Source organism: Engraulis encrasicolus, chromosome 13 (assembly GCF_034702125.1).
Source record: "Engraulis encrasicolus isolate BLACKSEA-1 chromosome 13, IST_EnEncr_1.0, whole genome shotgun sequence".
NCBI lineage: Eukaryota > Metazoa > Chordata > Actinopteri > Clupeiformes > Engraulidae > Engraulis > Engraulis encrasicolus.
In genome coordinates, this window is record NC_085869.1 from 12783677 (window position 1) to 12855765 (window position 72089).

The window sequence follows — 72089 nt, forward strand, 5'->3', positions numbered from 1 at the left end:
CGCTGAATTCACACCAACGGCGCGGACATCCACAGTACGTCCACAGAACGTGTCCGTTATCAGTCCGAAACAGTTAGAATACATGAAAACAAATCATGCCTTGCACACAGGAGCGCGGCGTAAGCGTGGCGCATGTCCGTCCCGCCCGACATGTCCGCGTTGCTCCTTGAAAATAGAACTCGAGTCTATTTTCCTGCGCGGACGTCTGCGTTCAATGTGCGGGCTCCATTGAAAATGAATGGCTGCTGCCCGCGGATAGAACGTGGACGTTGACTGTGCAGTGTGCAAGGCAGCCCACGAACCTCTCGGACTCGCACTGCTCACGGAGACGTTAAGGAAACGTGCCGTCCCTGTGTGCATGTACCGTCAGAATTGTGTCGGAAACGAAAGTGCTCTGCAGTGATGTCGGAGCCAATGTGTGGAGGCCCTAAAACTCATTGTCTATAAGTCACTCAATGGCATAGGCCCTAAATATACAGTACAGATATGCTAGACCAATATCATCCGAAGATGTCTTAGGTCTTCAGAGTCTCCTCTACTGGTTGTACCTAGGGTAAAATCCAGACAGAGTGAAATGGCTTTTTAGCCATTACGCTGTCAAATGCTGGAACCAGCTGTTCAAGTTTGAACTGACCCAACAGTGTCATGTCGTAAAAAGAAATTAATTTATTTTAATTTGGTTTCCTCTCAAGCACATTGAATGACAGTTGTGTTTGATAATGTGCTATACAAATTAATTGCTATTGCTATTCTTGCTTTGACTTGCGTTTACCACAAACCCTGCAGCAAAGAAACTTAATACCATAAACAGAAATAGTCACAAACAGGGTGGCGGCGGCAAGCAAAAACATAAACACGTCTACAGAGTGGTAGGAGTACCAGGGCATCTTGTAGGACTCTGTACGCAGGTGAGCAGCACCTTTGTGTCTCATGACAAACTCGATCCAGAAGAGGGCTCGGTCCAGGGGTTTCATCGGCTGGTCTCGGTGGAGGCTGGAGAGTCTCTGCATGTTCTCCCTGTAGGAGGGCTCATGGAGCACCTCCTTCAGCGCCTGGAGAAAGCTGTCCCTGTCGAGCGAGAAGATGTCCAACACCTTAGCTGTTCCTTTGGCCCTCATCCGTGACAAATTGTCAAATTGATCAAACATCAGTGGAACACCAATGATCGGAACACCGTGATAGATGGCTTCCTGAACCCCATTGGTGCCTCCGTGGGCGACAAACAGTCTAGTTTTTGGGTGACCAAGCAGGTCGTTTTGAGGCAACCACTCAAGCAAAAGGGTGTTGTTGCCCAACGTTGATGGTTTCACCCCTGTGTATCTGATTATGACCTTCTGCGGGAGTTGGGCAAAAGCTGCTGCCATTTCTTCTACTATCCGTTTTGGAAGTTCGCTAACCAATGTCCCCAATGACATGATGACCACTCCATGTTCTCCGGAACTCTGCACAAAGTCCTCTACGTGTTGAGGAAGAGGTTTCACTGGCTTGCACTGGAAGCCACCCATGTACACAATGTTAGGCATGGTGGGGCGTGGAAATTCAAACGTAAAGTCGACTCGCATCAACCAAATGTCAGCTCCCTGGATCAACTGGAAATAGTGAACATCAGGGCCAAAATATTTGTTTGTCAAGGCGTTATATTTTGGTCCGATGAGGAACTGGGCTTGATATTCATAAAAGGCAAAAAAGAAAATGTTGCACACTCTTTCCAAAAAGCTCATTCTGTCTGTTAGTTCAAACATAGGCATAGGGACATAAGAAAGAGGCGTTGGAGCAATGGCAAAGTGTCCCTCGCCATGGGCAGTCCATCTCACATTGAAAACCAAAGGTAAGTTTAGATAATGGGCCAGGATTGGTCCAGTAGGTGACACCGGGTCTGCTAGAACCAAGTCATACTTAGCCTCCTTGAGCGACTGCATAAATTGCTGGTCATCCAGCATGGAACTAAGCATGTCAATCTCCATGTCCGCCATCTCTAAACCCTTCTCCATGAGCTCCATCTCCACCTGCCACCGCGTCCACATGGACTCCTTCTCCGCCTGGATCCTCACAAGCTCTGTGGTGAGCGCCTTTATGAACTCCTCGTCAAACCCCCAGCCGTGCTCGACAGTGATCGCAGTGTAGTGGGGCGAGGACTCCTTGATGTACCAACTCCCCGAGGATCTGATCACGTCCACGGTGTGCCCCTTGGCATGGAGGGCCTCGATCACGATGTTCATGTTGACCCAGTGGCTGCCATCAATCGGAAACACCAGAACTTTCCCTCCGGAGACGCCATACGCCGACACAGATAGCACAGCAAGGAAGCCGATGGACAGCAGCATCCTCGACTCCATCTCTAGAATACAATACCAAAAATAACAAACAAAAGATTAATACATTTGCGATATGATCAATTTATAATGAATTATTTATTTAATACAACAATTTATATATATATAGTATTATTTGATAAATCATCCATCGTCATAGTCCCAAACACTGGTCTAGCATGAAATCAGATTACATCAATTACGATCAACTTCTGAATTTGTGGTGATTGGTCAGTAGAATTAAAAGATGAGCTTTTCTGACCCATTTCACCTGTAATGTAGTAAATGTGGGGTCTTTTAATCAATTCATAATCACACAATCAGAATTTTACTGCTGCCTACGGTATCACAACGGTAGGCCCCTATGATTTACACACTGTGAACAACTAACTAATGGGTTTTTGTGGCTCCTCTGACATCAAGCCACAGTGTTCCAGATCTGTGTGTGTGTGTGTGTGTGTGTGTGTGTGTGAGAGAGAGAGAGAGAGAGAGAGAGAGATCGCAATTTATACATTCAAATAAAGACGTCTGCAACCATTACAGTAGGCCTACTACCAGAGGCGATTTAAATGCAATTAGAATAGAGAATCTTTGCTACTACCACGTTGACAGAGGAAAGAAGCACCGGCATCTCAGATGCGGAAGATTACTCTGCTTTTAAAGAGCAGTGCCAAACTAACTAAACGTTACGACGTTGCCATGTTTTGGACTCTGATGGAAGGGGTAACATCGAAACTTCAGTTTGGCGACAGCTCTGAATAAAAGCAGAGAATAACCTTCCAGATCTGAGATGCTCCGGTGATAGGCTACTCATAGAACCCGGTCCTTTTCCGTGACGCACAGATTGTGACGGTGGTAGATGGACACTCCCAACTGAGATCGCGTGCAGTCCCAGGTGTTTCTATCACTCCCGGACGTGTAGTCCCACCCGATTATATTTCACGTATTATCATACACTGCTACAAGCAATTTATGGTTAGGGTTAGGTTTAGGTTTAGGTTTAGGGTTAGGTTTAGGGTTAAGGTTAGGGTTAGGGTTAGAAACAAAAAATACTAGCATCAAAAGATAACTAGCTCCGTTATATGGCGGTGGGACCGATAGTCTGGCTAGTGGGAGCGAGCTGACAGGGGAGCGTCCTGCGTTGGGAGCGTCAATCAGGGAATCGATTGTGAAGAGCAGAGGTACGGAGAATTCCTAGGCTTCTTTCCCAGGTCGACAGTGCCATATAGTGTCGTACATTAACATAGCCTACATCTTGATTGTAATAACAGTGGGCATAAAACGCGCACCGTAACAACTTTGATAGGCGAAACACATCGATGGGCACAAATGATAGCGCATAGGCCTACTGCCAGTTAAGCCTGTGAGGACTCTTCCTGGAATGGCATTATTTTTGAGAATCAGATTCTGGTTAGAACTCAACAAACTGGCTTTTAACACTGATAATCAAAAATGTAACCGTGGCCTCCAAACTCACGCCTGAAAATGATATGTACAGTGCGCAATTGACTACTACAGATCACAGACGTGATTCACACTGGACTAGTTCTAGTATTATCGCTGTGTTTGGCGACTTGACATACAGGCATTCATGGCCGTAGCCAGCAAGTTGGGTTAACCGAGGTCCAAATTTTTTTAATTTTTAAAAATATATTTGTTAAAAAAGTACATTTTTATAGGCCTACATGTTTATGTATAATACATAGCCTATATTTATATGCATCCATGGTGTTTTGTTTTAATCTCTTGGACATGTTTGCCCTGCTCTCTGTGACTCGTTTTCTGTGGAATGGGTATATCAAAATTAACATGAGACTTTAAACACATTCATATCTAAAGGTCCCTCCAATTTAAACCCATAGCCTAATCCAGCGTTTCTCAACCAGGGTGCTGCACCCTGGGGTGCCACGGAAACGTGGCTGATAAATAAATGATGTCAGGCTATAATACATATTTGTCTGAATTTAAAAATGAATAGCCTACTTAGTCTGGAATCTTTCATCTGCCATTTACGCACAATATTAGGTCGCAGAAAGCTGCAACTTCAAACGTAGGCTAGCCTAGGTTGTGTGATGTCTCCAAATGTGTTAGTCTACTATCGGATGCGATGCCCTGTTACGGCTTGTTAGTTTGGGGTGCCTTCATTTTTTTAATGAATTCAAGGGGTGCCTCGCATAAAAAAAGTTGAGAAACACTGACCTAATACAATAAAGTCAATATGATTATTAATCTACCATCTTAAAGTAGGCCTAGGCTATGGGCATAGGCTAATGACAAAGTGGCCAAATGAGTCAAAATATCCGTTGAAGTCGGTAGACAGTCCCACGAGCTACACGAATATGTTTCTTCATTTGGATACTATTTTAACGGCAGTACAGCAAAAACAAAAAAAAACAGTAGCCTATTTTCACTTACCAAATGATTTCTTGAAGTTGACATAGGCAACAAGTTAGGACTGTGGCGTGGTTGTTGTGGAGCCTGCTGCCTGTTATATGCTTATGTAAAACTAACGTCTTGTCAGCTGAACATTCTTTTCCTCGCATCGCCTGCACGCTTGTTATTATTATTTTTTTTTTAGTAGTATTTCTGTACACGCAAAAGCGAAAGACGAAAGTCTATCAACACAGGCAATAATAACCCCTCCAATTTACAATCAAATTATTTTGATCTGACAGCCTGCTTTTAGCTGAGCTTAAGTTTGAATGTTTATTGGTTATTTTATGCAGCTGATGGCGTCAGTCGGTCTTTTTTTCCACTAGCCTATCTAAAACCAAATGACGGCTTATGCCAGATAGTGACTTAGTTATCAAATGCCAACGTTGTCAAAGACGATAGCCTACTCATAACTCCTTATGCATATGCCTATGCTACTGTATTAAAACTGTGCATCCATGTTGGCGACCTGTGTCTCAAGCAAGCTTGCGTTCTCTTCCACGACTCGCACCACTCGCGCGCAAGGCGCGCTTGTTCATTGCATGGGAAAAAAATATAAGCCTAGTAGTGCAAACAGAGGACATCAGAACATCTTCAGATGAGGACATTTTACTGTGATTGACTCTGAAGAAGTCGTGACAACTCGAAACGTTAATCTTGTCACTTGACCAAATAAGCAGGTAAAAATCCACATCTGAAGACGCTCTGGTGACTTCCTTTTATGTCCTTTTCTGTCGCTTATTACAGACCTTCCGATTTACAAGTAGAACCCAATGGCTGGTTCTTTCAAATAATGACTCAGTTAAAACGGTTTCACAAAGTTGTGAAAGACATCCACCTATTGGGCCACTGTTTTAAAACGCTTGGCTTTATAGGAGACGTCTCAAGCGCCCAAGCGCAGCGTGGGCAGGCTTAATGGCCACGTTCCTGATGGTGCGTTACTGTGTAGGCTGCTATCTGTAGGCTGTAGGCTGTGGAGAGAGTGAGCAGCACCAAGTTCCTTGGAGTGCACATCAGCGACGACCTCTCTTGGACCACCAACACTACATCACTGGCGAAGAAGGCCCATCAGCGTCTCTACTTCCTGCGCAAACTAAAGAAGGCAAGTGCTACACCCTCCATCATGACAACATTCTACAGAGGAACCATAGAGAGCGTCGTGTCCAACTGCATCACAGTGTGGGGAGGAAGCTGCACGGAGAAAAACAGGAAGACACTCCAGCGTGTTGTGAACACAGCGAAGAAGATCATTGGAGTACCACTCCCCTCCCTGCAGGACATTTACACCACACGCCTCACCCGGAAAGCACTGATGATCATCAAAGACACAAGCCACCCTGCACACAAACTGTTCAGCCTCCTGCCCTCTGGAAAGAGGTACAGGCGCCTCCGTTCCCGTACCACCCGGCTGGCGAGCAGCACAATGCACCAAGCGATCAAGATGCTGAACACTCAACCCACTCTCCCCCCACTGTCAGCCTCTAGCCAGCAAGGCCACTGACAACCCCCCCCCCCCCCCACTGTCAGCCTCTAGCCAGCAAGGCCACTGATAACCCCCCCCCCCCTCATCCCCCACCACCATATCTGCGACTGAACATTCCACCTGCACTACTATACTTGTGACTGAACTTTCAACCTGCACTAACTCAAAACATGCACACACACACACACACACACACACACACACACACACACACACACACAAGCACACTGCACTTTCTGCACTAAACCCAAACATACACACACTGACACACACACACACACACACACACACACACACACACACACACACACACACACACACACACACACACACACACACACACACACGAACACACACACAAGACGCACACCGCACCTTCTACCTGCACTAAACACATACACACACATACACACACACACACACACACACACACACACACACACACACACACACACACACACACACTGCTGCTGGTGTACTTGACAGACCTTTTTTATATTTATTTTCTTCAAAATGCTACTATTACCATGTCAGAACGCTATAAAGGACTTTTTTAGGAAAAGCACAAAAGCACAACAAATACCTCTTAATGTATGTCCTCTACAAGTCTTCTGTTGTCCAGTCTTGCACTTTAAATGTCTGTATGAGCACTGTCTATGTCCATACTGTCTTAAGTCCATGTATAAGTAGGCTACTGTCTATGTCTATACTGTCTATGTCCTTACCTTAATTAGTCTATGTCTGTATGGGAAAGCAAGAAATGTAATTTCAAATTCTTTGTATGACCAGTGCATGTAAAGAAATTGACAATAAAACCTACTTGACTTGACTTGACTTGATCTCTCTATTAATGAATCACTTGCACAAACAGAACACAAAGGCAAAATAGAACTCATAGACCACTAATCACTATTTGCAAAGCAAGTTTCACAGATGTTTTGAGTTTTGTGTGTTTGATTCATTTGGGCATATTTGGCGTTAAAAAAAAAAAAAAATCTCGGACGAAATGAGCGAGGTCCGGACCTCGGGAACCTCAAATGTAACTACGGCCATGCAGGCATTGAGCATTCGCGCGGCACTGAGAACTCAGACATTCTCCGGAATTATTACAAATCAACAGTGGTCCACAGGCTAGCCTACTTCCCCGTGCGAATATGGCAAGTCCTACCTAAATAGTGCGTGTTCACGCACTGTGTGTGCATACTAGCTACAGGCTAATGTTTGCACTCAGTGACTGTGCATTGCTTTTGCCCACAGCTTGCTCCTGAAAAAGTTTCACCTCACTGAAATAACAATAAACAATATAACGATTAAAAAAATAACAATCATATTTGCCTTAACGTCACCATGTACCTTCCCCTAACAAATAAACATGAAATTCTTAATAGTTACCTGATCTTTGCTGTCGACCAGGACGCACTACAGCATTGTATGTGCCCCACCTGAAGTAGGCCTATACGTTGGTTGCTTTTGAGTTGGAGAGTGCAAAAGTCTAACTACACCACATACAGTAGCTGTGAAATATGCTGTGTTCATCTCCGTTATAGGCATGTTATAGGCATGAGAGGCGTGCCAGCCAGCCTCCTTGCATAAGTCTGTATTTTATCCTTTTTACCTTTCGCCTGCTGCCCTGGGTGGGGCACTGGGGCACCCTGCTACACCTTATCCACCATTTACCTGCTGCTGCCTCTCTTATGCAAAAATGTTTTCTTACTCTCTAGTGCATTACACTGTTTACTACTTCCTAAGTCATGAATCATGATAAAGGTCGAGGTTGCAGGAATGATTAACAGAGGGTGTCTGTCCCTGCCCGGACATGAACACAGCATATTTCACAGCTACTGTAGCCTATGTTAGACTTTTGCACTCTCCAACTCAAAAGCAACCAACGTATACTTCAGGTTATTCAATTTTCCCGCTCTACTTAGAATTTGATGGTGGTGGTAAGTATTCATGAAAAAGGTAGTGAATGGGCAGCATGAATTCTGGAAATAAACTAATACAACAACCGTATCTCACTCATTTCGTGAAGTCTTCACGAAAATAATTTATTAATTTTCGTGGTGCATTCACGTTATTGCCCGCCTTTCGTAAAGTCTTCACGAAAACAATAGATTCGTTTTCACGCTGCCTATTCACTTGAATTACCCGACTGTTGCCTAGCGACCCACTACTTTGAAGCCCTTTCGGTAGACATGGTAATCAAACATTTCAAACAAGCAACTTAGGGTTAGGTTTAGGGTCAAGGTTTAAGGTTAGGGTTAGGTTCAGGTTTGGGTTTAGGTTTAGGGGACATAAGGCGTAAGTACCGAAAGGGCGTCGAATTAGTGAGTCCCGAGTGTATCAACAGTGTTCTGTCAGCACCCCCTCCCCGCCCCTGCAGACGTTTGGATAACCATATAGTCAGGTTCATTACGTTTGGATCTGAACCTTTCGCTGGATTTTTATGGGGATTTGGAAAACTATACATTTTTGAAAAGTATATTGTATAAGCAATCAGAAAAACCATGTTTCCATTTGTACAAATGTCTGCATGGCGGCCATCTTGGATTTTTCAAAATGGCTTCCGAAAAACCATAATTTTGCAATATCTCAGCTTCTGAATGAGCTAAAACATTGATTCAAACTGCTAAACCTACATTTTCAGGGTCACTGAATCTACTGGTGGTAGTTTTAATGTTCTCAGACAGTTTGTTACCATGCAAATTTATTTGAACTGGTGATTTACTGTATAGTATCTACAAGTAGATGCATGTCTGTCAAGCCCACCATACAAAACCAGCTAGAATGTGCAAAACAATTTACGTGTCCAGCATTGTGCTGTATATATCCAGGCTTGCTTGTGCAAAGCTCATACCAGCTACATTGTATCCAGTAAACAGGAGCAGTGCCATGTAGTGAATATATTGAATGTCAACAGGCGTTACATTTTTGCCTTTTGCCTTCCTTCAGCATGCATGTATTTTCTGTATGATGATCCTGGAAACTGACTGCAAGACACAGTTACAAATCAAGTAATAAATTGGTGTTATTAATATTGCTAATGCACATACTGTCATTAACTGGTGTTGGTGATGGTGGTGGAGTGTAACGGTGAGGGTTCTGTTTGCTGTTTGTTCTGGTTATAATCATGGGTGAAGAGCATCGAGGTGAACAAGAGGCATTATCAAGCATTATGAGCTCATTAACTGGAAGCTGTGTGTTTTATGCCAGTCTGACGATGCCAAAAGGTGGTTCTGGTCCAGAATCCAAGATTAGACGCCGATGGACATGTACTGGAAGTAGTTCAAGAGGGGGCCAGTCTGAGTGATGGGGGCTATGTTAAAATCAAAAGACGACTGCAGAACTGCACTAGACAGGCCACAACCTCCCAGTGATGCAGCACCTTCTGCACTGCTTCTAGGCAGGCCAAGAGAAATGTAAATATTGTTTCTGATCTCAAAAAAATCGGGAACTCCACTCACTTGGTCGGACAACAGTCAACCAGTAGCAAACCTAAGGAGGCAGATCAACCATGCCGTTTGGGAAATGTTAATTGTTATGGACTTGGTCAGACCAAGTCTCGAAAAATGACTGAAAAATGACTGACCCACCTCAGCATCTGATTCTTCTCCACTATCCACAAGATTTCGTACGAGTCCACTCGATAAGAAACCATGCTTCTTCTACCAAAAGGACGATAGTGAACTGCTTTATCAGGTCAAAACTGCAAATGGCAGTAAAACTCTAAAGGCTGCTGTAAAGTCCCAGAATCCCACCCTGAAAACAAGAATGACCACCAGCATCTCAGCAGATGATGCACATTCAATTGCTGTCCAATATCACAAAGATTGCATTCAGTAGAAAGTGGCTCAATGCCAGTCTTGCCATAACTGAAATCTGTCTGTTCTAAATGACCTAAAGAAGTCAAAAGTCCCTACTATCCAGAAGCATGTGAAGAAGACATGGTTCATGCTGCAATGACAACTGATGAATATGATAACATGAAAGCAATTTACAAAGCAGCACAGGTGACAAGGACAAACATTGCAACCTTCACCAAGACAGGCCAGGGAACAGATGCCATACAAGTATACAGCAACATCAATGATGTCCCAGCTGAATTGTACAGACTAGCAAGGGTGTGTCTCTCTTTCGGCCACTTTCTACTGAATGCAAGTTCATGATTCTCCAAGGCTTCTGAATCAAGCATGTTGACATACATTTTTTTCAATGATGTCCATGCTTTGTTTTGTGTTTCCACATCAATACGGTTGATCAGCTCAAGCAGACATGTTAACGTCAAGGCTTCTTTGAGAGTTGTATTTCTGTCAGGCCTGAGTCTCGCCGTACATGACACATGTTTTGTCCCACAATCTTTGTGATATCATACATCAATTGCATGTGCATCATCTGCTGAGATGCGGGTGTTCAGTCTAGTTTTGAGTGTGAGATTCTGGGACTGTTCCAAAGCAGCCTTTGGAGATTTTCCGGCATTTGCAGTTCTGACCAGATAAAGTAGTTCACCATCGACCTTTTGGCAGATGGAGCTTTGTTTCTTGACGAGTGGAGTGGAGAAGAATTAGATGTTGAGGGGCCTGGGTCATCCATTTCTGTTCATCCTCTCTTCTTGCCATGCTTCTTGGCTGTGCACCGTCCTGTAGAAATAATGTGCATGTTGGTTGCTTGCATGCTGTATTTGAACCTTGTTGGTTGCACCTGAGTGACAGGAGAGATGCTAGACTGCTTTCTGTGTCCCTGGTGTCTCAGCTGTGCAGTTCTGCAGTCGTCTTTGGATTTAACATGGTCCCAATCACTCAGACTGACCTTCTCTTGAACTACTTCTCGTACATGTCCATTAGTGTCTAATCTTGGATTCTGGACCAGAACCACCGTCTTGGCATCATCAGACTGGCATAGAATACACAGCTTCCAGTTAATGAGCTCATGGGCTTGACATGTCTCTTGTTCACCTCGATGTTCTTCACCCATGAATATAACCAGAACAAACAGCAAACAGAACCCTCACTGTTACACTAAAGCACACTCACCAACACCAGTTAATGACATGCTCATATGTGCATTAATAATATTAATAACACCAATTGATTTGTCACTCTGTCTTGCAGTCAGTTTCCAGTATTATCATACAGAAAATGCATGCATGCTGAAGGATTCCCCCAAATGAAAAAATTGAACACCTGTTGACACTCAAAACATTCACTATGTGGCGCTGCTCCTGTATACTGGATACAATGTAGCTGTGAGATTTGCACAGGCAAGCCTGTAAATGTACAGCAAAATGGTGGACATGTAAACTGTGCCAGTTTTGCACATTCAAGCTGGGATGTTTTAAATGGTGGGCCATCTACTCATAAATACTATAAATCAATAGTTCAAATAAATTGGTGTGGTAACAAAATGTCTGACAACAATAAAACTAACACCATTAGATTCAGTGACCCTGAAAATGTTGGTTAAGCAGTTAAAATCAATGTTCTAACTTATTCAGAAGCTGAGAAATGACAAAATATAGGTTTTTCGGACGCCATTTTGAAAAATCCAAGATGGCCGCCACCTGTGCAAATGGAAACATTGTTTTTCTGATTGCTTATACTATCTACTTTTCAAAAATGTATAGTTTTCCAAATCCCCATAAAAATCCAGCAAGAATACATAATGAACTTGACTAATAGCAGCAGTGGGGCAATTCAAGTGAATAGGCAGCTTGAAAATTAATCTATTATTTTCGTGAAGACTTTACGAAAGGCGGGCAATAACGTGAATGCACCACGAAAATTAATACATTATTTTCGTGAAGACTTTACGAAAGGCGTGAGATAGGGCTCAATACAAATATCACACAGTGCACCTTTAAAGCTGCAAGAGGCATAGGTAAGAGCCGTGTTTTTTTCACAGTAAACAGTAGGCTACATCACTTCTTGTAGGCTACCACTGTGTGTGTATGTGTGTGTGTGTGTTTGGAGCGAGTGATTGGTGTGTGTGTGTGTGTGTGTGTGTGGGGTGGGGTGGGGGGTGGGGGGGTGCACACAGTGGGCCGGCTTTTCAATTGATCCTTGACCCTGGATCACTTCCTTGGACTATGAACGGTGACTTTGGATTTGACTTTGGCAACTTGACACTTTGGACACTTTTTCTAGTTTTTTAAATCTTGTGTGTATGTTTGTTTGTGTGTGTGTGTGAGTGGGATAGAGAGATCTGACCTGTGAATATATGTATGGTGTATATACTGTATGTGCAATGTTGTGTGTGTTGTCTTTGTGTCTTCTTCTGTATTCATGTATGTATGCTACTTGACACCTTGATTCCCTCGGGATCAATAAATGATACTCCATTCTACTCTACTCCATTCTAGTTTGATCTACATAAGAAGCGGTAGGGGGGCTGAGCCATATCCTGCGCCGCTCCCACCGGATTACCACTGTGTTTGTGAGGAAGGACATAACTGTTTCCAAGCATTTTCACTACCACTGGTAAAAATCGCTTACAGTAGCTAAAGGCCTAGTGAAATAATGCATGAAAATTGGCTCCTTTTGGAAAACAGTGGTCCTATTGAATGTTGAGGTAATTTCAGATGGCCCCAAGTTAATCTCGTCCAATAGGCCTCCTTGTCAGTAATCCATAACAGAGATGTCAAAAGTAGGCCTAAAGGTTAAAGTGGAAAAAATAGAAGCAGTTTCCTTCCAACTCAAATAACTTATGTGAGTAACCCCGTGTACTTGTCTTACAATCAGCTAAGTCTGCACCGGTTGAATCAAGTTTGTGGTGGGTCCTTTTAGGTTTTAATGTTTTTCCCATTAGGTAGGCTACAATTGTGTAACAGCTGTGTAATATCATGTGCTAGTGTTGTACTTACACCACAAATTCATTTTTACTTTTACTTTTAACGCCTCTGATCAATAGAGAAAACTTTGACAGGAAAATAGGCATATTTTTCCCAGCAGATGACCTGTCTAAGTAACTGTGACTTTCTCAATAATCAATCAATCAATCAATCAATCAATCAATCATTAGGATGTAGGAAATATTTAAAGTGACAGGCAGTTGCCATTTAAATTGATTCACAATTCCAATGGCACTGGAAACAGTCAATGTTTGTCGTGTCAAGGCAACAGAGAAAATGTAGAACTAGACCAGCGCGCCTTTAACAAATTACATACAGGCCTACATACACATGTTCTTGCAGCAGTAAAATTACACAACTTTTACTTCCGAAAAATAGAAACGACGGCATGCTACATGATGATGTCACTGGCTTCAGACACACATCAGGTGACTAGAGGGTAAACAAGGAAGAAGTTGCGCACGACTTATTTAAAACGGAATTAAAAATTGTCTAGCTAGAACTAGTGTTTATCCGCACGGTTCCTCTCTGTTGCCTACCCAATTGTCTTGTTATCGCCATGTCGAAAGTTGCTGTCGTGGATGTTGCCAGTGCCCCAGACTCTGAATTCAGCGGTGATAAGTTAATTAGAAAGGTTTCAATGATCCTCGATCGGGCAGGTGAAGTGGGTGAGCCTATTTATGTTATCGATTCTTTGAATCGAAATAACATGAGCGCCACAACCCTGCAGTCGGATGGATTCAAAACCTTAAACAAACAGATTCGTTTTTTAAATGACACGTGCGTTCCTGCTGCGCTGTATACAGTTAAGCAAGATTTGGATAGGCGTAACCTGAGTAGTGTGGTTGTAATTACGCCATGCCATCGCAGAACAGTGCTGCAAAAATATCAAGAGCTTCTTTTCACAACTTTATACAACTTCGTATATATAAATAATGATAGGCCTATATCTGATGACTCCAGCGCTGGTGATGGGGCTTCGGAGGAGATTGTTCAAGTGTCTGACGATGTCGCTACATTTGTGAGACAGCTTCCAGCAATTGGTGAGATTTCTGTCCTCCAGTCCCCTCTTGTTCCTGGTAAGTCACATCGCAAAACACAGATGTTTTTTTTCCTTTACAAGGCTATGTAGAAATCTTTTTTTTTTAATTTTAGGCTTATTGCGCAATATAGTACCTTAGGCTACACATAAGCATCACCCACCACTTTTATTTAGGCAATTTATTTTTAACTTTTTAAAAGAAACACATGTTTTCTCATGCCCCTAGTTCACGTAGCCTATGTATACCCCCCTTCTAAACAATGCACCAAATTAATGTTATTCAATTAAAGGTGCACTGTGTAGGATGGTGGCCAGAGTAGGCATTGCAACTAGCTGCTCATTGCGAATGTGTATGCCTACTGCCACATTTGACCATTTCCTGAATATTTACTAAATAATAAAGTAATATTTACTAGTGTATGACCAAGGTATAGGGGCCTACGTGTCGCAGCTAAAAATGTCTTTCTGGAAATTCAAAATGGCAGATGTGGTGAACATTCATGTATGAAAAATGCAATTCTACCAGTCATAATGAATACTTAGAACAGAGAGAGTAGAGAGAGAGAGGTTCCATTGACCCATTGTTTCCTGGTTCTATTATGGCCCCCCTTAGGCAGACCTAGGCAGACCTAAGGACTGTTCTATTCATTGTAGGAGCATTATGACACGCCCCTTTATAGGCGAGTACATCTATGCAAAAAAAAGACCTAACCCCAAAAAAATTGATACAAAAGGTTTTTCAACTGATTTTGTTACCTCTAAGTGTCCTTAATAACATACTAAAAATCTAGGAAAATCTGACTTCAGGAAAGGTGTCATTTTCAAGATCAAAGTTTTTTAAAATAAAGGTTACTACATGATAATTACATTGGCATGAACTAACATGTTTTCAGGATCTGTTTGTTTGGAGTGCTGTTTGGGTGGATAAAGACACTACTGCTATGATAATATCCATGTGCTGTTTGTCAGGGCACATCATCAGTGATGAATCATGGTGTCACTAGGTATTTTGGGTCTTTCAGCAGCTGAACTGAATAGACGGTAGCCACTACATGTGTAAGTAGAGGGCAAGGTGAAACGGTTGGTACTGGAGACAGACAATGTCCTGAAAGGACATAGGGCTTTAGCATAGCTTTCGGGTAAGCCAGAGTAGGGCCTGTTGTAGCTTCATAGGCAAGGGTCAGGGCCTTGTATTCAATTAGGGCATGAAAAAGAGGACATGACTGGGAAACTGAGGCTATGTGGTCAGAGAATAATAGATGGTCATCAACAATGACACCTAGATTTCTTGTGACCTTATTTGAGGCAACAGTAGCAGAATCCATATTGAGCTCGATATCATGGCAACCTAAATCTTTGGCTGGGATCACCAGCAGTACATTTGGGCGAGGCTCAACTGAAGGTTGCATTCCTTCATACTTGTGGATAGTTCAGAGAGGCAAGCGGAAATGTGTGTGACCATGGAGTCATCTGGCACAAAGTAACTGTGCTTCATCGGTGTAACAGTAGTATGAGAAGCTGTGAGAACAGATAACATGGCCCAGTGATGTGGTGTACATGGCAAATAGGAGTCCCAGCACCAGCCTTTAGGACACCTCTGTGGAGAGGCTATGATTTGAGGACAGCTGACCTTGCCCTTGATACATGCTAAGAATGATACCACCAGAATGTCTGGAAGAACTTGAGAGAGAGAGATGTTAAATAATCATGTTTTGAAAAAAAATGCTAGCTGGTGTGTCTGCACAAAGATTTTTAGATTTACTACAAAACAAAAAGAGATGTCCATAATCTCTTCTGAAGATATCTTCTGGCTTCCTAGAAACAAAATAAAAGAGTAATTTTGAGCTTGGCTTTTTTAGATTTTGAGGTTTTGCATTTTGAAATTTAATGCATATTTAATTAGATATAGTCCAATTACCATATTAAAACATAACATCTCAGAAAACTTGCAATACATTTTTTTCTCACAAATATGTGAGTAATCACCGGATTAAGTTTCATGGTGATATTGGCAAGCTTAATTTTTTGGCCTATTCACCTGGAGTGTCTCTTGACCCTTATAATAAGCCTATGGTAGCCATGTTGAAAAACTCATTTCCCAAAGTCAGATTTTACTAGATTTTTAGTATGTCATTTAGCAGGTCCAATAGTAATAGAATCCATAAAAAAACCTTTTGTATCAATTTTTTTGGGGTTAAACCCTAAATGTACTCGCCTATTAGGCAGACCGGAACCTGATCGCGTTAGGTGCCCATAGAAACCTATTATGTTGGCATATCTCTATAGAATATCTCTGCTTAGAATTTGATGGAGGAAGTAGTTGTGTGAATGGGCAGCATGAATTCTGGAAATAAACGACTACAATTATTAGGCTACATGGTGCACCTTTAAAGTACTCCCACTCTGTGTGTCCGTTGTAGGCTGTTTCTCTCATGGTTTCACCACCAGAACAGGAGGAATCTCTTACATCAGAACCCTCAGCTCCCTCAACCTCTTCAGCAGCTCAAAGCGGAGAGATCCTCAGAGCGTCGTTCGTGAGAATATCAGACGTCTTGGACTCAAAGTAGGCTTTCAGCCTCACCAGTTTCACATGGTTAAGGTGAGATGTTCAATAAGCTTAGTTCTGATGCGAAGTGAAGTGAAAGTGAAAGCCCAACTGGGAAGCTCCAACTCCCATTGTCATTGTGACACAGCACTCCACAGCACACAAGTGTTCACTGCACACAACGAAATTGCATTTATGAATGAAATGAATGAAACTTTATTGTCATTGTACAGTTACAACGAAATTGGTAAAGTGCAGATGCTCACGGTGCTTAAAAATCAACAAAGAAGCCTATATATACTGTATAAAAATAATTCAGATTTTAAAAAGTCAGCTGTGCAAAATTAAGTGTGTAGATTGCTTTTGGATAAAAACTGTCTTTTAGCCTGTTTGTTTTTGTACCCAGAGCCCTGTAACGCCTGCCTGATGGCAGCAGCTCAAACAGTTTATGTCCAGTATGGTAGGGGTCTCTGATGATTTGCTTGGCTTTCTTTAGACAGCGACAGGACGACCTTACTTGGAACACCAACACCACTGCCACCATCAAGAAGGCACAACAGAGACTGTACTTCCTTAGGGTCTTACGGGCTAACCATCTACCCCAAAGTCTACTGGTGGCCTTCTACCGGAGCTCCATAGAGAGCATCCTAACATACTGTTTATGTGTGTGGTATTCCAGCTGCACAGCAGCGGACAAAAGAGCTCTTCAGAGAGTAGTCAGCACAGCTCAGAAGATCACCAGCTGTCCCCTGCCCTCTTTAGAGGAGTTGTTCTCCTGTTGGTACAAAAACAAACAGGCTAAAAGACAGTTTTTATCCAAAAGCATTTATGCCTCACCCGTGCAAGGGGGCAGCCCCCAATGGCGCCCCTGGGGGGCAGTGCGGCGGGAAGGTACCATGCTCAGGGTACCTCAGTCATGGAGGAGGAAGGGGGAGAGCACTGGTTAATTACTCCCCCCACCAACCTGGCTGGTCGGGAGTCGAAGCGGCAACCTTTCGAAGTCTGACACCCTAACCGCTTACCCATGAATGCCTAGACTAGAGTGTGGTATGGCACGTTAGTGAACCTAACTACCGAGGCCTCATACAGTATTGGTAGCATTGAGCTATCTGTCTTGACCTGAAACACACATAAATACAATTAAGCACACAGAAAGACAAAATATATATTTTAGCAAACTTGATGAAAGTGTTCAGAATAATGTAGCCTATTGAAACATTTAATCATTTCTCATTGTGCAAACCCTTATTTGTCACTGACTCATAAATGGGCGGTTATTAGGTGATCTATTTATGTTCTTACAACATAGTTGATGTTGATTTGTTTCAGGTTGATCATGCCAGTGATGTATGGGTGGTGGGAGACCATGTCCCAGAAGGAATGCGCTACGACGGGATGGTTACAAATCAGGCCGATGTGGTTCTAGCAGCACCGGGGGCCGACTGCATGCCTCTGCTCTTCAGTGACCCTGTGGCGAAAGCCATCGGAGTAGCGCACGCAGGTGGGTTTTAGTATTTTTGGGGTGCTTTTTGGCCTTTATTATTACAGGACAGTGTGAGAGTAGACAGGAAATGATTGGGAGAGAGACACTGGGCAGGGCCGGGATATGACCCCGGCCGGATTCGAACCGGGGTCCCAGTGGGCAATGTAAGCCCAAATGTGGGGGGCTTAGCGTGCTGCACCACAGCGCCCCCTCATGCAGGTAGGTTTAATGCTAAGTTTCTCTCTATTCTTTTTTTATTATGTTTATTTTTACTGTTTTTGTGCATTACCAAAAGGCTCTCCTTTTGTTTCATCTGTCCTCAAATGTGTGAAATGTCATTTGTCCTCCATGATTGGTAGATTTCTAAACAACATAACAAACATGAAACAAGATGGCCGCGACCTGTGCGGCTGCAGCGAAGCCAGCTCCCGATATCAATGTGCATTTTCTGTACATTGGAAACTGGTCGAATGCAATTTCAAACTTCTGTGCTAACCTTGTTACATGGATTTTTGACAAGAAAGTACACATTACTTGACTTGACTAACTGTTGTAATGGGGACACCTTAGTCTTTTTGGTGACCTTCTATTGTTTGGAAGTCTTGTTTTTGCAAATAGCACCATTTCTGGTGTCCTCTAACTAACGGCTAATTGCTCATTTATCTTCACCATTGTGACAGAGGAACAAGGTGTAACGTGTGGCTTTCTAAGTGAAAGTGAAAAGTGAAAGCCCATTGGGAAACTCCAACTCCCATTGTCATTGTGACACAGCACTCCACAGCACACAAGTGAACACTGCACACAACGAAATTGCATTTATGTCTCACCCGTGCAAGGGGGCAGCCCTCAATGGCGCCCCTGGGGAGCAGTGCGGTGGGACGGTACCATGCTCAGGGTACCTCAGTCATGGAGGAGGATGGGGGAGAGCACTGGTTGATTACTTCCCCCACCAACCTGGCGGGTCAGGAGTCGAACCGGCAACCTTTGGGCTGCAAGTCTGGCGCCCTAACCACTTAAGCATGACTGCCCTAAAATACCAATATCATTATCCATTTGCTAATTGATGTACCATGGACTAAAACAATGTGTCACAAGTGCTTCCCATTTGTGATTTACTAGGCGAGTCAAATTAGGTTTCCATAGTGATTTTTAGGAAAGGGTACCAATACCAGTGACACCGGAAGCTTTAAACCCCCCCCCCCCTTTTTTTTTCACAGTTTATTTTTCATCATTTGCTATTTTATCTTAAACACATGCTATCTGTAGTAGTGGTGTGGATCGTCAATGATCTCACGATTCAATCCAATTACGATCCGGAGGGTAACGATTCGATCCGATCCGATCAGATCCGATTCAACGATGCATTGCGATGCGCAGGGACGGAGCACAAGTTTGTGACGGGGTTATGTCGAGGTCCTCTACCCATATGCTATGCTTGATGTTACAAACGTCTAGCCTAATTGTCTGTTATTGTTCACAACATTCGCACCCCCCCAGGGATGAGCTCAAACATTAATATTATTGTAATGTGCAATTATAGAAAAAGAAAGAGGCGACTGTGTGGGCGCAACCGCAGCCAACAGTAATTCGTTTGTCAACCACCTTATCCAAATCGACCTCAATGCCCTCCTCCCATAGATTACTAACACATTCTATACCTCCTCCACATCCAAGATAACTGTCACGACCAAGATGCGCGGCCCCATCCTTGTCCGAAACAGATTCATTTTTAAAATGCCAGCCTTCTCGTCGATAGGCTATATGGTTCCGCTTTGCCAAGGGTGAAACTTGGGGAGACGTGTGGAAACGGCCGGGGATCACTGCGTGCATACTGGCTATTCAATTAATGTGATGAAGGATGGTCAAACTTTAGATGCTGCATGCCACGAAAGGGGCAATTTTTCGGGAGCAGCTAAGTAAAATGTTTAGGGCTCGGGAGGGAGGAACTGAACAGTTGTCAAATAACTTGGGCCCTACTTGACTATACTGAAATCGGCAACCTAGGCGATATAGCCTACACACTGGCCCAGAATATGTAGCCTAGCCTATCTGCTGAATAGCCACTGCGCAGGGCTAACCACCACATAAGTGCATTTCACGAGCTTGTTTCAATGCGATTTGCCAAAGTTGGTTGCTGCACCAATGCGTTGTTAAAAAGGATTCATGGGGGAACAACGCATAATACAAAAAAAACCCCACAAAGCCTTCCTTGGCGCTTAACCCATTATTGTCTTACCTTAAGTTGTCTTATTTCAACGAAGCTTGTTTGATATAATCAGTTGATCCATGCAAACAAATATTTAACTGCCGCATGCCTTCACATCGCGACCATTATAGACACCTGACCTAACTTCAGCCATTCGTTAGTCTCGCCCCCCTCCTACCGGCAAAGCTGCGCTATAGGTTACATTTCGAGGGCTTAGAGCCAGAGGGGGACGTAGGTCCAAAGTGGCATTTTAGCTCTAGTTCTAATGCAAACACGAGCGCGGGGAGCTTTAACTGAACCGTGTGATGAACAGCATCACCTGTTTTAGGCTATCATTTATTAATCCCGAGGGAAATCAAGGACAATATAGGCCTATAGATATTTTGTAAAGCATGGGTCTACTTTGTGTTATTATTCAGTGTCTCTTCTGGAGGTCGTATCTTAATTTGCAAATAGTTGGTGCCAGTTTCTCGACCTAAGATGGATGCTATAAGAAAAGTAACCAGATGGCAGTAAAACGCCTGCGAATTATTCCATGTGCGATCAACTCGAAAAATGAAACCAAGCCGTGTTATCCCATTCGTCCACAACGGGGAAAATTAAACCTGTCACCATGGGCATGGGCACCAAGGGCGAAACTTTGATTTTGACATTGGTGGGAACACAAAAGTGCTCCAAGACAAAGATTCCAGAAGCTTTTTTGCATGATCAATCATAGGTTCATGTCATGCAGATGTAGGGCGCAGTCTATGAATATGGTCATTGATCCACGTCGATTTATTAAGCACGAGCGGTGCTGTCCTCATAGCCTATTTGTTTCAAACGTGTATGACGCGCAATGCCGATTTAATGTCACGCTTTCAAAGACGATGATTATTGAGAACGGAGAACGAGACACGGAATAGGTTAGATAGGCCTAGGTGAAATTAATGTGGAGAGCACGGTCTATGAATATGGTCATTGATCCACGTTGATTTATAAGCACGAGCGGTGCTGTCCCCATAGCCTATTTGTTTCAAAAATGTATGATGCGCAATGCCGATTTAATGTCAGGCTTTCAAAGACGTTGATTATTGGGAGAACGGAGAACGAGACACAGAATAGGTTAGAGGTTGATGAAATTCATGTGGAGAGAGAGAAAGAGGGAGAGAGAGAGTGGGCAGCACCAACCCTTTGGATGTAGTGATGCATGCGCAACCGAAATTGAAAGAAAAAACAGGGAGGGAGGAGAGGCTAAATTGGAGGCGCGGGTATGATTATTTTAAATGTATTAATACACCTGTTGCAGGACTGGTCGGCGGTGGAGTGGACAGAGAGATGAACGAAACTTGTTTCCAAAAATAGAGGTCTTTTTATTTATTGTTTTCTTCTTTTCTAAAACTTTCTTCAAGTGCAAATATTTACAATGTCCCCAAAAATAAAGTTGAAAATGCAAAACATAAACTAATCAAAACAAAATATCAAAAATGCAAAAATAAACAGGCTTCAAGTTTGCCAGGCTAAATCAAAATAAATGACCCTGAGCACAACTACACTACAGCCAAGACACAGTACCTTTCTCAAAGACGTTTACACCTCAACTGAAGCTCTGAGGCCTCTACTGAGTTTCTATACTCGTAGCCCCTCCCCACAGATGAGCCCAGTTGCCAAAAGTAAATCAATTAACTAAATAACACAAATCTAAATGGAAAATAACAACAGAAAAGAATGAACACAAAATACCTAAACACCCAAAATAATTTCCAGTAAACAAAATCCCTCCAACACATTATAAAAATGCATTTTCCCCAAAACCGGTAAAACACCCCCGCTAAAATAGTATGCGCCGCCCGGAGCGCGCGCACCCCCCAATATCTACACAGTAGCCCAGTCCCTCGGTTTCGTCCGAGAAGGAGGATATGTTTGGTATGCTGCTGGTGAGTCTACAGAAATCGGATGTGTTTGTAACGTTTCCTTAAACATTAAATTGCAAAAACGGTTGTATGTGTAAGTGTGTTTTGTTACCGGTATATGTTATGTTAACAGATGAATGAATGTTTGTGAACAATGGCGTGTGTTGAAACGCGAGTGGTGAGACAATGACAAACGCTACCAAAATGCTGGTTGGCCACCCCTGCACTCGGTAAACAATGCTAATGAAATGCTATGGCAAATGGTGAAGTGTGGAATGCTCAAACCGGGTAACCAGACAGAAAACGGAAATGGAAATGAAGTGCTACTCACTGCAGTAGGACAGCTGATGTTTCAAAAATGCCGGCGGATAGCTCCCTAGGCGCCTATGCGCTTGCGTGAGTAACCAGGTGTCAGTGATTGGGCGTAAGCGTCACGGCTCTCTCCGTGACATTTCCCCCCCCTTCTGAAAATGCCCCCTGTGGCATTCAAATCAAGTCACTCAGGTCTGGACAGGAAGTCTGCTGTACAATTAAATTTCCCCGCCCTGTACAACACATCAAAATCAAAAGGCTGGATTGCCAAGAACCCCCTGGTGATCCTGGAATTGGTGTCCAGCATACTCCCCAACCAGGACAAAGCTCTGTGGTCAGTTTCAAGTACAAATTTACGCCCCAATAAATAGTACTTAAAAGAGTCAAGTGCCCATTTTGTGGCAAGACATTCTTTTTCTACCGTGGAGTAGTTCTGCTCCCTGGGTAGCAGCTTACTGCTTATGTAAGCCACTGGCTGCAATTGTCCTTCCTCCCCCTGCAGGAGGACAGCACCCAGGCCTCGGTCAGATGCATCCGTCTGAACAGTGAACTGTCTTTCGAAGTCTGGACTGAGGAGCACAGGCTCTTGACACAAAGAGTCCTTTAAGTCCTGAAATGCGCTCTCGCACTCCTCAGACCACTGGACCTTGTTGGGTTGGCTCTTGCGGGTTAGTTCAGTCAGCACAGCTGCTTTCTCTGAAAAGTTCTGAATGAAGCGCCTGTACCAACCCACAAGACCCAAGAACGACCGTACCAGCTTCTTGGTGGTTGGCCGCTCAGCAGACTTGATCGCCTCCACCTTCCCCAACTGAGGACGGATGACCCCTCTGCCCAGAACATAGCCCAGGTAGGAGGTCTCCTCCCTGGCCAAGGCACACTTGTCTGGGTGGATGGTGAGACCCGCCTCCTTAACCAAGGAGAGGATCTGCTGCAGATGTTGGAGGTGCTCCCCCCAGGTGGCGCTATAGATCACGATGTCATAGGCGGCGGCAAAGCCCTCCGCCCCCCTGAGGATCCTGTCCATCAAACGCTGGAAGCTCGCTGGCGCCCCATGCAGGCCGAAGGGTAGAACCGTGAACTGGAAGTGCCCGAATGGTGTTCTGAAGGCAGTGAGCTCTTTGCTGCCCTCTGCCAGTGGCACCTGCCAATAACCTTTGCACAAGTCTAGTGTGCTCAGGTACTTGGTCTTGCCCAGGCGCTCAACGAGGTCGTCGACCCTTGGCATGGGGTACGGGTCAAACTTTGCCTGCATGTTGACCTTGCGAAAGTCCAAGCAGAATCTCAGGCTGCCATCTTTCTTGGGTATCAGGATCACTGGACTGCTCCACTCGCTGAAGGACGGCTCGATGACCCCCAGCTCAAGCATCATGTCCAGCTCCTCTTTCATGACCGGCAGCAGTCGCTCCGGCACTCTGTAGCAAGGCTGCCGCACTGGGTTGTCGTCCTTGAGCACCACCCGGTGCTCCACCAGCTCCGTCCGCCCAGGTCGTTGAGTGAAGAGGCCCTCTGGTAGGATGTTGCAGAGGTCACGCTGGCACTCCTCCGACAGATGGCTGAGGTCCAGCTGGCTCTCCTCCTCTCGGCCTGGCAGATACTGTTCGCTGTACTCTTCCTCCTCTTCGACTGCTCGGATGAACAGCGCTGACGCTGCCTGCTGTGGCTCTGACTGCAGTTCTGGCTCCGCCCGCTCCATCCACCGCTTCAACATGTTGACATGGAAGACTTGATGTTTCTTTCGACGATCTGGCATGTTGATCTCATAGGTCACCTTTCCCATCTTGCGCGTCACGGTGTAGGGCCACTGCCATTTAGCCAACAGCTTGTTGTCTGAGCTGGGCAACAACAGCAGGACCCAGTCACCAGGCTGGAAGCTGCGCGTACGGGCAGACCGGTCGTACCATGCCTTCTGTCTTTCTTGGGACTTGCGGAGGTTGTCTTGAGCCATGGCAGTCACAGCAGTCAGCTTCTCCCTCATCTTCAAGACGTAGGAGATGATGTCCGTCTGCTCCGATGTCTCTCCTTCCCAGGTCTCCTTCAGCACGTCCAGTGGTCCCCGTACCTGATGTCCATACAGCAGTTCGAAGGGAGAGAACCCCGTTGACTCTTGGGGAACCTCTCTGTACGCGAACAACAGGTAGGGTATCCACTGGTCCCACTCTTTGCCGCTGTCATCCACAAACCGTCTGAGCATGTTCAGCAGGGTCTGATTGAACCGCTCGACGAGTCCATCAGTCTGTGGGTGATAGGGAGTGGTTCTGATGCGCTTTATCCCTAACAGGTCATAAACTTGCTTAAGGGTTTTGCTCATGAAATTTGGGCCTTGGTCTGTTAACACCTCACGGGGAATTCCTACTCTGGAAAAGAGCTGAAGTAGGCAGGAGGCAACTTGCTTAGCAGTGACAACTTTTAGGGGGAAGGCCTCTGGGTACCGGGTAGCGTAGTCACATATTACTAAGATGAAGCGGTTCCCTGACCTACTCTGTTCCAGGGGACCAACCACATCTACTGCAATGCGCTCAAAAGGGGTGTCAACTACAGGGAGTGGCACTAATGGGGCACGTGCAAAACCTTTCCCTCCTGCTAGCTGACATTGGCAACATGACCGGCAGTAATCTCTCACTTGAACAAACATTCCTGGCCAGTAAAAGCGTCTGCTAATGCGTTGTAATGTCTTCATATGTGCTAGGTGACCTGCCCAAGGGATTGTGTGGCCTAGCTCCAACACTTGCTGTCTGTACTGCTCTGGCACTACAAGCTGCAAACCATCTTCACTTTGTCGGTACAGAATGTTATTTTGCATGGTAAAAACCTAATTTCCAAGGGCTGGGACAAAAGAAGAACCTTCCTCTGCCTCCTTAAACAGTTTGGCTAGCGTTGGGTCTGCACGTTGCAGTACAGCAACATCACCATTAAAATGTACATCAGCATCAGACAGGCTAGGGGGTTCTACATCTGAGTCACTCTGTAGGCCTGACTGCTCTACGATGTCTAGCACTGTCTCTCTGCGCTTGGCACATCTCTCCTCACGGGTGCATGCTGGCTCAACTGGGACATCTTCACCATAAAAAGGAAAATCAGCCATGTCAAGTGGTTTAGCCTTCGCCATAGCTCTTGTTGCTACACAGCTTAAAGCAGTTTTCCCTACTAGATCTGGCAACACAGGGAGGTCTTGGCCTAACAGTATTGGGTATGGCAGTTTGGGGACCAGCCCCACCTTGAGCAAATATGTCTGACCACATATGCCAACATACACCTCTGCTGTGCTATGCTCACTTGTATCACCATGAACACAACAGATAGTCAACTTTTCATTTTCATTTCTGCACTCAAGGGGGACTAAATCTGCCTGAACCAATGTCTGTGTGCATCCTGTGTCGACTAGGGCCGTGGTGGGTTTACCATTAAGCTGTACATTAATGATGGGATCTCTACTCTGCTGAGTCATAATGGGTGGGCTAGGGTTGGGTACATAGCATAGGTGGGAATGCTTGGGCTTTCTGAGGGGGCAAGCGGGGCTCTTGTGACCTTCCCTACCACAGTTAAAGCATGAAACACCTTGGGGCTTAACACTGCTATGGGTTGGGGGTGGGGTGTTCCTACTGTAGTTAGGGGGCGCACCAGAACCACGTCCACTACCAACACCATCAGACTTACCCCAGGGTTGGCGGTCCAGCACTCCGGCGTAGCGGTACCTCTTGGAGCCTTTGTGTGCGGCGACGAAATTCTCCACCAGGGTGGCGGCCTCTGCTGCGGTCATCGGGTTGCGTTCTTTGACCCAGGTCCTCACCTCTGGATAGAGAACGCGCAGGTATTGCTCCAGCACCATGGTCTCCATGAGGGCCTCTTTGCTGCTCGTGTCGTACTTCACCCATGTATAAAACAGGTCTTTAAGGCGTATGTACAGTTCTTGTGGTGTTTCGTCTTGGTTGGTGTCCATCGCTCGAAACTGTGAGCGGTACGTCTCTGCGTTTATCTCATATTTCTTCAGGATTGCTTCTTTTAGTTTGTCAAAGTTCATGTTGTTCTCAGGGTCCATTGCAATGAAGGCGCTCCTGGCTTTGCCTGTTAACAGTGGTATTAGGTGGATTGCCCAATCCTCCTTTGGCCACTCACAGGCTGCTGCCAGCTTCTCAAACGTTGTCAGGTAGTGGTCGATGTTGTCGGTCTCCTCCAGCTTTGGCATCTTCAGCTTGTATGGCGTCTTGCTCCCTCTGGTGGTGTCTGTGGCCGGTTCGGGTGTTGAAGTGCGAGAGGGAACTGGCGTGCCCCCCCTCTCTCTCACATTCTCCACATCGAGCTGGAGCTGGTTCACCTGATGGTTAAGGACGGAATACTGCTGGGCTTGCCGGGCAGACTCCTTCTCCAGCTTCACATCTCTGGCTCGCTGCACCTCCATGAAGGACTCGAACATTCTTGCCAGCCGATCCAGGGAAGACTCATCTCTCCTCTCTGTGTTAGCTGTGGCTGTTGCTGTCGCCTCTGCGTCATCCCCGACTGCTGCTGCTGCTGTTCTTGTTGTTTCTGCTGCTGCTACCTCTTCATTGGCTTTGCTTGCTTGCTTCCTGGTGGTCGACATCTTTGTCTTCAACTCTGCCACTCCAAAGTCCTCACTTCTGACACCACATGTTGCAGGACTGGTCGGCGGTGGAGTGGACAGAGAGATGAACGAAACTTGTTTCCAAAAATAGAGCTCTTTTTATTATTTTTTTCTTCTTTTCTAAAACTTTCTTCAAGTGCAAATATTTACAATGTCCCCAAAATAAAGTTGAAAATGCAAAACATAAACTAATCAAAACGAAATATCAAAAATGCAAAAATAAACAGGCTTCAAGTTTGCCAGGCTAAATCAAAATAAATGACCCTGAGCACAACTACACTACAGCCAAGACACAGTACCTTTCTCAAAGACGTTTACACCTCAACTGAAGCTCTGAGGCCTCTACTGAGTTTCTATACTCGTAGCCCCTCCCCACAGATGAGCCCAGTTGCCAAAAGTAAATCAATTAACTAAATAACAAAAATCTAAATGGAAAATAACAACAGAAAAGAATGAACACAAAATACCTAAACACCCAAAATAATTTCCAGTAAACAAAATCCCTCCAACACATTATAAAAATGCATTTTCCCCAAAACCGGTAAAACACCCCCGCTAAAATAGTATGCGCCGCCCGGAGCGCGCGCACCCCCCAATATCTACACAGTAGCCCAGTCCCTCGGTTTCGTCCGAGAAGGAGGAAATGTTTGGTATGCTGCTGGTGAGTCTACAGAAATCGGATGTGTTTGTAACGTTTCCTTAAACATTAAATTGCAAAAACGGTTGTATGTGTAAGTGTGTTTTGTTACCGGTATATGTTATGTTAACAGATGAATGAATGTTTGTGAACAATGGCGCGTGTTGAAACGCGAGTGGTGAGACAATGACAAACGCTACCAAAATGCTGGTTGGCCACCCCTGCACTCGGTAAACAATGCTAATGAAATGCTATGGCAAATGGTGAAGTGTGGAATGCTCAAACCGGGTAACCAGACAGAAAACGGGAATGGAAATGAAGTGCTACTCACTCCAGTAGGACAGCTGATGTTTCAAAAATGCCGGCAGATAGCTGCCTAGGCGCCTATGCGCTTGCGTGAGTAACCAGGTGTCAGTGATTGGGCGTAAGCGTCACGGCTCTCTCCGTGACAACACCGAATCGATCCGGCTTGTGGCCGAATCGATGCTGGATCGTCAATGCCCTGGATCGCGATCCTTTGCCGCATCGATTACTTTTGACGGCCCTAATCTGTAGTAAAATCTTATGACTTATGTGATGTCCATATCCTGGGCCTTGTTCAGTCTTTCAGTGTCTGAGGTCTGCTTAGGCCAAGCGGCCAGCCATGCCAGTCCAGACACGTTTATTTACACTTTTGCCAAAGGGAGAGGAAGAGCAGAGCGCTTGGTCAGCAAAAGCACGTTTTTTATTTTATTTCATTGCTGATATAATACGGTCATTGACAGTTGCAAAACCCAACACTTCCCATTTCTATTTCTAATGTGCCGTCTGGTCTCAAGATCCTCAAAGTATTTCTTATTTACAGTTCAGTCAGCATTTTGAAAGGTCCTCCTCTGAGCCATCTTCATTTTGATCTCATGCCTTTTACAGAGCTGCACAAAAGACATTTTTTTTACTGATGATAGTTTTTTTAGAACATTTTTAGATCATTTTAAAATAGGAACTAAAATTATTCTTACACGTGGTCAAGGGCACTTCTGCAAAATATTCCTGGCTCAGGGACTAACAGTTGCAAATATTGTTGGCTGTTTTTCCTCAGATTTACCCTTTCATTAAATCATCTTAAATTCGCTGCTACTCTTTTTAAAAATAATATAAGTATTATATATGTTTTTGGGAAAAAAAGAACTTTCACAGACTGTTACTCTTGTTTTTCCTCTATTCGTTGGTTTCGTCCAATAAAGGGTGGAAAGGCACACTAATGGGAATTGCTATGGCAACAGTGAATGCCATGGTTTCACGATTTGGCAGTAAACCGGAAAATATCGTTGCTGTGATTGGACCCTCTGTTGGAGACTGCTGCTTCCGACTTGACCAGGGATCAGCTAAAGAGTTTCAGTCCATACACCCAGACTGTGTCAGGGAAGATGGGACACCCCGGCCTTATGTCAACATTAGATTGGCCACAAGGTAATTTATTTACATTTGTGTACGGATTAAATATCAATTGAATCGTGTAATAAATGTATTGTTAAATGTATGGTTAAATGTATTGTATGTGTTGTTAAATGAAACTAAGAGGTGTAACTAGTGTTGCACCGATACCGATACCAGTATCAGCCGGGGCCCCGATACCAGTGGTGTAGTCTACTTTTTTATGGTGAGTATACTGTATATTTTAGCATTTTTTGAAGTGGGTATACTGTGTTTATTTGTGCTATTCAAAACAATGGATCAATCAATTTTAAGTGGGTATACTGAAATCCCTGAAATTTAGAAGTGGGTATACTCCGTATACCCGCGTTCTACGTAGACTACACCACTGCCCGATACTACACTAAAATGGTGGTATCGGTATCGGCCGATACCAACAAATAGGGCACCGATACCATTTCCAGATGCTCGTATGACACTTAAACGCAGCCTTGATCTTAGTTATTTTATATCATTGGTACTTAAAAAGTATAAAAAGTTCTACTGGAGTAGGCAGCAGCCTGACAAAGCCATAATAGCAATGATGTTACATCTAAGTAGTAGCCCGTCTAACTTTTTATATATATACGGTATATAAATTTCAAACAGAGTAGTATACAGTCCCAGGAAAAAGTTTGTACACCCTTTGAAATTTCTTACATTTCTGTCAAAATTGATCATAAAACATGGTCTGATCTTCCCGGAAATCTCAAGAAGGAACAATCAGAGTCTGCTTTAAATAATTCCACCCAAACATTTACATGTTATCATATTTTTATTGGTCATAAGGCCATAACATTCACAGGAGAGCAGGGCATAAGTAAGTGCACCCTTGCATTAAGTAGGTTTTAACCCTCAGTTAGTTGCAATATCATCAACCAGACTTGTCCTGTAGTTGCAGATCAGATTAACAAAACAATCTGTTTGTATCTTGTCTCCCTTTTCTTTAGAGAACTGCCTCTCGTCAGCAAGGTTTGTGGGATGTCTTGAGTGCATAGCTTTCTTGACTTCATGCCTTATAATCTTAATTGCTTTTTGTAAGGGCTTTGACTGGGCTATTTCAGAATGTGTATTTCATTATTATGAAGCCATTCTAAAGTTGATTTGCTTCTAAAGTATGGGTTGTTGTCACATTTCAGGACCCATACTCTTGTGTGCTTCAACTGTGTGACAGACTTCCTCAAGTTTTTTTTCTGTAAAATATCACAATAAACTTGAGTTCATTGTTCCACTGATAATAGCAAACTGTCAAGGGCCTGAGGCAGCAAGGTAGCCGCATATAATGATGCTCCCGCCACCATACTCAGAAGAGGAGATGTAACCAAGAATAGCTAAAAATGGGATTCTAATGGGGATCTAAAATTAATGGGGTTTCTGTCCAAAAAAATATTGCTGCACCTTTGAGGTTTGCGAAAAAGCATTTATATGCTTCATAGAATTACTGCAAAATATTCTGTAGACCAATGTTGAAACCAAAGTTGAATTGTTCAGGGGAACACACAATGTCATGTTTGGAGGAGAACTGGAGAACCACACCTTCACCAAAACATCATCTCCACCTTTGAGTATGGTGGCGGGAGCATCATTATATGCGGCTACCTTGCTGCCTCAGGCCCTATTCAGTTTGCTATTATCAGTGGAACAGTGAACTCAGAAGTTTATAAAGATATTTTACAGAAAAAAGTGAGGTAGTCTGTCACACAGTTGAAGCACACAAGAGGATGGGTGCTGAAATGTGACAACAACCCATACTTTAGAAGCAAATCGACTTTAGAATGGCTTCATAATAATGAAATACACATTCTGGAATAGCCCAGTCAAAGCCCTGACAAAAAACAATTGATATTATATGGCATGAAGTCAAGAAAGCTATGCACTCCAGACATCCCACAAACCTTGCTGACGAGAGGCAGTTTTCTAAAGAAGAGGGAGACCAGATACATCCAGATTGTTTTCTTAATCTGATCTGCAACTACAGGAAACATCTGGTTGAGGTTATTGCGACTAACTTAGGGTCAAAACCTATTGAATGCAGGGGTGTACTTACTTATGCCTTGCTGTCCTGTGAATGTTTACATCTTATGGCCAATGAAAATATGAAAACTTGTAAATGTTTGGGTTGAATTAGTTAAAGCAGACTCTGGTTGTTCCTTCTTGTGATTTCCGGGAAGATCAGACCATGTTTTATGACAAATTTTGACAGAAAGGTAAGAAATTTCAAAGGGTGTACAAACTTTTTCCTGGGACTGTATGTATGGTATCGGTATCGGCCGGTACTGCACAATCGGGTATCGGTATCTGGGCTAAAAAATGGTATTCGTGCAAAACTAGGTGTAACGCACTCAACTCAACCAAAGTAAAAAAAACTGGGTGCTCATTCCTCAAGAATATACGAAATAAAGAGAACAGGCAACCCGACACTGAAGAAGGTTAAGACCGAAACATCTGACGGGCAATTAAAAAACAAAACAAAACAAAAGAGTGCTGTCCTGTCCTATTTATTTAATGTGTTGTTAAATGTGAATGTATTGTTAATTGCTGTGAATTTGTGTTATAACACAAATGTCTAGGAATGTTTAATACATTGACCTTGTGATTTAGAGTTCTTCTGGAAAAAGGAGGGCTCCACTCCAAACATATCCATGACGACACTTCGACAGACATTCCAAACGTCACATTGTGCACTTCTTGCCACTCTGACATGTTTTTTTCTCATGTTCGAGATGGGACCAATTTTGGCACACAAATTGGTTTCCTTTGGATTCAATCTGAACAGTAATTGTCATTGAAACACTGTTCAAACTTCGATCTGTTCATTTTGTCACATTTTCCCCAATTTGTTGATGGGAATGATCTTTGATATTTTGTAATACTTTCCCTGAACATTACTGTCATGTTTGATGCATTCTTAGGTTTTATCACAGTAGGCCTACGTGTCATAGGTCATACGATTAGACTGACTTTTTATACTGTTACAATATGTTATGTACACATAGAAGTGCATTTTTTACATAGTGAGCTATTAAAATAGTTTTGTATGTCACTCTAATGAAGAGTTTTTACTGTAATGATAATGAATTAAATGATTCATGATTAATGTGGACTGGCTCTGAATTTTTCTGAAATTATTGAAGGGTGAGGAGAGCAACTCTGAAGTGCAACTGAGTTAACTTCGTACAATATATCAGGACTGTGAAACATACACAGAACAGAATGCATATGTAATGTAGAAATGGTCTTCCGCAGTGTGTTGGTAAACACTGAAGAGCGGTTAAGCCAGAGTGCCTCTCTGACCAAGCAAATATACACATTAATTGTGTGGTTTTCAAAAGCATTGTGATATGTGAATACATCAATTGGCAGCAGTGTGTGAAAGTGTGAGTCGAAAGAATTGCGTTCATGGTTTACTCCACTGTCAAGATTACCTGCACTCTTCCCTTTCTTGCTGAATTCCCATTTTAAAAGTCTGTATGAATAAATAAATAGAATAAAACTGCTCAACTGAGTGTCAGTGAATTCATCCTGAATACATCCATGTCATCTCTTTTCAGCTGTGGTCTTGAGGCCCACAAATGTTGTAACTTAGTAGCATTGCCATGTACAGTCCAGGCCACTTTATTAGAATAGCATGATTTATTTCCATAATTCCGTCAATAATGTTAAACTGTCATGGATTATAGATTCATGGCCCAGTTTTCTAACTATTCCAATCACTCTATTGTTTATTGTTACATATTTTGGCCTTCCAGCTTTAAAAAAAAACATGAATTGGGAAATTCGCATCATTAGAATATTGTAATAAAATCACAATTTTCTTCAGCAAAATGCAGGTCACATCAAATCTGTTGAAATTTGGTACTTTCTACATAACCTGCGATGTTCAATACTTGATTAGGACTCTCTCTGTCTTAATAAGTGCCATGATGTGTTTAACATTGAAGTCAATGGCAGAAACAGTGCTTGGGAGCTATGGAAGCCCAGATATCCTTGATGCTTTACTATCAGCTGTTCTTGGTGGTTGACCTGGTGACCCACACTTCACTCTTCAATATACCCTGTAGATTTCCATGCCACGTTTTGGTGTTACCTCACCAGTTTAATTCTAACACACCAGAAATAAAACCCCCTTCATTTTCAATGGGGTGTCATTTCTGGTGATTTAGAATTAAACTGGTGAGTTAGCGCCAAAATGTGGCATGGAAATCTACAGGGTATATTGAAGAGTGAAGTGTGGGTCACCAGGTCAACCATCATGGCAGTTATTAAGACAGAGAGAGTTCTAACCAAGTATTGAACATTGCATGATATGTAGAAAGTACCAAATTTCAACTGATTTGATGTGACCCAAATATTGTGGATGAAAATTGTGATTTTATTACAATATTCTAATGATGCGAATTTCCCAATTCATGGGTTTTTTTAAGCTGGAAGGCCAAAATATGTAAAAATAAACAATAGAGTGATTGGAATAGTTAGAAAACTGGGCCATGAATCTATTATCTATGACAGTTTAACATTGTTGATGGAATTATGGAAATAAATCAACTTTTTCATGCTATTCTAATAAAGTGGCCTGGAGCTGTATATAATTTATTGAACGAGTTCCAGTTTTGCAAATACAAAAAGAAGTATCAATGAATTACTATTAATTTATTGGGTAATACTTTATAATACTGACTCCTTGTTAAGCATTAGTTATGAATTTGTTAAGCATCATATTTAATTCACTTGATGTCAACGCTCATTATTCCAATTCCATAATTTTGACATAACAAATGCAAATGAGTAGACCTAATAACCAATCAAAATCTGGAACGATACTCGCCAATGGCGGTTCTACTCATTTGGGGGCCTTAGGTAAAGTATAGACAATAGGGCCCTGTTGAATTGTTTTTGCAGGCATCTATCATTACGGGGCTGACTGTTTCGGGTCACCTACAGTGGACAGTTTTGGTTGGGCCCTAGCAGAGGTGTCAAAAGTAGAAGATAAAAATTAAGAAACACAATTTTCTTCCAACACATGTAATTTATTGGAGTAACCAGTAGACTAGTGTTTCTCAACGGGGGTGGTATAGCCCCCCATGGGGCCGTTGGGGAGCTCTACGGGGCGTTGCGAAGGATACAGCTGAGAGGGGGCGGTGCTTATTTGCCATTGGGGCATTAGTCAGGGTTTAGTGGGGCATTAGTCAGGCGCGTTGTCAGGGTTATGATGAGGTCAAGGGGGCATTTGGAAGCTTGTGATGAGTCCAAGGGGGCATTTGTTCAAAAAAAGCTTGAGAACGACTGCAGTAGACGGAGGCATCCAGACCTTCTGAGGGGGGAATGATGGAAAATGTTTGACAACCACTGCCTTGAGAGCAGCATCATTTCACAAATCCTTCACCCCTACAGGCAACACTCGGGCTAACACACACACATCTGCAACGTTTTCCTGATTGATTTCGTTTGTGTGTAGTGTGAGTGTAAGGTGCTGCTGGAGATGGGAACCAGACAGCTCAGTCTAATGTTCACCGCATCTACGACTCACTTGACCTAAAGCAGGCATTATGATATACAGTGCCCGGGGAAAAAAAAATTGAAGGCCTTTTCCTTAATGCCATGTGGAATAGCGAAGGGCGCCTATTTAGCTCTGCCAGTCCTACAACAAAGCAGCAGAATAAAGAGTGAGAGCGAAGGGCAGAACAGTGTTGAGTTAACTCTGCGAAACACTGCAAAAAAGGCAGTCAGTAGGTCACGAGATTGAAGGGATAGATTCAGTAGCTCAAGGTCTCAGTCAAGATGTTGTTAAGCCTCTGAAGAAGTCTTGATAGGGAATGAGGCTTCTGGTCCTTGACACCTTGAATGTAAAACTGGCTGCATATAACAAACAACATGGAACATGGTTATGGAAATACCTTATTTACTTTTGATATGATCAATGCTCAGTCATGCTTGTTCTCAGTCTAATTTCAACAAGGTGTAACCAAGCAACCAAACAGGTGGTAGGAGGCAGGGCTGGATCGGCCATCTGTCGTACCGGGCATTTCCCGGTGGGCCCTGCACCCTTGTGGGCCCCTATTTTCAGAAATGTACAAAATATTTTCTTTTAACATTTCTGAAAATAGGGCCCCATGAGGGTGCGTGGCCCACCGGTGAGTCAGTTCTGTGCCGCTAATTATGAGGAGCCCCTTTAAGCCAAAGTGCCTGGGCTCCATTTCTCCCCCAGCCCAACCCTGGTAGGAGGTAACTGTACACACTGCTTTGTGGAAAAGATGAAAACACAATGCTGCTGTTCTGTTGCTTCTTTGCATAAGACCATGCCTTTGGCTTTTTGGCTGAAAACAAGTTGCACAACAGAATCTCTATGTGTGTTCTCTTCTCTAGTCCACACTTACTATTTCACTCTATTACGAGATTTATGCAAATAATGGCCTGCTCAGGAAAGCATGGGGGCATGTACTGTAGGCCTTTGTATGCAATACCACCTGGGGTTAGATTTTCCAATGTTCATTTCACAATTCAAGAAGGTAGAGAATGCGCGCACATCAGTGGTACAGGTGCTGGACAAAATAAAGTAACTGAAGTAAATGATAGAAGTCCGCAACACTGTTAATGCTCCCAGTGATTTATTTGCACTAAATTGTGCAAATAAATCACTGTGAGCATTAACAGTGTAGCGGACTTGTATCTTTTACTTCATTTCACAATTCACTTCGATTGGGGATACTTGACTTTGATGTGTGTGTGTGTGTGTGTGTGTGTGTGTGTGTGTGTGTGTGTGTGTGTGTGTGTGTGTGTGTGTGTGTGTGTGTGTGTGTGTTTTGATTGTTCTTCATTTAGAATTCCATGGACCAACAAAATCAGTGAATTCGAGCTAGCAGGTGAACCCTAAAAGAGACTACAAAAGGACCAATGGATACACACCAGAACCACCCTTACCCCAGACCAGGTTTGCGCGCTATTGGAACCCACCCACACATAAAATAATACAGTGTAGAATTGTATAGAGCTGAAAAAAAGTATGACTATGCCATTGTCTCCCCAGTTTTACGTATTGTTTCAAACCTACGTGGTAATCACTCAAGATAATGGAAAAAAAGAGGAGGCGCACACAAGACTTGTGTGAAAAAGTGTATTGAAGTCGAAATTAAACAACAGAAGTCTAAGGTTAACTGGAGAAACAGACGTTTCGGAGCTAGTCCAGTCTCTACTGGAGACATTGAGAATGGACTAGCTCCGAAACGTCTGTCTTGTGTGCGCCTCCTTTTTTCCATTATCTTGAGTGATTACTACTTTTTGAGAGTGCACGCACCAAGCAATACACAAGTATTAAGTTCAGGCGCAGACGCCGACCTTTGTTGGTCTTTAGTCATTCAAACCTAAGTGTGCATACTGTAGGAGGAAAGGAGTTCAGCTGCTTAGACCTGTGTTTGTTAACAACACCACCTTTTGGCAAATGCAAATTCATTTTGTGTCTTTTCTGTACAAAAATTACATATTGGCAAAAAAACCTCATGTCACCATTTCATATGGTGTGGTGTAATTTTAGGTGTGGATGGTGGGGACATGTCCATACCACTTTTGAGATGAACCTAGCTCATCCCCACCACCTTTTCCAAATATATAATGGAAAGAATAGTAAGACCCAGACAATTTACCATAATGTCCCCTCCACTTTCAAACCCAAAAATACACCTTTGTTCATATGGTTAAATTGTAATGTTAAAAAGTATAAAGGTCATCCTCACCATGTAGGTCACCATCACCAGTAGAGGGTAGTAGAGGAACAGCTCAATCACCAAATACAGGCTACAAGTGACACGCTCTTACTCTATGTATAAGTCATCTGAGTTTACCATCCACATTTGCATTTTTGTTTTACAAGCACACATCGCCTTATAGGAACAGTCCACCTTCTTTTGATGTTCACATATTTGCAGCAGTTCCAAGTATTTCACATGAACGTGTGTATAATTTTCTCCTCGGTGTGTTCAGTAATTCCTCAAGCCACAAGTGATCACTGGGTGGAATTAAATAGCTGTTTTTCTGGTGAATTTTATTTTCATTTTAAAGTGGTTACATTTCATGATAGGCTTAATATGTCTATACTGTTAAACAAGGCAATGCAAACACATAGAGAAACAAAAAAACATGTAGGCCTTTTTTCATATTTTACCAGGGCTTAACATCATGAGCAATTTCTTGGACTGAAAAAGAACTGAACTGAACTACAAAGAACTGAAAATTGTCATTTATTAGCAGGGCTTAATTCATGAAATTAGCTGTATGTTCTGTATATTATGATAAAAGTATAGCCTAGAAATCTAGACGCCCCTAGCGACCGCAAATTGAATTTGCTCCCGGGGGCAGTCTAGCGGACCCCGGTCGTTTTGCGAGGCTGAAAGTTATCCGATGACAGGGCCAATCACCTAGTAAACACAGGAAACTTTCTAAGAAGAAACATGGTGGCCGTCCGTGCTATGTATAGCACGAAAGTGTTTACTTAATTTAAAAAGCCTGGATGATAATACATTTCGTGGCTGACATGGATTTGCTGTACGGGTCTGGCTCGCCAGGCTAATAAAAGTATGTTCCCAAAATATTTGAATGACAAGAATTCACACATAGGTGATAGGACATCTGAACAGTCATTTTCCCAATAATAAAATGTAAAAGTAAAAAATGGTGGATAGACCGTTTTGCCAATAACCTCTTCATATTTTGAGTGCTTTAAGTACCTATTAGTCAGCAGTGGTGGTTGACCTGCTCACAAGCAGAAGCGACTGCATTAAAACTGGGTGCGTTTCTCAAAAGTGTAGTCGTTAGCCAGTTAGCAACTTGGGTAGTTGCCAATGGGAAATTGCATTGCAAACAACAAAGTAGCTAACATAGTTAGCAACTACAGTTCCGAGAAATGAACCCTAGGCTTGTGCAGTCCCTGTTACCTGCCAGAGGAATACCACTGAATATCACCCTAAATTTCATGTTAGTAAAGCTACTGCCATGTTGACCATTTTCTGAAGCCTCCAAAATGTAGGGGCCTAATCAGTTCATGTACAGTAGCTGTTAGTGTTTAGTGTTAGTGCAACTGTCTTTTTTTTTTAAAGATATTTTTTGGTCTTTTTTGACGTGGTAGACGAGTGCCCTACCGTTTGGCCACGGCAGTGCCAGTGCAGTCTTTCTGATCATATCGCAAACAAATTTAGTAAGCCATCATGAAAGAGAGGCTTCATTTGAAGTAGGCTGGTAATGGCAGGAAGGCAATAAACTTGACTTAGTGTAACAGGAGGTTTTTGGATCAAGTCATTTGAAAAAAAAAAAATCCAAAGTGCCACTTCTGGGATTTGTCTGCTTTTGGAGGTGTCCACAGGCCGTTTTATCAGCAAAAGTAGGTTGAACTTGATATTAATCGACCTTTTTTTTGGTGTGCCCAAATGTATGTTGAACACTTTATTTGATTAAAGGCATGTTTAATTTTGAATGTGTATTTTGGCACCTTTGTGCCTATATTTGACTTGAAAGTCAACAGTAGACAGGATAACAGGTAGAGAGAGATGGGGCGGCAGGATTTCAAAATGACCCATCAGGTCATTGGCAGTTAAGCCCATTCATGCTATACGTAGATGTACTATATTTGCACCGTATGCTAGCATCCTCAAAGCACAATTTATTTTGATAAAACTGTTTCTGTTGAGGGTGCTATGGTGCACACTGCACACACTAGTGCTCCTGTCTTGACCATGTATGCCCATGGGGACTCAAGTTCGAGTCTGGCCTGGATCATTTTGCTAGCCTGGCGACGGCATCCTATGTACTCCACCCAAAGATTTTGGCTCTGCACCTAGTCTGGCGAAAGCCTCCCAGCTCGGTTTGCTCACTGTTTAGCCAATCAGCAAACAGTTGAGAGTTGTGACACAGAACTCACCTGCGAAGTCCGTTACTGATTGGTTAAGGTAAAACTATTCACACTTTTATTTTGCTATTTGTATGCTTTTGCGACGCTATATCGTAACAGTCATGCTAATAAAGCACAATATGGGTTTTAATTTGAATTCAGAACTCCAATGAATTTAATTGGCAGAGTAAGATCAGACCATCTCCCACCCTCCACGGAGACGGATTCCTCTTGGCTTTTGCCAGACTGTTTGACGAAGTCAACAGTCGCTTTCGCCCAGGCTATCATTTTGCAAACGCACCCCTTCTGTCTTGCACTTCTCTGTCCTGTCATTCCTTCTCTATCTTGTTGAACAAAAGCTCAAACAGCCCCCCAAAAAAATAAGCCCTTCTGTTGAGCCCATAATAATTGTGTTAGACATTTCAGCACCGTTTATCACATTCAGCACAGAGCTCATCGGTACTTTGTGAAATGAATTGGCCTTTTAAAGAAAACATGCATTTGAAGGAGGCAGGAGGGGAAAATAATTGAAAAGATAGATTGACAGAAATTTCACGAGAATGTGTTTTTATTATTATTCACATACAGTGACTGTAGCCTGGTAAAGCCAGACTAACATGAAAAGTTTAGTCATTCAAACGGCTATGACCAATTGATGACTAACCCGCCCCAACGACTGAAACAGGGAGGGGAAAAAACACATCTCACATTGTGATTGGAGTAATAGGCTTTTCCGTTATTTTTGTGTCTGACCTCCAACTGCGCACTACACTCAAATAAAAAATTATTTAATTAGCACAGTATCATAACTACAAAGTTGACTCAAGGTGCTCTGCATCCACACATTCAGACAGGGGTTGCGTTGATGGACAGCACTGTCGGCAGAGGCTTTGCCCCGATGGGCTCTCCTCGAGGTTCAATGATGGGCGCGGGGCGTGGGGGGAACCCCAATACGATCAATAAAATGACACAGTCCCAAGAAACGTCCACAGTAGTCCAGGCGACTATTCACAGGGAGTAAAAAGTCAAACACTCAACTCGATCACAGGATAGCTTCCCTGCCCAGACTCAGGTTAATGACTTAGGTCTCCTGCTCTTCTTTGCCATACTTTTCATAGCATAAGGTGCACTTATCATCAAGCCTTTTCTCTAAAATTGCCTGTGTGTCTCATCAGTAGTCCTTTATGTATGAATTGAATGTTCACCACATTCTTCTATAAGGAGTCATTCAAACTTTCTTCAACTCAATCATGACGACACTGTAGCCATAGTAATTGCCACTCCAATGCTTCTGAAAAGTATTATTCCCTCAAGAGTTTTTCATTCCAGTCTATTTCACTGCCACTATCCCTGAAGTGAAATACCTTGGTACCAGGGCTTGACACTGGCACCTGCCAACCGGCCAAATGCTGGTAAAATGTTAATGTCTAGCCCTGCTTGGTGCTATTACTGATTCTGTATTTTCGTTTGACTCTCATCAAAACAGCATTCTAACTCAAAGCCATCTCCAAACTCTGTTCCTCAGCCTTGCTACTGCTCAGACCTTCATGTCTTCATATCGTCCAGCCTTGACTACTGAACTGGGGTGCGTTTCTCGAAATCATAGTTTTTAGCCAGTTAGCAACTTGGATAGTTGTCAATGAGAGATTGCATTGCAAACAACAAAGCAGCTAACGTAGTTAGCAACTCTAGTCTCGAGAAATGTATCTTCCCATTGGTCTTCTAACAGAACCAACAGATTAGAATACAGCCCAAATTCAGCAGCAAGACTTCTTACACATATTCGACTTTGGCATTATTCTCCACCAGCTACTTTGCTTACCTGTTAAATCGTAAAAACAGTTTAAAATCCTCCTTCATATAATAATAATAATAATTGTATTTGTATAGCACTGTGTCATACAAGGCATGTAACTCAAAGTGCTTAACAAATGGAAAAAAAACATTGTTAGAGATAGATTTAAAAGGAGAGGTATAGAGGAGAGGCAGAAAAAGCAGGAAGGCAGAGGAAGAAGAGATAGACAGAGAATGTAGAGTCATAAGGTCAACGTAGGATAGGACCAGGATTCTTAGATGTGTAAGGTCCATAGTGGCTGGGCCTATCATAAGTCATAGATAGTCACACAGAGATTGGGCGCTCAGGTGCGGCCCCTGGTGGCATCAGGGGTGAGGAAAAACTCCCTTTCGCTTGATTCATAGTTTGTAAGGGGGAAAAAACCTCAGTGAAGTCTGAGAAAAAAAGACCCCCTATAGTCAGGAAGAAACCTCAGGCAGAGACCAGCGGCCACCTAGGGGAGCCCCCTGCCAGGGCTGGTTGCGAGTAGTAAGGGCGCTGCGGCAGCTGGGACACTATGACGCCTTGGCAGCTAGGAGTTGGCAAGAGGTGGGTCTTCAGCTGCTTCTTGAAGGAGTCGACGGAGGTGGCTGATCGGATCTCGATGGGGAGGGCGTTCCATCTCTTGGGCGCATAGCAGGCAAATGCGGCGTCGCCGATCTTCTTCTGCGGGGGGTGGGGGTCCTTAGCAGCTTGGCATCAGTGGACCTGAGAGCTCGAGCAGGGGCATAAAAAGAGAGCATGTCTGAGATAAAACTAGGGGCAAGTCCATTTAACGCTTTAAATACTGTGAGCAGAATCTTAAAGTCGATTCTGTGTGAGACAGGTAACCAGTGCAGGTCTGCCAAGACAGGAGAGATGTGCTCTCTCATTCTGGTTCTTGTTAGGATTCTTGCCGCAGAATTTTGAATGAGTTGCAATTTGTCAATTAATTTTTTTTGGGAGACCAGAGAAGAGAGCATTGCAGTAGTCTATCCTACTGGTGACAAAGGCATGAATAAGTTTCTCAGCGTCTTGTCGGGGGGCCAAGCCGCGCACTTTGTTGACATTTCTAAGATGGAAAAAAGCAGATTTTGTTATCTTGTTGATGTGAGGCTCAAAGCTCAAATCCGAGTCTATGACCACACCTAGGCTAGTAACCTTATCTTTAATGTGCATGCTTAGGTCACCTAGGCTTGAGTGGAGTTTTGCACGTTTTTCCTTAGGCCCAATGAGCAACACTTCAGTTTTATCCTCATTTAATTTTAGGAAGTTACTGTTCATCCAATCTGTGATGGCAGACATGCATTTAGTCAAGGCATGAATGGCAGTGGTCTCCTCCATATCTTCAAGGCTCAACACAACCTAGCTGGCTCCCACATACCTTTGATGTTTCCTAGCCCCATATTGTACAAACCCACTCGTACTCTTTGCTCAGCCGATGCACTCCTCCTCTTCAACCCTATCGATTCATCTTAGGCCCATGGGAGATAGTGCATTTAGTGTGGCTGACCCTAAATATGGAAGACTCCCACTTGCACTGTGTAAATGTACTCCACTTTCCACCTTCAAAAGCACCTCTTTTCACCCAGGCTTCCTAATTATATTTGTATTGAACGATCTGAGAAAAAGTATTATTATTAGCATTAGTAGTAGTAGTAGTAGTGACGTGAAAGTGTGCCTGAGAAATTGCCATTGTCACACAGCACTACACAGCACAGTGCTCACAGTGCTCACAGTGATCAGTGAAGATGCATTTTATGACTCAACCATGAAAGAGGGGGCAGGCCCAAATGTCGCCCCAAGAGAGCAGTGAGGCAGGACGGTACTATTTTCAGGGTACCTCAGTGATGGAGGAGGATGGGGTGGAAAGTAGAAGTAAAAGTGAGCACTTGTGAAAGTAGCCAAACTACATTTGGTTTAGTTTGGGAATAGGAGGCTTTTGAGAAACACCGAAAGACACATTTTGCCTTGAAGAGAGTAGAAACGTCCAAAGGAAATGTGTAGTTTAATTCTTACCTTTAGGAGGCAGTTTGATAAATGCCCCCCTGACTTGCACTACAGTGTGAATTGATTGATTACAACTTCATCTTCTAAGGACCTGAATGGGGATTTGGACCTAATTAGTTTTTTGTAATGGTTTTTGTAATATGTGAAAATCAGAGGGCAGTCATGGGTAAGCGGTTAGAGCGTCAGAATTGTTGCCCAAAGGTTGCCAGTTCGATTTCCCACCCACCAGGTTGGTGGGAGGAGTAATTACCCAGTGCTCTCCCCCATCCTCCTCCATGACTGAGGTACCCTGAGCAGCATGGTACTGTCCCGCCGCACTGCTCCCTTGGGGCGCCACTGAGGGCTGCCCCCGTGCACGGGTGAGGCATAAATGCAATTTTGTTGTGTGCAGTGTTAACTTGCGTGCTATGGAGTGCTGTGTCATAAAGTGACAATGGGAGTTGGAGTTTCCCAATGGGCTTTCAAGATTCAAGATTCAAGATTCCAGATTCAAAAAGCTTTATTGTCTAATATGTTTCCATGTTGTCAAAACGCAACTCAAGCACTCAACACAACATCTTATGTTGTACATCGATGAGCTGAATTAGGATTAAGTGAACCCAACAAAGTAAGACTGAAAAAAATGCAAATAGGCTTTATAAAAAGATAAGTACATGGAAGGATCTAGAGTTGTATTAAGTAGAAGTTGAAGTACTCTTACATATATAATTACAACACTAGTAGTATGATGTTACAAAGTTGAAGCCATGCAATAGCCTTTCATGCATCTGTAAGTTTTTCTATGTCTACTTTATACAACTCTGTTAAATTAACGTTACTGAATTCCCCTTTGACTCCTTGATTAATTCAGTGTAATTGAGAAAATTAAATGTGGCAGGGCTGACACGCAGCAACGGGGGTAAATAATACACACTCTACTTAAATTTCCACTTTACAGTCTGGTGGAATGCCTTGGAATAGGCTGTAGGTCTGTGCCGCTGAAAGTCCAAATAGGCTATGTCTTGCTGTTAATAGCTTCAAAAGCGTCAAAAGCTTTAATTCCAAACAAGCATGCCATTTTATCATGACACATACTAAATTGTCATTGTCACCCATTCCTTTTCATTTTGCTTGGTATACTGTATTTCAGCGCTGTGCCTTCGCCTTGCAAGCCACAGGTATTGATTAAGTGGTTGCTAAGCAACAGGTTTGCCGCTGATGTTGGCAATGAATAGAGCATTTGCAGCCATTGGCTTCTACTAAAAGCACCCCACCCCCAACACGCCGACACTTCTGTGGATGACATGGGGGAGGGGTGCACTTTTCTCACCAAGTTATGATTTGTAGTTCTTCATCAAATGTTTTTTTTTCTGTGTGTCTGTAAAATGGAATAGTAAGTACATGACCAAAATGTCTCCATTAGGCCTGTATGAGGCTGGTCTATGCTTTTCTGACACACAATATTGTTCTTCTATTCATTTCACTCACACTATACAAACTTAAAGGAATTCAGTTATCTTGGCAAGAAATCGGAAGATCTTAGTGGTTTTCCTAATAAAGCAATGTTGGGAACGATGTATCTCCTTAAATGTTAAAATCTATTCCTTTGATTTTTCCTCAAGTTATGCCACACTATACACTACAAGCTTGATTACATTTTTCTTGAACGAAAGTGGACCTATCACACAGACATATTCTAATCAACACAACCATCATTTATCATAGGCTATGTATAGTCTTCGTTTATGTTCAAGTCATGATAAGGGTTTTCAGAAAATTAAAGTAGATTACAAGGTCAACATATTGACTAAGTAATAGTGTCATTGCTGTGTATTTAACTACCTCTGTTAACCCTTAGAGGTGCCCATTTGTAGACATGATTTTTTGAGGCTGCTGGGTCTGCTACATGTATACCTTGACATTTTTCGAGGTACTTTAATGGGCTAAAAAAGAAACCATGGCAACCAAGGTGAGACATACAGTACTGGTGTTATGGCTATGATTTCACCTTTCTTTGTCGCAAAACATTTTTGAAAAAAGCTTTCATACCACAACTTGGAAGGTATTGCCAAGGGGTGAATTAAGATTAAGCCTAAGCAAATTGCTATTCCAAAATGTATTTCCGACAAACATAAACACATAGCCTGTATATCACGCTGATGTATTTTGCATACAGTTATTCAGAGTTTCAGTGCTGGTGAATCTCTTAGCATTATAGAAAGTACACAGATGTGCAGTGCAGATGAACAAAGACAAATGGAAGAAAAACTCAACAAGTACCCCATGGCATTATCAAGGCTTCTATTTTATTGACATCACTGCCGGCACTGTATCATGTGCATCCATGGTAATGAAGCAAAACAAGAATCAGTGATTGCTCCGCACAGTAGCCTGTATTATGTAGTCTTACTTGATGCCCATGGATCAGCTTAATTGAGAAAATGCATCATGACTTCACTCCCAATTTATTTGAATAGTATCATATCTGTTCATGAACCTGCCACAGATCTGTGGGCATATGTGTAGGTGTTGTGGATGTTGTTTAATAGTTAATAGACTGAGGATCAAAGTCAATATCTCACATTATTTTCTCTAATAGCGTTTTTGCTGTATTTTTCTTCCTGTGAACAACATGTCCGTGGTAAGGGAAGGGAGAAGGCAAACCTGTTGAGCTGCCAGTAACCAGCATGCCGAGTTTAATTCTCTTTGCAGAGAAAAGTAACAGTGATATTCAACATGGCACTAAATTACAATGTTTTCTATTTTAATTAAACAATGTTGATAATATGGATTGTAATAAATAATAATAAATAATAATAATTAAAAAAATGATATATATATATATATATATATATATATTAGTGATGTCAGCAATAGTCGATTCGGCAATGCAATGCAATGCGGGGCATGGACAATTAAATTCAATGCGGCAAGTTCCAGAATCGATGCGGCAAATTAAAGTTTCAATTACTTCCGTGGATATTTCAGCAAATGAATGTTAAATTAAATAAAAGCACTTCAATGTTGAAAACTGCAAGACTGATACAGAAAACTGCCAATTAAATGTTGCTCAGTATCTGACTCATGACTGATGAAACATTTGCTTTGCTTTCAGTAGAAATGTAATGCATTGCAATGCATTGTAGAATTGAATCGAATCGAATCGCTACCTCCCGTATCGTAATTGAATCGAATCGTGAGGGCAGTGCCAATGCACACCACCATATATATATATATATATATATATATATATATATATATATATATATATATATATATACATATACACACACACACACACACACACACACACACACACACACACACACACACATGATGCTGCCCTTTACTTTCAGAGGAGAAGAGGTACAGTACTGTACTGTGAGTGATCGCCACTAATGGGCATCACAGTTTCTCATTAAAAATTGATAGACCTCATTTGCAATTGAAAAGGACCCTGGTTTGATGTTCACACAACAAACCGTAAACCGTTGGTTGATTTGTACAGTGATCTCTTTTTTTGTCTAAGGTCTGCTTAGTGACAGTATATCTTTACATTGTATGGGAGATTAGACTGTGTAGACCTGTATGAAGTAGGGTATTTTGTGTTCTTGTTGACAAAGAATGTACTTTGTGAATGGAAAATATGTGCAATATCGCTGTTCAAGTCTGTTGCTCCAAAATATCTTGCTATGCATATATACAGTTGGCTACATATGCACAATTATGACAATATATATATATATATATATTGTATATATATATACAATTATGTCATCCATTCAGTTAATATTCCCTTCTGGGGTAACATAAGACTGTCTAGCCTGGGTGGGCTCCAATCTCTCACAGGGTAAACGCTGTTCCCTGCCCCACTTGTCAGAATAGTGCCCTACTGTCCTACTGTACTGATATTACTGTGCAATAATATCACTCTCCCTTTAGATCCATGAAACACCTCTTTGATTATGAAGATTGATCTGAAAACAGAATTAAAAAACAACAGCTGACTGTTTTTTTTTTAAAGTATGACCAGTACATAGCTTCACATTAATGTATTCATTCGTGTGACGAAAGGTCATTCGTGATGAAATGCTAAAATCAAATTGAACACTGCCAATATTACATCAGCGTTGCCAAGGACATGTTTTTCTTTTTTTTGTAATGCAAATCACCACTTGCACTTGAATTTGGTAATGCAGAGTAACACCCACTTAAAGCAGCAGAGGTCAGTTTCCACAGCACTAATGGAACTCAGGAGAGCAAGTCCATTACTCAATATTATGGTTTTATTACAAAGCAAGCTTTCACATTTCAAGTGCATTTATTCACATTCTTACCAGCCAATAACAACAGTACGTCATTACAAGTCTTTCAGTGATGCACCACACAAACATACAGTAAACCTTCAAAAATGTGATTTTAAGAGATCTGTGAGCTGTAGCATTTAAAGCTAAATGTGGTGCTTTCCAGTAGTCTTTTTTTTCTTACAACAACAGTTCAAAATATTTAATTTCCAGACAACCCAAAAACACAATGTAAACACAACAGTAACAAATCACCTAATTCTTGACCTTTTTCAGGCTTTACAAAGAGGCAGTGTAAACACAAAAGTTGAGAAGTGTTGGGTGTATAGTTCAATTCAATGTCTATGAATACCAATGAATCTTGAGGTACTGTACTTGGTCCTATGGTACTTTCTCATTCCTCAGCATCATTTCATAAAGTGGAGGGCCTCACACTGAACAACAGATCCACGGCTGCTGTCTAGGCTCGTGAGGAGCCGGAAACCTCCCCTAAGAGCCAGCAGCACCGTCTCGAGTTTGAGGCACTCCAGCGTGCACAAGAAGGTACTGTCTTCTTTCAACACCAGCCTGGACCCCATTTCGGACTTGATGAAGTGTCGGAACTGGATGACGTTGGACGACACCGCAAACTCCTCGGGGAAGTCGTCCAGCCGGCTCTTGGAGATCTGCACCAGCCGGCCCTTCACCCTCTCGATGAAGCTGGTGTCACTGCAGTAGACCTTGAGGCCGTGCGCGCGGTCGTGGCTGTCCGTTACCTCCAGGAAGGCGCCCTCGCGTCCGGCCGCCTGCTTCTGCTCCCAGTCCGACGTGGCCTCCGTCAGCTCCGGCAGCCGGTAGAAGTCGGCCTCTTTCTGCAGCAGCCCGATCTCCTTGAAGTCGTCCGGGATCAGCAGCTCGCCCAGGCGCAGGAAGTTGAGGATGTGGCGGAAGATGGGGCCGTCCCGGTCGATGAAGGCGTTGCCCATGGAGTCCACGTGTTGCACGGGCCTCTTCCCGCTGCTCAACTCCTCTAACAGGGAGCCGGGGTACTTGGCCAGGGTCTGTCTCTGGGTGGCGTACAGGTAGCCTCCTACATTGAGGGTGATTGTGCCCGAGGTGGATTTCTTGAAGCTCTTACTGGGCTGCAGCAGGTCGGGGTTGATTTGTCTGAGTTCACTCTCCATCCTTCTGAGGTTCCATTCCATGCCGCGCCGCGCCGCACAACCCCCCTGCCTAGTGGAACGCGTGCTTTGCGCCCGATCGATGGAGAACGCGAGCAGCGCAGTCAAGTGGAGCTGGCATTGAGCAAGAGCGCACAAGCGAATGCTGCCAGCACTTAGCGAAAAAGCCTTTCTCAGTCTCAGCTTCTAACACCGTGGGGTGGGCTTGCCTCCGTCAGTGTGTGTGTGTGTGTGTGGTTGTGCGTGCGCATGAAAGGGAGGAGTGGGATGGAGCGGTGAGGAGGAGGGAGGGGAGGGGGGCGGTTAGCGGGATAAGTGGGAGGAGGTGAGTGCACAAGCCAAGCTTTTCTCTCTCTGCATGCTGCCTGCCTGCTCTCCTGAAAAAAAAAGCGTGTTTTTTTAATCACCTCTCCAGCCTTTCTGCACATTCTGGGCAATTAGCAGCTTAGTCACCGATGAAAAAGGTGATTCAGTTGGGGGGTAGTAGCACATGAACATGCAGATCACACACACACACAACAAAGATAACAAGTGGTGTTTGTGTGTGTGTGTGTGTGTGTGTGCATGTGCGTGTGTGTGCATGTATGTCTGTAAAAGTGTTAAGAGAAAAAGAATATGCTAATGGAAACATGAAGAGTGGCTGAGAGACGATCTATGTTGCCACCTGCAAGAGTTATTGTCTGATACTGTCATCAACAGTGATTGCTAAGGACTGTTGTCGCTCAAGTACGAACACATTCTTTGAGTGGATGATGTGCTTATTCAAATGATTAAAATGCTCTTTTTAACTGTAAGCTGGTCTTCATGGGAAACTTCAGTTTCATCTACAAAAAAGTACTTTTCTTATCGCAATGTTTTTCGTAATGCTTTTCATTTGTGAATTTAAGTAAACTGCACCAGATAACCATCAGTGGAATTCGAATACATTGTCCATGAGACCAGAGAGATGTGTATTGTGTTTGGCGTAGGGGGGGCAGTCCATGTCTCAACACCATTTAAGCCTTCTGGGGGTGAATTGTAAACTAGCACGCTTAAAAATAGCACATTTTTTAATAGAATCTGACAGTGAGTGAGCTGCCTTTCTTTGTCACTTGTTTCCACACCAGATACATTGCTAATGTCTTTTAGGGCTGTAACGATACACTCAACTCACGATTCGGTTCCTATCGCGATCTTTGGGGGAACATGAGGGTGAATGAGCTTTTCATTTTGAGCTTTTTTCATTATTTTTCTATATGTCCGGGTCAAATTGCACTGTTGAGAAAGTTACTCAAAAAATGTAATGCACTACTTATTACATGTTACTGTCATTAAAAAGTAATGCCTTACATTACAACATTACTTTTTTTTAAAAGTAAGGCATTACACTACTTTTGCATTACTTTTAGTTACTTTATCCAAAATGACTGGAAATAAGGATTTGGCAATCTACAGTGCAAATCTATGAGGTGGCATGACTTTCACCTGCCATCCACAAGTCGTTTTGGAAGCCTGCAGACTGAAAACCAACATTTTCAGGAATTGCATCTTACCCACATACAATATTGATTCACCAAAATAATGATTAATCCTTTCTCTTCTTACCACACCTTAGGCCTACCATGCACACCAGCGCCGTTTAAAAAAAAATCTATTACGGACGCATGCAGCAGCACTTGGCTGAAACATAAAGCCACCTCACTGCACTACGAGTTTGAAAATTATTATTGATAAAAGAGCAGATGCATGCATTGCTACAGTAGGCCCATTTTGAATATTAATTATATAGCCTACAGCACACCGGGGAAAATGTCTTATCAACGAACGAAATTATAGGCGAAAACATGATTACGAGGATACCAGCCAGTCAGTTTGCAAGCTCGTGACTCGCCTGAATTATGTGACTTTGTGCCGAGATCAGTTTGTCACTCACTCACAACTATTATTCTTTACGCGCTCTCAGTCAGCATCGCGGCCAGCATATTCTGCGACTTTGCGCAAACAGCTACTTCTATTCATGCAACTATTGCGCTGGAATTTACAGTGATAGGCTACAGAGTGATGCAATGACAGCAAGCCTTTTCAATTTCACTACTTAGACAGGCGAACATATAATATTTTATTTCAAATGGATTTATTTCAATTTTAGTGATGTTTAGTTGAACAAAAGTGAGGGGGGTGCAACGTACTCATCCCCCCGTCGGATACCCTGCCGTGTCCCGTGAGAATGGGATGCATCCCCTCCTTTCCTGACTAATTTGGTGGTGCTATGGCACCTCTTCAAATCGTCAAATTGTTTGTAGGCTACTGTTTTTCGACGTGGAACGCGGCTTGGGTTTCAAGTACAGTGTGCATTTAACTGAAATGTTCTTGCCGTCCTTATTTTCAATGAAGTCAAAAGAGTGGGTATATACCCATCTTGAAAACGAGCAAGCTGGATCTTCTGGATCGGTCATCCTTTGTCAGCCTGCCATTTCGAGAGACGAAGCATGAAAGAGGAAGCAATGTTCTGCGTGGAACTTTAAATTCTCTGCGCGGATCTCGCGGTGATCCGCGAACATTGTATAAAGAAAACAAAATACCCACACAAAATGTAGGTGAAAAAATGCGTTGTAATGTGCAAGTTACTTGCATTGTAACGAGGACATATTACCGATTTTTCCCCCTGTAATCAGTTACATTACTGAGTTACTCAAAAATGTAATGCATTACAGTAATTAGTTACTTTTGTAACTCGTTACTCCCAACACTGTCAAATTGACCCAAACACCTTCTATGTAACCAAAACACAAACATCTTACAAGGGTTAAGCTTGGAAGCTCCATCACTTCATATCATATGGTTGTTTTCTGGCCTGATAGGAAACAAAACTTTGAAAGGGCGCATCATGATTCTGCCTCCTTGTATCGCGATACAGTATCGTGACTCTGTGTATCACGATTTCTCCTTTTGATACAATATCGTTACAGCCCTAATGTTTTTGCGAGTCTGGGCTATACGTAGTTAGTTACACAAGCCTCTCTGACATCTGAGAGTGCTGTCCCCTAAAACATGACAGACTGTCAATCACCTCAGAGATTCCTACAAGCTATTGCCATTTTTATTAATGTCAAGCTGTTGGCAAAACTGCTGGACATGGTAAGATTATTTTTGAATTTTTAGAGAGAATACACACATGGGGGTCACTTGCAAATAAATAAGACTTGTATACACCAATTGTTTATGTATTAAAACAGGTTTCTTAAGTTAACTAGCACAGCTCTCATATTCAGCTAGTTTTGATTGATGCGTTTATGGAAAATACTAACGATTCAATTGCCATTGTGGATTGGACTGTCACTAATTACACTATGCAAAAAACATCGGCCCTCACTCAGGTCTGGCAATGACTCGTTGATCTGGATGTCTTCAGCAAACATTTTGGAGAATTTCCAGTGAGCAAGCATCAAAAGAGCCTTTTTTTTGAGACAATGACCATGTAGTCCATCTTGGAGTGCATGTGTGTCGTCATGTGATTTGAGCATGGGCATGTGCACCTCCCCCATTCTCTTCTACCTCTGCGTCAATGGTGACAGCAGTCTTCGGTCATATGTTTTCCTCAGTCAACTTCTAAATTTACCCTTCCTTCTAGCGTTATCAGCGGTGGCTGTCAGGTTTTTGTAATCTCGTTTTGTGATTTGCCTTGTACATTTTTTTTCCCCTTTGTGTGTCCTTTATGATTGGATGAAGGAATATAGATAGGCATAACAAGATACAGTATGTAATAGTAGCTCAATGTCAGCCAGAGAAATGTGGGGATCCATTCTGGAGCAGGCCGTTAACATGACTGACATTTTGTACAGTATGCCTCGTGGCTTTGGACTGGTGGGGGTGGGGGCTATTTTATGCCTACTGCATCAAAGGGGAATTGAGAATCCCCTCCCTTGGGTTAGTGTGGTTCCAAGAAGTGAGTTGTCATGACGAATCATGCAAAATCTATGTAGTTCCTCAAGATGAGTCCCAGCACTCTACAGACACACAGTATTGGACCATTTTCTGACATGTTGTTCAGGCTCCGCTCATACCACGATTATTCTTACCAGTCCATCACTGTTACTTGTCTTGTCTTGCACTTTATGTCAGTCTGTAAAATGTCAGTCTTGTATGTGTCCATGTCCTGGCATGGTATAGAGAGACAATGTAATTTAATTTTCCTTGTATGACTTGTGCATATGAAAGTGACAATGAAAGCTGACTTGACTTGATCAGGCTCTATCTAAATTAGTGTTTTTCAGAGGGGGCTCCACAGCCCTTCGGGGGGCATTGGGGAGCCATGGGGGTGGGGGGGTTGAAAAGGATACAGCTGACAGGGGGGATGGTGTCTTAGTTGCCATTGGGGGGCATTACTCAATTTTTTTAATACTAACGCGGGTGTTGGTAGACTTCTGATGAAGTCAAGGGGGTTGAGAACCACTGGTGTAAACGAATGGCAAGTCATATGCACTCTCTTACCACACGAATTGAAATCTGTAATGAAAATGTTATTTTAATGGCCCAACATACAGTTCTTTGTCATATAGGTTATTTTGATGGTGTTCAGCCTATGTACAGTGCTTTACTACACAACATATTAAGTACATCGAAGTATAATGCTGCAGCATTAATTGATTGCATATTTTTGTTTCATATAGTTAGTTTATAGTCAACAGATGGTGGGCTCGTTGAACAGTGTCGCCATGCATTTCTATGGAGGACGTCTCTGTGCTACAACTCCTCTTTAAGAAAGTCTACCATCTACCATCTTAGCTTCGGTTTGTATTGTGGGTTTCCTTGCGTTCCTTTGGTTCCTTCGCTGTGTTTGACTCATAAAGTGTTTGTTTGAGTCTGCATACCAATGAGACTGAATGTTGGCCACAGCAGAGCTGGACAACAAAAATGTGACAGTTCTGCCAAACACAAATCTTCTGGACAATAAAAACGTGACAGTCGTGCCTAACACAAATCTTCTATCTGAAATGAGATGGAACTCGCACCTCCTTGAGTCACTCTCTTGCAGCCTTTACATTTGATAATGCCTTTCAGATAGGTAGAATTACACAGTCTTCCTGTTGGTCTAATGCTGGCCACTTTATGATCCCTTCCAGACTTATCTTATTTAGGACTATTACTGCTATCATCACTGTGTGTGTGTGTGTGTGTGTGTGTGTGTGTGTGTGTGTGTGCGTGCGTGCGTGCGTGCGTGCGTGCGTGCGTGCGTGCGTGCGTGCGTGCGTGCGTGCGCGCGCGCGCGTGCGTGTGCAAGTGTGTGTGCGCACGTGCGTGTGTGCATGCGTGAGTGTGTGTGGGCACTATCTCACGTGCATCCCTGACAATTGGTACCATACGGCAGCCTTCAGAGCTGGTGTATGAATGTGGGGATGTGTGTGTGTGTGTCGTGTGTATGTGTATTTTTCTTCTCTCTTCTCTTTCTTTCATCTCAAGCACATTGAATGACAGTTATGTATGATAATACATAATACGGGCAGTCATGGGTAAGCGGTTAGGGGGAACATCAGACTTGTAGCCCAAAGGTTGCTAGATCGACTCCTGACCCGCCACTTTGGTGGGGATACTAATTAACCAGTGCTCTCCCCCTCGTCCTCCATGACTGAGGTACCCTGAGCACGATACCAGCCCGCCGCACTGCTGCCTTGGGCTGCATGGGTGAGGCATACGTGCAATTTCGTTGTGTGCAGTGTGCACTTGTGTGCTGTGGGGTGACAATGGGAGTTGGAGTTTCCCAGGTGGGCTTTCACTTCATAATGTGCTATACTAGTTGCATTGCTATTGCTACTGTATCTAGTATATCATAGGTTTATCCAAAGCGACTTACAGTTGTTTACAGGATATTGGTTACAGCCCCTCAAGCAGTGTGGGGTTAGGTGCCTTGCTCAAGGGCACCTCAGCCATGGAGTGTGGTAGGGAGTGGAAAGGTGAGATTTGAACCTGCAACCCTCTGATCTGAAGCCCCTTCTCCTTGACCTGACGAATCACAAGCAAAACATGTTGTTCACTTTAAAAAGCATCAAAATTAAGTCCACCAGTCTGCGGTAATTCTTCTTGTTTTCCTTGGTGCACTGAGCAGTCATTTGAGATATGGTATCTGAGATTTGAGATATGGTATCTGAACAGTCATTTGAGGTACCATAATGGTATTTTACCATAATGGTAACTGAAATTTGATACCGTGTATGGTATCTGAACAGTCATTTGAGATATGGTAACTGAGATTTGATACCGTATATGGTATCTGAACAGTCATTTGAGGTATGGTAACTGAGATTTGATACCGTATATGGTATCTGAATCTGATCATTTGGGTTATGGTAGGCCTATCTGCCTCTAACAGGGAGAACAGACCCGTTAATTATTCACCTTCACAACTCTGCCAATGCTATGATGAGTCATGAATAGGCAAATGTAGACTCTGCTAAATGTTTTTCTCACCTGAAAATCTGACTTCACAGATAAAAAAAATAATCCAAATATAAAAACTGACAGCATGCTTGTGGCCAGTGGCTACATTCCCTGCGTATGTGTCAACAACATGAGAAGTGGTAATATGGTATCTGCTCTGCCTACACAAAGTAAATGTCAAATTACCGGTTGCACTTTACACACAATACAAAGGTGTTTCAGAGTTAAGAGTGCAAAATGCAAAACAAAACGAAAGTTAGCATAAAACAGTGTCAATCATACAGTATGTCACATAAGTGAGTACACCCCTCACATTTTTGCAGATTTGTAAGTATATCTTTTCATGGGACAACAGTAAAGAAATTTCACTTTAACACAATGATTAGTGACCTGTTAACAACATATAAAACCACTTAAATTTGTTGTTCACTCTCAAAAAAAATCAAAATACAGCCATTAATGTTTGAACATGTACCCACAAGTGAGAACACCCCACCCAGATTAAAATTGTCTCGAAATGAAAAGGGATTCATCGATGTGCGTTTCAACCTTTCTTTGCGTTTAAAGGGCAACTCCTGCCAATTTCAATGTGCTGTTGTATTGCTCACGCTACCCTTGACTTGTCAGTACCTGGTGACACCGCAGTTTTTGGCCAAGCCCTTTCCGAGATATGAGCTATTCTAATGGGGGCAACTTTTGTTTACATTTTAAAAAATGAGCATAGGCCTACTCCAAATATTTTCCCAAAAGGTATCGCTGTTTGCTAGCTGTCTGCTGATGTTGCATAACCTTTTGGATGTTTTTGGGAATAAATTTTAAAAAAAAATTGAAATGTAAACAAAAGTTGCCCCCATTAGAATAGCTCATATCTCGGAAAGGGCTGAGCCAAAAAATGTGGCGTCCCCAGGTACTGACAAGTCAATGGTAGCGTGAGCAATACAACAGCACATTGAAATTCGCAGGAGTTGCCCTTTAACTTTTAAATTTTGAGTCTGCACCTGGCTTAAATAGATTGGTGTGACATTTGAATGAAATCCTACGCTCTACGGAGAGTACCATGATCTGCCTCAATAGTCACAGTGCATGTTGACATGCATGTCTCTTTTAGGAATAATTCACATTTCAACTGTTGACGATATTCATGCATCCCCAAACCATGTCAGTCCCACTACCATGCTTGACTAGCCAGATGATACACTTTTTTTTGTAAAACTCACTTGTTTACCACCACACATGCTTGACACCATCTAAAGCAAATTTAGGTCTCTTCAGACTACACGACATGGTTCCAGTGATCCATATTTTTGGTCTGTTCATCTCTCTTGAGACCAAGGTAAACAAATTTGCTTTAGATGGTGTCAAGCATGTGTGGTGGTAAACAAGTGAGTTTTACAACAAAGTGTATAATCTGCTAGTTGTTAAGGAGATTTCATTGTGCAGCATAATCCACATTGTACCCCAGGCCCTACCGTGGCTGATATGGTAGGGCACTCGTCTACTATGCGGCCGACCCGGGTTCGATTCCGGCCTGGGTCCTTTGCCGGCCCTTCCAGCGGTGTAGTCTACTTTTTTGAAGTGGGTATACTGTATATTGGATCATTTTTTGAAGTGGGTATACTGTATATATTTATGCCATTCTAAATAATGGATTAATGAATTTTAAGTATACTGAAGCCCCTAAAATTTAGAAGTGGGTATACTCCGTATACCTGTGTTCTACGTAGACTACACCACTGGGCCCTTCCCCGTCTCTCTCTCCCAACTCGCTTCCTGTCTCTACTTCACTGTCCTGTCTGAGAAAAAAAACAATGAAGGCTTGTAAAGCCCCCCAAAAAAGTAACTAGGGTTGTATAAGCAAAGAAAAATATATTTACTCTGTCAGATGTAATTCAACCAATAGCTCGGTTATTTTGGTGTACCCCCAATCATTTAGAGATGTTTGCTTATACCCATTTAAGCCTAAGGCACCTGCAAAACATGCCTTCTGAATACCTGAGCTCCTTTTGGAAAAAGGTGCTCTCAGCCTATAAACGTAAATATCTCAGCCTCCGAAGCACATAAAAATGTGAAATGAGCTGCATTTAAAAGCTAGGACCCGCATCTTGCATCAGAATGTGTTCTTTCAGCTCTAACATACCCACATGTTGAATAAAAAAATCAACTCTCAAGAGCCTGAATGCTGTGTCTATGTCGCTCCAGGCGCCTATTAGGTCAGTGCAGGGTACACGCAACATCAGGCTCAAATGGGTTAAGGAAACAAGCTTTGCAAAAATATGTTTGTTTATCTGTACTACTGCCACTGTGCTTAATTGTAACAGAAACACTGTTTGTGTACTAGCTAAGCTGGCAAACAGTTCAGTCATTAAATGGAAATCAAAGCCTTTTTCTTTTCTTTTTTTTTGCAGGAGCGAAAGCAGTCATCCTGTTTCACATGTTGAGAACAGCCTTTGGAGGGGAAATACAGGCCAAAAAAAAGATTGAAGTCCTTGATTCTTCCTCTCTGCATGTTGATATGCATACACCCTGAGGGCTCACGCTTCTACTGCAGCGGCCGGGTAGGAGGGCGAGTGAGATTGCTAGGAGACCAGAAGTCGTATTGTGTGTTGGAGTGAAGTGAAGAGGGCCTCATCAAGATGGCCGCCCTCCTCCTCCGATCTGGAGGGCCAAGCAGGTGGGAAGCGAAGGTTGGTGAGTGGGCAGACGCCTGACCTCTCCACCCTGCAGTGAGTGCTGGGGTCTCATCTCAGCGGCGTTAGCAACTAGCATTAACGGCCATTATGCCACCCCCACCAGCCCACGTCTCAATAACTTCACACAATCTGCACTCACTCCCTCCCAGCTCCATGACCCTCATGGTTTTTATGTAACTTGACAATATATTGCCTAAGTGATGTAGAAAGAAACCATGTCATAACTCTTGATAGCATGGTGATGTCAGATGAAAAAAAAAAATGCTACTGATTACTACAGCTGAGCCAAGGTCTTGCACAGTTCTGACCCTTTGTGTATACTTGAGGGAGAACTGGATGCTTCAATGAATATGTTGTGCATAGCCTATATGTGGGTGGTTTGTGGGATTTACAACTACTTCAGTGTGTACATCACAAAACTGTGAGAGCATCACCAAAGCTGTATGTATTTATTTAATGCGTAAAATGACATTCGTTATTATGTATGCTACCCTGATTGATAGGTGTGTCTGATTTTGCCATGTAGCCTATAAAACGTATTACTGTTTTGTTTAGCATAATGCTAACATCTCAGAGATAAGGGGCACCTAAGTCACGCCCTCTCCTTCCTGGTTCATGTGGCAGACAGTTGCAAAAAAATTGAATAGAAGTGAATGAGGCGAGTCGTGGTGGACTTTTGGTGCATAAGTGGTCCAAGGTTTGGATTGCTGTCGAGAAACCACTAATTTCAAGCCCAGTAATTATTTTTTGACTCCCTCTGCCCAGTGAACCAGGAAGTAGAGGGCGTGACTTAGGTGCCCCTATTCCAGGTCGTTATTAAGATCAAAGCTATTAGGCTCGTTCGTGACGAAGCAGTGCTGCTTTTGCTAAGCAGAGAGCATTCACACTTTGCCAGTTTGATGCATTGTGGTTAGAAAATTCTAACCAGAATGCATCAAACGGGCAAAGTGCGCATGCTCGTTGCTTAGCAAAAGCAGCACTGCTTCGTCACGAACGAGCCTAGTGTTAAGTCACTCAGTAAATTAAAATGTAGGAGGCAATGTATATTTTTACATAAGGTACATAGGCTACTATACATACTTAGGTACATAATATGTATGTAGGCCTACATAAGGCAGGCTATGTACATGTTTGCTGCTCTTTTGTGACTCTCTAAAAGATTCTGTTTCAGTTCAGACCCGATTGCTGAGCTGCTTTGGAGCTGTGGATAAATCACTGCATCTTCAGTCTATCTTCAGTGATACGATTTGTCTAGATCCTGAATACTATTTAATAAAGAGGTCTTCAGATAGGGGCCCAAGAACACCTTTCAATATAAATATTGCAGGTCTTGACAATAATAATTAAATATGTCTGGCATCTATGACGTTAGTACCCGGTGTCTGTATAATGTCTATAATGATTACTCTTCCTCGATGTACTCTCCTGGGAGCAGCACTGGTCACTAATAGGGTTTTCACACCTGGTCCCTTTCAGCCATTTAAGTGAACTCACTCAGACCTGTGACTCAGCATTTTCTGTGTACGTGCACGCTCTAAAGTGTACTCAGACCCCTCGGAAGTGAACCGTACTGAGACCTTTATTGAGGTAGTAGAGAAGTGAGGCTTTTTTTTGCTGTAAAACACCAACTCCACCAATCCTTGGATGGTGTACAGTAGGTCATTTAGGCCCCAGCTCCACCTACAGGTGTGGACATGAAAAACACACTTGCCACAACACAAATGGGCAGCACAGCAAAGATGGACATGACAGATGATCTGGGTATACTTGCAGGGGGAAAACATTGCATGGCAGGTTGGTTTAAAGGTGCACTGTGTAATATGTTTAGCAGTTTATTTCCAGAATTCATGCAGCCCATTCAAAAATTTTACCTTTTCCACAAATAGGCCTACTTACCACCACCATCAAATTGTAAGTGTTCTTTATGACTGAGAAAACTGCACTTTACATGAAAAGGGGTCTGTCCATGGTCTGTCATTTTAAATGTTAAGAAAAGTTTTTAGCTGAAAAATGTACTGTACTTCTGTCCTAGTGGTAAATATTAGTTCATTATTTAGTAAATATTTATGAAAAGATCAAATTTGGCAATAGGTAGCACAGTTTCAATGAGCAGCATAGTGCCAATACCTACTCTGGCCACCATCCTACACAGTGCACCTTTAAAGTGGAAGTTGGCAACTTGTTGTTCGTCATATTACCTTGAACTGTCATGGGATTCCGAAACAGAGCCATGAATATCATTAAAGGGACACTGTGCAGGAAATGGTCAAAACAGGTACTGCAACTATGCTGCTCATTGAAACTGGGTTGCCTATTGCCAAATTTGATCTTTACATGAAAGTTTACTAAGTAATAAACAAATATTTCTAGTATGGTCCAAGTAGAGTCATTTTTGCAGCTAAAACTGGCTATTTTTGGAAATTCAAAATGGCGGACCATGGAAAAGATCCCTCTTTTCATGTATGAAAAGTGCAATTTTTTCAGTCATAATGAATACTTAAAATTTGATGGTGGTGGTAAGTATTCATGAAAAAGGTAACATTAGTGAATGGGCAGCATGAATTCTGGAAATAAACAACTAAAAATCTCACACAGTGTCCCTTTAGAGATGACTTGCACCATGGTTTACATCTGTTCAGACTGTTGCCCTCTGGCAGGCGCTACAGGTCAATACCAGCCAGAACAAATAGGACAGCTGCTCCCCCAAAGCTGTCTCAATGCTGAACCAATACTTTCACTGAGGACTGTGTTCGTCTATCGGGGACTGTTTTTCACTAAGGACTGTGTTGGTACCTCTATTAGTGAAGTAATTTATACATTTATACTGTGGTGTGCACCTTCTAGGGAGGCTTAAACTCTCATTGTGCTGAGTATAATGACAATAAAGGGCTTTCTATTTCTATTTTCTATATCTTCAGTTGTGCCCATTATTGTGGGTGTACACATTATTTATTTATAGTCACATACTCCGAGCTCTTGTCTGCCTATTACAGCCTTTGCGTTATTTGCCTGCTGTGTTGTTATTAGTAGTGGGATGTTTAGGTCTCGAAAGAGAAAGCAGTAGTCATTTTTTGAAAGATTCGTATCATCATAATGTGTGGGGGTGTGTGGTAGGCTAATAGGCATCTAATTATTTAACAGTCCTGTACACCATGCTTGCCGAAATACATTTTATATGTATTATCAGGATCGTATTTAAGCCAATGTGGTGCCCCTGGGCACTAGTATCCCAATAAAAAAACACGCACATCCAGTGACTGGTTTCGGGTGCAGGTTCAAAAAAGTCAGTCCACAAGGAAAGAAGAAAACTGCATACCGATGAACTCTCATTTAAGCCATTTTTAATGCGTAGTGGGCACTAGACCTCCCCGGTGCCCCCCTTTATGAACAATATTTGTTAAGTTTGTGTCTTGTGGTGCCCCCTCACTGGTCAAAAATGCTTGGTGCCCCTGGCCACTGTGTCACTGGCCCTTATGGACAATCTGGCCATGTGTATTATATGACCTCTATGGATATAGCCTCGGCCTATATTGTTTCCACTCCACTTTCTTGTCCCTCAGCATCTATTTGCAAGTGGATTTCATTTACTTTTTTCAGCATGTCAGGAGCACAAGGACCGCAAAACCCTGTCTTCAACATAGTGCGCATGATTTCCACATCATGCACAAGCTCTTCAGGTTGAAAATAAGACTGAAACTGAAATGACATAGATAAGAAAGCAGAAACCATCACAGGAAGCCAGTTACCATAGCTACTTGGAAGTGTAGACAAATGGATACTACCAAGACCCTGTTTACATGCACTGTATATGGACAAGGCTGGACTGGGGGAGAAATAGAGCCCGGGTGCTTTTGGCTTTAAGGGCCCCCTCAAAATTAGCGGCACATAACTGACTCACCGGTGGGCCCCGGCTCCTATTTTCAGAAATGTTTAAAAAAAAAAAAAAATCTGAAAATAAGGGCCCACGAGGGTGCAGGGCCCACTGGGGAAGCCCCGCTATGCCAGATTGCCCGTCCAGCCCTGTATATGGGTATTTTTGCGGACGTTATGGCTACTGTATTTGCCAGGTCAACAACCAATGACATTTGCAGCAGTGATTACATGTTCCGCACCAATTTGTGTTGACGTAACAATTGAGGTTCATTTAATCCACATGTCGCGTAAACGAGATAGGAAAATGTAAACGGATATAATATAGGAGGCCTATATCAAACTTGGGTGCCGGCAATTTGGGAAAAATAGGAACGAGAAATCTTAAACAGTTGACCTTCAAAGGTGACACTGAAGAAAGCTCTGTGCAGCCGAAACGTCTGTCATATCAGTCCCTGCAATGTTTTAATAAAAAGAAAAGAACAAGAAAGAAGAAAAAACTGAGTGCGATCCATTTCCTAACTACTTGATTACTTCAGAGACGCACCAACAAGACGGAAGAGCGCGGTGTGTGGAAGATAACCTTATCAGAAATCTGTACAAATACATTCCATCACCACAGTATCTTTGTATTGCAAAAAGGTTATCATTTAAACCAGTGAACAAATCCTACAATTGCATTTGTTAACAATAGGGGGCAGTGTCGCATCACTTTACTGGCATCTGAAAGCCCAATTGGGAAACTCCAACTCCCATTGTCATTGTGGCGCAGCACTACACAGCACACAGGTGAACACTGCACACTGCACACAACGACATTGCATTTATGCCTCACCCGTGCAAGGGGGCAGCCCTCAATGGCGGCCCATCTGTGATTACTTGCTGATGTTGATGTTAAACTACTGGCTGATGACTTTAAATAAATAAACCAGATGCTGATGTTAAACTACTGAGTCATATAGTCTGTGAATTAATCAGATTAATCAACACTTAAATGTAAACAGGTGAATCAGCAATGGAATTAATTAACACCTGTTCTCGTTCAAGCAAAAGAAAGGGATCTGTCTGACAACTCTAAGCAGGAGGCCTATTTATTTTGGTCCATGAATATTCAACGATGTGGGAGTCCTTTGCATGAGCTGTCTTTAAATCTTCACACCTACCTGGTTACATCAGCTCCTTATACTGTCTTGAACTTCTTTGAAATTTAAATTGAACGTCCACATATCTTACTCATGTAAGCATGCAGGACGGATAAGGGTCTTAATGTCTTAGTGAGAGAGACTACTCTTCATTTTTTTGTGATATCATAGCCTGTTTATTACATAGCCTTCAGGATGATACCATTGTAACATGAAATATCTTGAGCAATTTTCTAGTGTCCCTTTTATTGAGATGGACTGAATATCACTCAATTAAATCAAAACTAAAAATAAAAGAAAAAAGAAACCCACATGGGCCATGTGGAGTTGATTGTTCCTTTAATCTGGCTATGGCTCTTCAGACACGCGCTCTGTATGCAAATGAGGAACTGAAGGAGGCCCTGATATGGCCCAGCAGGGGAGCCGACACGAGGGGAACAAACAGGGTCATTGGCTCCGGGCCCATGAGAGAGGGGCCCCAGAATTGCGCACTCATTACCAGGGAAGCCAACAAGAGGGGACAAAGGGGTTAGCTGTCCTGAGCCCAGGGAGGTTGGGGGGGGGTGGGGGGGCGGGGGGGGGGGGGGGGGGGGGGGGGGGGGGGGGGGGGGGGGGGGGGGGGGGGGAAGGCATAATTGGAATGTATTGAATGTATTTCTAATTGAATGTATTGGGTTGGGGGCCCTTTTAGATGACTTTGTCCTGGGCCTAGCCAACGCTGTCAAACGGCCCTGTTTCCTATTGTAATTAATGCAACAGCAGCAGTGAGGGCTCTGTGTGATGAGATTTACCCCCAGTGACTCTCAGACAGTACCATCTCAGCAAAAGATGAAACTAGTTGAACATTAACCCATGCCATATTAATCGGTGCAGGAAACAGGGTCGGGACTGTGAATAGTTTTATTCTTTTAAAAAAGAGGGCTCTGTATTGTCGCCATAATATTTTTATGGAGCTAAAATGTCTTGCAATAGCGTTCTCAGTGTTATTTATGATGTTAATTTGTCTGCGTTTAATTGGAAATTAATATTTTAATGTTTACAGCCAACCCACTTGCCGCAAGGAAGGGTTTTAAAAATTCACTTTTCATCAATAATTTCAAAGGAATTTAAACATAAATGTATCCATTCAATATTTAGCTTACATTTTAAGTCTCTGTGTCAAAATGCAGTCCGTGTGTAATTCAATCCCCAGGTCTCCATTACTCTGATGGATTTTCAGGTATAGGGAGAAAAAAGTTTGCCGTTTTCGTATTGCACGCTGGAACCTATAAATCTTTTAAACCTATATCTTGGCTAAATGTTATTAATCCTAACAGATACTTTGCATATACAGTACATCCTTTGTGCCACATTGTCAGGGCATGATTGAAAGCATGTCATCACACACACCTTATGGCGTGTGACCTGACGGCCCGCATAAGGCAACACTTCTCATCATTTTCTGCCCTCTTTTTCTCTTGTGACAGAGTTCCATTTCTCCCACTCTCTGAACAGCCTGTCATCTACAGTCTAGCTTGTGACTGAAGAGGACGTCAGAGAGACTGGACTCTGCAACAGTTGTGCGTAGGTACTGAAAGGTAATGCATATGGTCTGGTCTGGTGTTCCACTTTTATGGAAAAAAGTTTGCACACTCCTTTGGATTTTTTCTCCTTGGGTTCTTTTTTTCCTTTTATTCACTCACTGGCATGATATGACGTTTCGACCTCTCGGTCTTCCTCCTTTTTTTGTTCAGCACCAGGGACTGTGCAACTCCACAACTGGTGTTCCACTTGTCAACACCTAATGTAGCTACCTGATGCACATGATCACTGCACAGTGTCTAGAAGGGAAGCCGACAGGAGGGGACAAAGGGGACATTTGTCCTAGGCTCAGGCACAGAGGGGGTCCAGAATTGGGTTCTCATTACATTGTATGGAATGGGTGGGGGGGCCCTTTCAGATGACTTTGTTCCGGGCCCAGCAAAAGCTGTCAGCAGCCCTGGTGGCTAATATGCATTTTCAGGAGGCAATGCAATACTTACCCATACTGGGCCAGCCATGCTTTACATAGGCTTTTGTTTGTTTGTTTGTTTATTTGTTTGTTTGTTTGTTTGTTTTGCTCCATTATACTCAGACAGCAGCAAAAACAAACATATCACAAATAAGCCTTTTGGGTGTAGAGCAAAGCTTTGAACCGGTTCAAGGAATGAAAAAAAAAACAGGAACTTTTTCTATTTTACATGGAACAAAAACAAAACCAGGAACTTTATTAGTTGCTTGATGAGACATCAGTTTATAGCCATTTGTTAAACAGCTGACAGCAAAAGTAAATTAACCGTTCTGGGAACGTAATTTCTTTGTTCTAACCGGTAAGGGAACGTCTATTTAATGGTAGAGCACAGAACCAGAAACGTTACGATTCCATTTGAACAAACCAAGTGGAGGGAAATCTGGCTCAAAGTAAAGTGGAACAGCTTTTGTTGATGATGAAACATCATGATGAGCGGCGCTGCACAGATGAAACCCTTTCCTGTGCTTACAACTCTACTGGCTGCCTTGGCAGGGTAGGAATCTAGCTCATTAGCGCACATGCTAGTAGTAATGTTGCACTTGTCCTTTAGGACGTAGTCATCAGTCTGCCTGCCAGACGAGGAACTAGAGTTTGTGTTGCAGCCCACTGGTCCTCTTGCACGCCAGTGTGGCACTAGGCTGTGAGTTGAAGGTGAGGATTGTGCTTTGTGCACATCCCAGGAAAAGGTGCAGGACAAAGACTGACAGTGATTTGAACAAAAATCTATCTATCGACCCATCAACATATCGACCTATCAACATAGGTTATCTATCTATCTATCTATCTATCTATCTATCTATCTATCTATCTATCTATCTATCTATCTATCTATCTATCTATCTATCTATCTATCTATCTATCTATCTATCTATCTATCTATCTATCTATCCTAGTGTTTCTCAATGGGGGCGCCACAGCCCCCCAGGGGGCATCAGGGAGCCCTACGGGGGCGTTGAGAAAGATACAGCTGAAAGCTGGCGGTGGTTAGTTGCCATTGGGGTACATCAGTCTATTTGACCATTTATTACTAAAGGGGGCGTTGTCAGGCGATGAGGTCAAGGGGGCGTTTGTTGAAAAAAGGTTCACAACCACTGATCTATCTGGATGGCAGGGTCAGGCTACTGACTGCCTGGCTTTAGCCCTTGGGGACCAAAACACATTGGGGCCAGGGTTACTGAAAGTGAAGTGAAACCCCACCTGGTAAAAGGCCACCACTCCTACTCCAATTGTCATTGTGACACAGCACTCCACCGCACACAATTGCATTTATGCCTCACCCATGCAAAGGGAAGCCCCGAACTGGTAGCATTTGCACTATAAGTCTGACACCCTAACTGCTTACCCATGACTGCCCAACCGCGTACCCATGATTGTTACAGCTGGAATGTGCAAAATGGGCCAGCAATACTGATGGATGTGCACTACTGCTGCTTGTATGCTGCTTATATGCAAGCAAGTAAACTAGCAGGCCTTCTGATTGGTGTGCAGAGCGCAACTACTGTAGGCCTACCTCTTAGAAATTCCAATTCCCTTCCGATTTTTGCAGGGCTATACTTCTACACTTATGTTACTACATAGGCCTACTGTATGCTGCAGCACCAACAGCTCACTGTTCAGAGATTGGTGGTTTCAATTGGTTCACACGGGAAGTGTTAGCTTTACCCAGAGGTGCACTTATGGTTCTTAATACGCCTTGTTTGTTGTAGTCTATCATGGCATTACTGCATGATGATCACTGGCTATGTTTAATGTTTTTAATTCCGAATTAATAAATCAGAATTAAACATTTAATTCCATATTGTTAAGTGTTTACATGACGTTTTCAAAGCGGAATTAAGCTTTATTCAGAATTAAAGACAGTTAATTCCGAATTAAATGTCTCGTGTAAACGTAGCAATTGTCCTCAAATCATTTTGCTTGCCTCTTTAACCCCTTAGTACAGAGAGACTATGTTATAAACTACTGTCACCAAAATTGTAATGGCTATTTCTTAATCTGTTACTTAAGGCTCTCGGTAATATCATGGCAATGTTTTTATGATGTAGGCCTAGTTGAGTATTTTCAGCAAATAGTGAATAGGCTGCTGTCGAACCGCCGAACCGCTGCTGTCGGCAGCTGTGATTATCACTTAAATCTGCATGTCGTCTTGCCGTCACAGCAGCTGCTTTCGTCCATCCTCTGGCTGAGGTATCCTGAACATGGCGCTGTTCCCACATGTTGGGCTGCCCCCCTTGCACAGGGTGAGGCGTATGCTGTGTCACTGACAAAATTGGGACTGTCACTTGATGTCATGGGGTGACTGTTACCTTCAATTCTTTGTGTGAATGTAAAAATGCTTCCACTTTATACAGGGGGTTCCCAACCTTTTCCAACTTGGTGCCCATTTGAAATGTTCACTAATGTTTGAGGACCAGCTCTGACCCAATCAAAAATAGCCTACAACTCAAATAAATAATTAACCGCAACACACACACACACACACACACACACACACACACACACACACACACACACACACACACACACACACACACACACACACACACACACACACACACACACACACACACACACACACACACACACACACAAATAATATTTTGACTTGTATAAAATTATTTCAAGGCCCATTTGTAATACCTTCCAGGCCCACAGTTTGAAAATCACTGACTAGTAGAGACTACTTCTACCCTATCACACCCTGTACACTGCCTACCTTATGATCATTTAACCCACTGTCTTCATGCATCTTAGCAGAATCTATGTTCTGCCTTGATTACTGTGTAATACGTCAACATTCATTCTGGTCATTTTTCTCGTCTACCTCAACTCTCAGAGTATATATTTTTTGCACATCTGTTTAATCAGAATTTGTTTTTGCACATTGCCCCCCCCCACACACACACACACCTCTCTGACTTTACCTGTGTGTTATGTGTCTTAAATGTCCATGTGGCCGTTATGTGTATTTAGGCCTACGTAATATCGGGATCAATAAAGTTAGGCCTACTCTTCTCTACTTCTAGCACTGCTCTGGCGGTGGGCTCCTATCACAGCACACAAGGCAGGCTGCATAGTTTCCAGGCTAGCGCTCCTCCACTCAGCCATAGAACATATGGGTGAGCACTTTTTAAATTACTAAATCTGAATAATTTAGACTGCTTCTTTAGGCAGCCACAATTAGAAAGTCATGAAAAAAGGTTTTCTGAAAGTCAAATTTTCAGATTGTTCAATCCCAGCACGAGAGCCTCATGCTAACTATTCATCAATGTTCATCAATTCATCAATGTGATGTACTGTACGTGGTATATGCTGTTGCCCACATTTATCAATGCTCAATTTTTATTTTGTTATGTGTTTAACCCATTGATGCCTAAGGCACCTGCAAAAAACGCCTGCTGAATGCCTAAGCCCTTGTTGGGAAAGTTGCCTATAAAAACCTAAATATCTTAGCCTCTGATGCACATAAAAACATGAAATAAGTTGCATTTAAACCCTAAGGCCCTCATCTTACATTAGATTGTGTTTCAGCTGCGACATACCCACATTTTTATTTAAAAAGCTAAAATCTCAAGAGCCTGAATGCAGATACAGTATGTGTCTCCAGGCACCAAAGGTTAAACAACATAATACGAATCATCAGGCTAAAATGGGTTAAGGGATAGGCCTACCTATGAGGTATTTTGTCATGGGCAGGGAGTTAAACATCACTGCAAATTCAATTATAACTGGCTTATTGTCAGAGACAGTAAATCCTCAACTGGGACAGTCACACCGCAAATAGTAAAAAAAAGCCCAATATTGTTTCCACCGGAAAGTTTGGTATGCAACCCAAGGTGCATAGCTACATCACAGGGCATATGGGGATATCATTTACCCACCATATCAGAGTTATACAAAATGTGGTGCATTAGAAAGGGCAGAAAAAAAATCCCAGTAGGAGCCCAGCCACCTAAACTATGGACTGTTTCAGCTCTTACCATCTGGCAAATGATGTTGAAGTCTTAAAGCTCCCACCACCAGACTTCTAAACAGCTTTTTCCACCAGGCGATTGGAGTGAACATGCTTGCTATAAAAATTAAAGGTTCCCAAAGAACCCTCAGCTGCCACTGTGGGGGCACCCCTAAAGGTTTTTTGACGAAGAAGAACCTCAAGGTTTTCTAAAGGGTTCCTTGGGAGAACCTTTATGGCCTCTGCACATTGGTTCTGACAATAACAATAAACAATTACAATACATAATACACAACATAGCCAGTGGCGAACAATTAAACACAGGGCCCAGGGCAAATTATTGATAGGATCCCCTATACAGCCTGTCAAGGTCAAAATATCCTCCCCACCCACCACTATGGGAGGGCCCTGGGCACAGGGGAAAATGCCCTGCTTGGCCCTCGTATAGTTCCGGCCCTGAGTAGCCTATAGCTGTTGTTGCATTATGTTGTTACTTTTCTGTACAGTTTTCAATGTAGTGTTAATGGCTGCCATGAACACAAACCATCACTGCCAAAAGGACTGAATGGGCGCCCATATCCATGTTTAGAATCATGTGCCCTATTTCCCAATGTCAAGTGTATGAGCCTTGGTAGTGTGCCAGCCTAATTAGTCACGCCCAGTGATTGGATATTCCGCAGAGTTTACCAAAGAGTATCCAATCACTGGGCGTGACTACGAAGGCTGATACACTTGGAAGGGCGCACACTAGACTTTGGGAAACGGCCGTTGTATTCACACAGATGGGAGTGAGGAGATGAACTTAAAATGGAGGACCACTTAACTCACTTTCTGAATCTCATGATTTATTGTGCTACCACAATACACATATTCCACAAGCACACTTTTCGGTTCTTTAGCCATAATGAGATTCAGCTAGTTTGTAATCTTTTTTTTTACTCACATGCAGCGTTTTTTTTTTTTGTTTCACTGTAGAAGTTGAGGGCACCCATCACCATGGTTGGATTGGCCCTAAGGCACACAGGGCATTTGCCCGGTAGACTGTTGATGTTTTTGGCATGTGCCTCCCCTTAATGTAGAGGTATCAGTCCTCATGCTGCCACAGCTGACCTCGCTCAGTCAGATTTAAATATTCATTTTGGCTGTTGTGTTCAAAGTAGCTTATAATAGAGGACTACAAATGTTGTCATGGGCTTCATTGTCTCCCTCACTGCTTGGCGGATTGGTCTTGTTGGGAAATGCCCAGTCTGACTTTTTGTCCCAGCCCAGCCCTGGGTAGTTGGGTAGTTTTTTAAAGTGTTTTTTTGTGGCCACCCTGTAATGGAGGTCTATGGGGTCTTGCCTGGCTTGTGGCATAAAAAGTCTGTGAAAAAAAACTTTTTTTCTTGATCAATTGGACTAACAATTTCATTACAGTTTTTCTCAATTGGTTTTACACATTTCTCACAACAGAATAATGATTCTCAAAAGTCTTTGTTCAATTGTGACTTCCTGGTGTTACTTGTGCACATGGTCAAATCAGTTTCTCATTGTTTTCGGCATATAGCAAATGCTCTCGTCCACCATGCCATGGCTGTGTACAATTCTCAGTGATTTCGTACATTATCAATTGCTTTTGTCATATCACTCAAAAAGCTTTGTCACTGAATGCATGAAACTATCTCAATCTTATCTGATCAATGTAATATAAAACTGAATTTACAACATTTCCCATCCAATCTAAACAACATTTCGCTTCAGAAAAGATCCTCAAGAGTGTACTATTCAATCGACAACATGAGAAATTGATTTGACTAGCTTGTCCATACACTATGACACAATGACTAACCATTCTGCTGGCACTGATATGTTCATGACACAAAAACTTGGTTTTTGAAAGACAAATAAGGGTTTTGAACAAGAGACTCGGTTTTGCAGGTTATCCACCGTGTTTTGCCATTTGTTAAAGCTGTTTTGAGAATGAATATTATGTTTTGCAAATTGCGAGAGAGATTCGAGAAATGTACAAAACCAATTGAGAAATACTGTAATAGCCTAGGCAAAAAAACCTCTGATGTCCAAGTTAGGGTTTAAATGAAGGATGGCCTTCACAATCGCTTGCTGCATATGGTGTCACGTAGCATGCAGGGTGAAATGAACAGGATACAGTATTTTGTCACGTGAATGTTTAATCCGAAATGAGTCCTTGACAGTAGGCAGAGAGCTAGAGCACGGCTTCTGACCCGTCATTAACCCTTTAAGCCACCCTCTTTAGACACTGGTGTGTGTAGAGGGAAGGATGATGTGCCCATCTGAATTACAATACAGTGCAGGGCTGATAGTATTCAGGCTCCATGCCTGATTTCAGGCTTGACAGAGTTTGCAAAAAATAAAAACATCGATAATAATTAGCCATTAGGTTATTCTTATCTCAGAAAGTGTTACAGGTTCAGGGTTTTCTTCTACTATCAGGCTTGAATAATGGTCATACACAGGCTATTAAATGTTTGAATAATGTGTCAAAATAGGCCTACGTTACGTCACTATGCAGTATCTTGTCGTTGTCGTCGTCAGAGCAGGGGAAAAAGTTCAGGCTCAGGATTTTTTTTCACTATCACCCCTGACAGTGTACCACATGTGGCCCACCTCCTCTCTCAGTGTGGCCCTTAGATGAAACAGAACTTTAAACAATAATAATGACTGAAAGATTTATTTTTATTTTTTTGTCTTTTACGACTTTATTGATGATAGGAAAGTTTGAGAGGTGGACAGGAAGCAAATGGGGAGAGAGATGGGGAGGGGTCGGCAAAGGACCTGGGCCAGGAATCGAACCCGGGTCGGTTGCAGACGGGTATCCTACCAGTTGGCCACGGCAGGGCCAACTGAAAGATTATTTTAAACCACAACTGAATTAATCTGTTGTAATTATCCTGTTGGCCGATAGAGAACACTCCTATTCCTTTCAAACAATCGTCGAACTCTGTTAGCTGAAGTCAGGTCTGCGGTTATGTGGCCCTCCGATGGTGGCAATGACAAAATGTGGCCCAGCCCTACCATGGGCAAACGGTAGGGCACTCGTCTACTATGCGGCTGACCAGAGATTCCCGGCCTGGGTCCCTTCCCCGTCTCTCTCTCCCCACTCGCTTCCTGTCACCACCTTCACTGTCCTATCATAAATAAAGCCAAAAGACAAAAAAAATCATTAAAAAAAGAAAGTTGCCCATCCCTGGTGTACCCTAATCCTGCCCTTATCGCTCCGTGCTTTAGAAGGCTTCTTCACTCTATCATGTGTTCTTTTACACACACACGCGTGCGCGCACACACACACAGACGCGCGCGTGCGCGCACACACACAGACGCGCGCGCGCGTGCACACACACACACACACACACACACACACACACACACACACACACACACACACACACACACACACACACACACACACACACACACACACACACACGCACTTGTGGTTCGTTTATATCCCCAGCCTCTCTGCAGCATGAACTAAAATAAAGGCTCTAACATACAAAACAAGGGGCCAATTCCCTCTCAACCGTAGATGTTGTATTGATACGGGATAGGCCTACTGTATCATTAAGTCGAGAGTC

General features: G+C 42.9%; 3 protein-coding genes across 4 annotated transcripts; 1 reads left to right on the forward strand and 2 right to left on the reverse strand.

Moving 5' to 3' along the window:
• Positions 1-646: 646 nt before the first annotated feature.
• On the reverse strand, positions 647-7776 carry LOC134460691 (UDP-glucuronosyltransferase 2B17-like). The gene is made up of 2 exons (XM_063213066.1): positions 7621-7776; positions 647-2338 (listed from the first exon to the last, which is right to left on the reverse strand). The coding sequence occupies exon 2, from the start codon at positions 2334-2336 to the stop codon at positions 747-749; it is 1590 nt and encodes a 529-aa protein (XP_063069136.1). The 5' UTR covers positions 2337-2338; positions 7621-7776; the 3' UTR covers positions 647-746.
• Positions 7777-13515: 5739 nt separating this feature from the next.
• On the forward strand, positions 13516-36242 carry lacc1 (laccase (multicopper oxidoreductase) domain containing 1). 2 transcript variants are annotated; one of them, XM_063213070.1, is made up of 5 exons: positions 13516-14151; positions 16535-16713; positions 17989-18160; positions 29010-29235; positions 36058-36242. In XM_063213070.1, the coding sequence occupies exons 1-5, from the start codon at positions 13632-13634 to the stop codon at positions 36107-36109; spliced, it is 1149 nt and encodes a 382-aa protein (XP_063069140.1). In that variant the 5' UTR covers positions 13516-13631; the 3' UTR covers positions 36110-36242. The 2 variants fall into 2 exon arrangements, with proteins under 2 accessions (XP_063069140.1, XP_063069139.1); XM_063213069.1 differs by lacking the exon at positions 36058-36242 and adding an exon at positions 31840-32688.
• An 11383-nt stretch (positions 36243-47625) lies between these two features.
• kctd4 (potassium channel tetramerization domain containing 4) lies at positions 47626-48481 on the reverse strand. The gene has a single exon (XM_063214448.1). It carries the CDS (start codon positions 48400-48402, stop codon positions 47626-47628), a length of 777 nt encoding a protein of 258 aa, XP_063070518.1. The 5' UTR covers positions 48403-48481.
• Positions 48482-72089: the final 23608 nt, after the last annotated feature.

Excerpts from the sequence above, each read along its gene's own strand:
- kctd4 (XM_063214448.1), bottom strand. The coding sequence starts at position 48,402 with ATGGAATGGAACCTCAGAAGGATGGAGAGTGAACTCAGACAAATCAAC.
- LOC134460691 (XM_063213066.1), bottom strand. The coding sequence starts at position 2,336 with ATGGAGTCGAGGATGCTGCTGTCCATCGGCTTCCTTGCTGTGCTATCT.
- lacc1 (XM_063213069.1), top strand. The coding sequence starts at position 13,632 with ATGTCGAAAGTTGCTGTCGTGGATGTTGCCAGTGCCCCAGACTCTGAA. Across the intron at positions 16,714-17,988 it reads ACCAGTTTCACATGGTTAAG|GTTGATCATGCCAGTGATGT; the intron begins GTGAGATGTTCA and ends GATTTGTTTCAG. Across the intron at positions 18,161-29,009 it reads CATCGGAGTAGCGCACGCAG|GGTGGAAAGGCACACTAATG; the intron begins GTGGGTTTTAGT and ends CGTCCAATAAAG.